Genomic DNA, 72,089 nt, shown 5'->3' on the forward strand with positions numbered 1-72,089 from the left:
ATGCACCAACATATTAGGGACAATGGCTGAGGAATAGCAGATATCAACAAAGGATAAATGAGACAGGAAGAAGTACATTGGGGTGTGAAGGTGAGGATCAGCCCTTATCACCAGCATGATCACCATGTTTGCCAAAAGTGTGATTAGGTAGACAACTTAAAACACCAGGAAGAGGAAAATCTGCATCTGTGGGTCATTGGAAAGTCCCAGGATAATAAATTCAGTCACTTTGGTTTGATTTCCCATTGATCCTTATTCAGGAAAACTGACCTTCAGATTTGAAAAAATAAAATTAACACACAAGTAAATTGAAATGGCCTGTGGAGCTGATCTGATCAGTTGTATGAATGTAAAGAGAGGATTACTACATCCTATAAAATGCGTGTTTAAAATAGACTAGATGCAAGAAAGGATTTTGGTGCCAAACTACCACTTTAGTTGCCTAAATTCCAGGATCAGGTCCCAGTGGTATTCACAGAAACTCCACTTAGCTGAGACATTGGGACAGTGGGACATAATTCTCTCCTTTTGAAGCTGTTCCACTGTGGTGCAGAAGGACTGGATCCTTGGCATCCTATATCTGGAAGTGAGTGCCCTAACCACTAGGATATAAAGTCACGCTCTTACTGTCTCTCTCTGGCCTAATATCTCTTTCATCAGTCCCATTAACTTCACCAGATCTACGGCTGATTTATACCAGCTGGAGATTTGGTGCATTGATGCCTATGGAGCTATGGCTGCAGCACACCAGCATGGGATCTGTTCAATTCTACAAATACTCTACAAAAACTACAGAATGGAGTATCTTTAGTATCTGATTGGATTGATCCCTATTAAAATATCTAGAATTCCAGAAGAGGAGAAAATCACCGAGGACTAGAAATTCTGTTTTCCCATTCAGCTGGGTATAGCCTGTCAACCCAAACCAGTTTGGAGAATGTGGCATTCATAATAATTGATTACCTCTAAAGTGAGCCTCAGAAGACCATATCTGGATGACAGCCTCCTCCCAAGCAGAGTGCTTTGTGTGGAGGTGGACAACTTATGTATCATGCAACTGTCCAAACAACAGAGATCATTTGTGATAATAGAGTGAAAAGGAGTCATCTTATGAACCAAGAAGTGATTCGAGGTTGTATTTTGGCAAAACCAGAAGAGAGAGCCTGGAGCAAAGAAAATGCTCCAACACTGGAAGGAGAGAAATGAAAACACAGAGAAAAATGACCAAGCCTAGACTCACTGTACACCTGAGAGCTTTATTCCAAAGAGGAGAATTTATACAAATGGAGATTGAAAGCCTGAAAAGCAAGATTGGTCATGTAGAACTATATGGAAATATTTTGGAGGGAGCAATGACATAGGATAAACAGAAGCCAGAAATGGAAGACATTTTGAGGACAAATATGAGTGAAAAAGCATCTGAAGAAAGTACAAGAAATATGAAGAACTTGTTGATCTAGATCATGCAGAATGTAAGAGACACTGAGCAACAGTACTACCAACTGTGAAATTTGTAGACCATCACACACTGGATGATATAATGTGAGCACTTAATGAAATGCTCAGTGAAGCTGCAGAAAACACCAGCAACGATTAGTCAGTACAATTATATAATTTATGTTATAGTAACAGTAGCAGCTCATTGGTTTGACATTAATCCATCTGAACATATGAACCATTGGAAAACTTCCTGTATTCAAGAATGTCCATGGAAATGAAGGTTAAGACAGAAGCGTGTGCTTTTTCATTGAGATATCAGACTACTGAATGAATATGAGCAAAATCATTTGAAGAGAAAAGAGCAGTAAACAGCCTTGGAGATGAAATATCAGCTGAATGAAAAGATGAGAAAGTTATGAAGGAACAGGGTAACGAGAAGTTGATCACTTAGAGCCATGGACTTGAAAGATGTCAGCACAAAGTTATTAGTATCATAAGAACAGTCACTTCAACAGAGACCCTACGAGAGTCTTTCATCTGATTGATGTTAAAAAAAAACAGAATAGGCAAATAAATGCAGTTTCACTGCTTCTGGAAGGAAATCTGGTCTGAGACTGTACAACATAAGCAGACAGTGAACCAGATTACAAAAGAGAGAAAAAGTTTACAAAAAACACCCCACAGATCAACACACAGAAAGAAATGAGGTACTGAGATAAATGAAAAACTGGAAATCACCCGGATTAGATGGGATGCATTGGATTCTGGCTCAAACGGCTTACAACACTCTGTGATTTATTAAGTTGTTCAATAAACAGTGATTGGAGAATGGATATCCAAGATGGATGGTGACAGGGACAACTCTTCTCATACAGAGAAAAAAAGAAAAAGGAAGAAAGAAAGAAGAAGGTTGTATTGATCCTATGAATTATAGACTGACCATGTGGTTACCAAACATATGGAAACTTCTAACAATAATTCTGGCAAAGAAGATCTGGATAGGGCTAGCTCACAATGGAATGCTGGTTCCTGAGCAAAAAGGCAGCGCTGTAAACATGAAAAGAACAAAAGGCAACCTCTGGCTAAACAGCAGATTCACACAAGATGCATGTAAGTGTGCGCAGACTCACCCAGCAATGCCTCCTGCTGGTTATCCTCAGGAATTAGCATCCAGCCTCCGGAGTGCTGTCTGCAGGCAGTGTCCCGCTGCCGCTGCTGGCCCCCATGTCCCTCCCAGGACCCTGGTGCCCCTTTAACTGAGTGCTGCCCCCTAGCAGTACCCCCACAGTTCTGGGTCTCCCCCTCCCAGAGGAACCCACACCCACTACCCTACTTCATCTCAGTCTTGGCTACTGACCAGTCTCCATCTAGCCCCTGTTCACTGAGGCATCAGCCACTCAACACAGGCAAAGGTGTTCGGACCTGCTGCCTCTGCCTATCCAACCCTGTACCTATTCGGCCTAGAGTCAGACCTGCAGTCTGGGGCTTTTCAGGCCAGAGTGCCCAGCTCCCCTGACCCTTCCTCAGCCCTGCTTCCAATCTAGGTGTCTTGCTTAGGTCCCTGCAGCCAGACACTTCTCCCTCTACAAGGGGAGGGAGACTGTCCTGGCTCCCAGCCTCTTATAGGGGCCAGCTGGGCCTGACTGGGGCATGGTCACAGCTGAGCATACTTTCCTCAATCAGTCCAGGCTTCTTGCCCTAGCCACAGCCCTCACCTCGGCTGTTTAAAGCCCCACAGGGCAGGAGAGGGTAATCACCCTGCTATAGTGCAAAACAAATTCCGATCCTCTGTCCGTTCATGTATCTGGCAGAGTTTCTCTGGGCGGCATCCACTGGCAGCTTTGATGCTTTTGAGGAGCAGTGGGAGCAGTCCTGAGTTCTCTGCTCGGTGTACCCGTCAGGCTTCCTTTTTTCGACTCTTTGACCACACTCCTGTCCCTGTTATTTCAGTAGTTGTATCCCAAAATCATTTGGATTCCAGGTCCTGTAGATCCACCCCTTGGGCTCGAGGGGGGGTGGTCCTTCATCAGTGGGCTGGCTTCCTCCCACCCACTTCCCAGAACCCAAAAAGATTCAATGCAAAACAAAAGCAGGAAAAAAGTTAGCGAATGTGTGGGCAGACTACCAGAGAGCATCCAACAGCTTCTCACAATCAAGGATCACTGATACACTGAAAATGTCCATGGTTCATCCACAGATCATTTCCTTTCTGCAGCGATCTATGTTTAACTGGAGCACTAGACTTTATCTGGAAGGGATTCATTGGTGAGGTTCATCTTAAAAGAGAAATCTTTCAAGGAGATTCCTTAGCACCAGTGCTGTTTGTGGTAACCATGCTGCCACTGACTTGGATGCTTATTGAGATAACCACAATTTACCATATCAGCAAAGAGCAATAACCAGTTAACAATTTGTTAGACATGAGCATCTGAAACTACATGAACAGTCACAAAAAGGAGCTACAGAGATTGATGATGTGTGGAAAAGTTTGATGAAGATATAAAGCTACACATTGGCTTGGCTAACTGTGTGTCAGCATCTGTAAAAATGGCCAGACTGGTACAATCTGATGACATATAAGTTAATGAAGGAACTATCTAGGATATCTCAGCAGGACCTCTACAAATAGCTTTGAATCAGGGAACTGTCAGAGTTACTACATAAGAAATTGAAAGAAAAAATGAGGAAACAATATTACAGATGTGCATGAACTACTCTATGGACAAAACTGAAGTCTAAGAATGTGATCTGAGCTATTAATATGGGGGAGGATTCCAGTAGTACAGAATATTGCTGGAGTGATCAAGTGAAACCGAGAGGAGAAGAAAAAAATGACATCCAAAGAAGACAGACAGCTGCCGGTGATGCATAGAGTATTAGATAGAAATCAAGTCATAGACAGGATGTACATCCCATGATGTGATAAAGGAAAACCTCTGCTATCTGTAGAGGAAGCAATTCATAATGAAGACTATAATATCAAAATATATGAGGAGTTAACCAGAATAAAGATCATCCGCTCATTAGAACAAGCAATGTCTGAGCTGCATCCAAGCCCAAGAAAGCATGTAAGAAAGGAGAAAGCAACAAGATTTGAAAGGTTTACACTGAGATCAATGCACAGACAGTGGTGGAGAGAGATCGAACCTATTGGTGATAGAAGTTTGACAAACTCCTGACTTGTAGAATTATCCCTGAATAAAAGAGGGAGAGCTTCATTATGAGTGGAAAAGAAAAATCCTTATAGGGTTTAATTATATAAGAAGTAAAATTCTCCGACACCTGCTCCCTGAGCCCCAGAATGTGTTATAAAAAGGAAGGATGGTGGAGCATGTGTTGAGCAACTGCTAGGGTCTATCTGGGAAAGAATATATGAAGACACTCTGAATTTGCAAAGTGCCTGCACTGGAGCCTCTGTAAAAATCAATAGTTGCCACAAACTGTGCTATGATGAACACCAAGCTCTAGAGAATGAAGATAAGATGTTTGGAATCTGGCAATTGTCACAGACCGAATGGAGCAGTCAGACAGATCAGACATAGGTGTAGAAAAATACAGCAAACAAGACCATGTTAATTGATGTTGCTGTGCCAGCGGACAATCAAAAAAACAAGGAGACAGGATGGTGACTTATGAAGAGGGCTGCCTTGAAGGAGAGCAATTATAGAAAACTAGAACAAACACAATCCTAGCAGTTATTGGAGCTAGGGGTAAAACGTGCTAGGACTGCAAGACATCGTGGTGAGTGATTTCCAGCAGACACTGCTCTTAGGCACTGTGAGAATGTGAAGGAAAGATCAAGGAGAATGAATGAATTTGAGCACCTGAAATACAGGAATTCTGTCGAGGGTTTAACAAGACTTCTGGCTACCTAAACCTACAGAATCTGGTCAGTCAGTATTTATAGATGACACATGGGGATACATTTTAGACAGCAGCTTCCTCTTTTTGACTCTGAATATCAGGGTGGCCTTCTTGGCAGTGAATGGCTATTTTGACATTGATTTTTAGTTGGAAATGGGAATGAAGCTAGTATTCTGTCCAACATCAGATTGATGTTTTAACCCTAATGTCTGCCAGTGATAAACTAAATCTTTTCTCCATTATCAGCTCATCAGACAAATGCCCAAGCCAAGAGATCTTGTACAAGAACCAGAATGTCACAGTCAGATTCTGTGCAAAGTGAACTCCAAAGCTAAGTGCCATCTCCAGAGAATTTCCTGCCCCCGACCTCACCGCCCTCAAACACAAACACTACTGCTAACATGCACCAACTGAACTAAAGTCTCAGTGCTGGAGGGAGAGAGAGAGAGAGATGTGTGATTCATATTGTAGCTGGGTTGCCAGCCACGCTCCTGTGTTGTAACTGACAGTGTGAGCAGAGTGTTGCATTCCGGCAGAAGTCTATGGGACTCTTCAGAGAGACCCACCCCTAGATGAGTGGAGCAGAATCTGGTCCTTTGAAATTGAAAATTAAAATGAATAGGAATATGAATCAACTCGCCTTCCTTTTAAATGTGGATCATAAATATGGTGAGATCATTCTTACTTGTGATTTTCTCTGTATTTGTAGCCAAATCAATAAGTAGGTAGACTACCTAGTCTATCTGCATCTGGAATACAGCATCTCAAGACATTCAATAGGTCTATAGATATGATCCTTCGACCCTTTACCCACAGCAATGAAACCACTAAGGTGTCTAGGGTTATCTGTGGGAGTGGAATAAAAAGCTTTTCCTGAACTGCCTCCAAGATTAAAAGCTGATTTATTGAGAATGGTTTAAATTCTGTTTTGTTCCCCTTGGGACAAGATCCTTGAAGTTCACTCTCTGTAACAAGCTACCAGTAACACTGGGCTGGATCAACACTCAAGCAATGCTCTGTTGTGCCTGAAAATAAGAGCAATGAGACTTGGATTATCACAGGATTTAGGTACACGATCTCGGCAACAGTGAATTACAAAAAAAAAAGTGTGTATTTAGGCTGTGTCCAATACGGGGCGCCACATTTCAGGAAAGATGTGGACAAATTAGAGAAAGTTCAGAGAAGAACAACAAAAATAATTAAAGGTCTAGAAAATATGACCTGAGGGGAGATTTGAAAAAAAATAGGTTTATTTAATCTGGAGAAGAGAAGACTGAGAGGGGACATGTTAACAACTTTTCAGTACATAAAAGATTGTTACAAGGATGAGGGAGAAAATTGTTCTCCTTAACATCTGAGGAAAGGACTACATGCAATGGGCTTAAATAGCAGCAAGGGAGATTTAGGTTGGACATTAGGAAAAAATTCCTAACTGCCAGAGTGGTTAAACAGTGGAATAAATTGCCTAGGGATGTTGTGGAATCTCCCTCTTTGGAGATTTTTAAGAGCAGGTTGCACAAACAAACACCTGTGAGGGATAGTCTAGATTATAATTAGCTCTGCCTTGAGTAAAGGAGACTAGACAAGATGATCTCTTGAGGTCCCTTCCAGTTCATAGAATATAAGGGTTGGAAGGTACCTCAGGAGGTCATCTAGTCCAACCCCTTGCTCAAAGCAGGGCCAATCCTCAGACAGAGTTTTGCCCTAGATCCCTAAACGGCCCTCCCTAAAGGATTAAGCACAGAATCCTGGGTTTAGCAGGCAAATGCTCAAACCACTGAGCTATCCCTCCCCCCCTAAGAAGTCACTGATGCAGACCAGAATTAAACCCAGTTCACCTGTGTCCCAGTCACGTGCTTTAACCACTGCCGTACAATCAGCAGCCCCAATTCTATGATTCTATGATGGCAGTAAATAACTGTTGAGACAAAGGAGGAGATACATTGTAAGTTTATTCACCAAAAAGGAAGGTTTGGTCATCTCAAAATTATTCATAATTTTAACACAAATTTTACTGAATTATTGCAGCCAGAAAAATAAAGATTGTGCTAAATTCACAAAATAGCAGGAGGAAGCAGAGTCCCTCTGCTGCTGCTTTTCTTGTAACTTCAGTCCATTGGTTAGTTCACTTTCCTTGCTTGTGGGGGACCATGGTTTTCTTCCCCTCTCTAAGTGGGGCTGGGGGCAGAGATTTGAAGTGAGATCTCCCCTCTCTGAGGAAAGTGACTTAATATCTGGGCTATAAGGTGTTCTGGAGTATTGAAGCTGTTCTAAAATGTATAAATGAAAGTTATTTATACACTCAATGGGCCAATGAGTTGAACCTACCGAAGGAGTCCCCTAACACTGAGCTAGAGTGTAATATTTGCCTCATGACTAGCCAAGTATTTTATGTAAGTGGAATAGCTTCAATGGGAAAGCCTGAGAAAACTCCACCCCTGTGTATTTATATACTGGTGGTTAGGGCCTTCAGCTGGAAAGTCAAAGCTTCAGTCCCTGCTCTACAGGAGGTAGAATGTGGTGTTGAACCCAGGCTTTCCAGAACACCAATAAGGAACACTGGGCTAATGGTTGGAAGAAGGGACACCACCCCCTCTTTCAGGTAACTTGGTCAGCCAAGTCCCATTGACTTGTGTCATAGTATAATTCCCAAATCTGGACCTTAGAGTCCAAAATATGGGTACTAGCATGAATTCCCCTAAGCTTAATTACCAGCTTAGATCCTGTAATGCTGCCACCAATCAGGACTTAGAGTAGAGCACCTGATAGACTCTGGTCTCCCCCAAAACCTTTCCTGGGGACCCCAAGACCCAAATTCCTTGAGTCTCACAACAAAGGGGAATAAACCATTTCCCTTCCCCCTCCTTTCTTCCACCCAACTCTTTCCTGCCCTGGGTACACTAGGAGATCACCGTGATTCAACTCCTTGAATCACCACACAGAAAGGAATGATACCTTCCCCCAGAGGCAATCCAGATTCAAGCTCCCTGAATCTAAAAGGGATTCCCTCTTCTCCCCTCCCTCCCTGTTAAGTACAGACTCAATTTCCTTGAGCCTCAACAAGGGAAAAAAATCAGACAGGTCTTAAAAGCAAAACTTTTAATAAAAAGAAAGAAAAAGTAAAAGGTCTATCTCTGCAATTTAGATGGTAAAAAGTTACAGGGTCTGTCAGCTTAAGAAATTGGAGAAACAGCCTCCTCCAATAGAAATAAAATTTAAATACTTCCAGCAAACTAAACAATTGCAAATAAAGGAAAACAAATAAAAAGACTATACCGCCTTTCTACATTTGTACTCACAAAATTGGAATAGAAGATTAGAGAGCCTGTAGGTATGTGTGGTCACTCTCAGAGCCAAGAGAGAACAAAGCTAAACCCAAAAAACACAAACAAAGGCTTCCTTCCACCGAGATTTGAAAGTATCTTGTTTCCCAATTGGTCCTCTGGTCAGGTGTTTGGGTCCCTGTTTGTTAACCCTTTTCAGTTAAAAGAGACATTAACCCTTAGCTATCTGTTTATGACACACACCCCAAATCGCAGACAGTAGGGAACCTCACTGGTGGTGATTTCTTCCTAGAACTTTAGAATAAACTGATTAATACAACACATGCACCTTTACATATACTACTAAGTATGTAAACTGCAAGACTTTCTACATTTCAAGGACAAATTTCAACCAGTGGATTCTGGGAAACTTTCACGAGAGAGTGCATCAGCTACTTTGTTAGAAGCTCCTGAAATGTGTTGAATTTCAAAATTAAAATCTTGGAGAGCTAAACTCCATCGAAGCAGTTTTTTTGTTGTTCCCCTTGGCAGTATGAAGCCACTTTAGCGCAGCATGGTCAGTTTCTGGCTGGAACCGCCATCCTCAAACGTATGGGCGAAGCTTTTTCAGAGCATACACAATGGCGTAGCATTCCTTTTCACTGACTGACCAGTACTTTCCCTCTCAGACAGTTTCTTGCTGAGAAACATGACAGGATGGAAGTTGTGATCCGCCCCTTCCTGCATGAGAACTGCTCCTATACCACACTCAGATGCATCTGTGGTTACTAGGAATGGTTTGTCAAAATCCGGGGCCCTTAGCACAGGGTCAGACATGAGCGTCTCCTTAAGTTGGGTAAAGGCCCTTTCACAGTCATCAATCCACTTAATTGCATTCGGCTGGGTCTTTTTGGTTAGGTCGGTCAGTGGGGCAGCGATTTGGCTGTAGTGTGGTATAAATCGCCTGTAATACCGGCCAAACCTAAGAAGGATTGGACCTGTTTTTTGGACTTTGGGACAGGCCACTTTGGATAGCATCCACCTTGACCTGTAGGGGGTTTATGGTTCCTCGACCCACCTGGTGTCCCAGGTAAGTCACTCTGTTTTGGCCTATTTGACACTTTTTGGCCTTAACAGCTAGTCCTGCCTGCCTGATGTGCTCAAAGACTTTTTCCAGGTGTTCTAGGTGTTCGGGCCATGAATCTGAAAAAATGGCCACATCATCGCGGTAGGCAACTGCAGATTCTCCCAATCCTGCTAGGAGACCATCTACCAGCCTTTGGAAGGTGGCGGGTGCATTTTGCAGCCCGAAAGGAAGCACATTAAATTCATACACCCCTGCAAGGGTGATGAATGCTGACCTTTCCTTGGCAGGTTCGTTTAGTGGTATTTGCCAGTACCCCTTGGTTAAGTCTATTGTAGAGATGAACTGGGCACGTCCCAACTTCTCCAATAGCTCATCGGTGCGTGGCATTGGATAGTTGTCAGGACGAGTTACCGCATTTAGCTTACGGTAGTCCATGCAAAAGCGTATTTCCCCATCTGGTTTGGGTACCAGAACCACTAGAGATGCTCATGCACTGGTAGAGGGGCGGATTATACCCATTTGTAGCATGTTCTGGATTTCCCATTCTATAGCAGCTTGGGCGTGAGGAGACACTCGTTAGGGTGGGGTTCCAACTGAGTGAGCATTACCTATGTCAATGGAGTGGTATGCCCATTCAATCCGTCCTGGGGTGGCTGACAACAATGGGGCGAAGCTAGTGCACAGCTCCTTCATTTGTTGCTGCTGCAGACGTTCCAGGGTTGTGGAGAGGTTCACCTCTTCCACACCACCGTCACTTTTTCCTTCGTAGTAGACACCTTCAGGCCACTCAGCATCATCTCCTCCCTGGGCTGTAAACTGGCAAACCTGTAAGTCTCTGGAATAAAAGGGCTTGAGAGAATTAGCATGGTAAACTCTGGGCTTTAGGGAGGAATTGGGAAATGCTATGAGGTAGTTAACAGCTCCCAGGCACTCTTGGATCGTGAAAGGCTATTCCCATGATGCTTCCATCTTATGGGCCTGTTGCACCTTTAAGACCATAACCTGGTCTCCTACCTTGAAGGAATGCTCCCTTGTATGTTTATCATACCAGGCCTTTTCCTCTTTTTGAGCATCCTTTAGGTTTTCTCTAGCAAGAGCTAAAGAATGTCGGAGGGTGCTTTGTAGGTTGCTTACAAAGTCCAGAATGTTAGTTCCTCGAGAGGGTGTAAACCCCTCCCATTGCTGCTTCACCAACTGTAATGGCCCCTTAACCTCGTGACCATACACAAGTTCAAATGGTGAAAACCCTAAACTGGGATGTGATACAGCCCTGTAGGCAAAAAGCAACTGCTGCAACACTAGATCCCAGTCATTGGAGTGTTAATTGATGAATTTAAGTATCATGGCCCCCAAAGTTCCATTAAACCTTTCGACCAGGCCATTGGTTTGATGGTGGTATGGGGTGGCAACCAAGTGATTCACCTCAGGAGTTTCCCACAGTTCTTTCATGGTTCCTGCCAGGAAATTAGATCGAATCTGTTAGGATGTTGGAGGGCCAACCTACCCTGGCAAAAATGTCTGTTAGGGCCTGGCACACAGCGTTAGACCTGGTGTTGCCTAGAGCTACTGCTTCTGGCCATCAGGTAGCAAAGTCCACGAAAGTCAGTACGTACTGCTTTCCTCTGGGCATCTTTTTTGGGAAAGGACCCAGGATATCCACAGTTACTCGCTGAAATGGGACCTCAATTATGGGGAGTGGCTGGAGAGGGGCCTTGACCTGGTCTTGGGGCTTCCCCACTTTTTGGCACACCTCACAAGACCGGACATACTTGGCAACATCCTTGCCCCTCCCCTCCCAGTGGAAGGACTTTCCCAACCGGTCTTTGGTTCTGTTCACCCCAGCATGGCCACTGGGATGATCATGGGCTAAGCTTAAGAACTTCCCTCGGTACTTAGTTGGAACCACCAACTGTTTTTGCAGGTGCCAGTCTTCCTGGTGTCCACCTGAAAGAGTCTCCTTGTATAAAAATCCTTGTTCTACAACAAACCGGGATCGATTAGAAGAGCTGAGAGGCGGTGTGGTGCTCCGTGCCGCCGCCCAAGGTTTCTGAAGGCTGTCATCTGCTTCCTGCTCAGTCTGGAACTGTTCCCTTGAAGCTGAAGACACCAGTTCTTTCTTAGAGTGTGGACTTGGGCTTGGTCCCTCTGGAAGCGATGTAGGTGATGGGGTTGTTTCCGTTGCTGGTGAGCCGCTCTCCGCTGGTGCACCAGGGGGTATTTCAAGCTCTGGCTGAGCCACTTGGGTGTGGTTGTCTGCTGCTTCTGCCAGTTCAGGCTCGCTGGCGCCCTCTGGTGTTGGAGTGGAAGATGGGTTTGCAAGCGCTGGCATCAGTGCTGGAAACGGTTCTGGTGCTGGCTGCTTTTCCAGTTCCTGGTCTGGGACTGGAGGTGCTGTGGCTGTTTCCGTTGTTGGCATGGAATCTGGGTCCACTACTTCTGTCTGGGTCTCTTGTAACACAGACGGGGCCCCTGTGGACGGCTCAGGAACAGGAATGGGTCTGGAAGCTTGCCTGGTTTGGCTGCGTGTAACCATTCCCACTCTCTTGGTCCGCTTCACCTGCTTGGCCAAGTCTTCCCCCAGCAGCATGGGGATGGAATAATTGTCATAAACTGCAAAAGTCCACATTCCTGACCAGCCTTTGTACTGGACAGGCAGTTCAGCTATAGGCAAGTCTACAGCTTGTGACATGAAGGGGTAAATTGTCACTTGGGCCTTTGGGTTGATGAGTTTGGGGTCGACGAAGGATTGGTGGATAGCTGACGCTTGTGGCCCCATGTCTCTCCACGCGGTAGCCTTCTTTCCACCCACTCTCAAAATTTCCCTTCGCTCCAAGGGTATTTGAGAGGCATCTGGGCCTGGGGATCCTTGGGGTGATGGTGGTGTAATGACTTGCATTCGATTGGGGTTCTTTGGGCAGTTGGCCTTTATATGTCCCAGTTCATTACATTTAAAGCATCGCCCAGCTAACTGGTCACTGGGCCGAGGTGGGTTACTGGAGACAGGTGAGGTGGGAGAATAGGGTGTCTGTGGTTTTCCTTGGTTTGTAGGTGGGGTCTTGGGCAACCCTCGGTTATAGGGTTTATTGTCGGTGTGCCCCCTGGGGTCTCCGCTCCCCTTGACAGTAGCATTTTTCTTTTCTGCCACTTCCATCCATTTGGCTTCAATCTCCCCTGCCTTGGTTATCGTTTTGGGTTTCCCATCTCGGATATACCTCTCTATTTCCTCAGGAACACCATCTAAGAACTACTCCATTTGTATCAGGAGGTGCAGCTCGTCCATATTGTTAACCTTTGTTCCTGATATCCAGGCCTCATAATTCTTTGCAATGTGGTAGGCGTGTCGGGGGAATGACACATCTGGATTCCATTTTAGGGTTCTGAACCGCCGATGGGCATGTTCAGGTGTTATCCCCATTCTGTATCTGGCCTTGATCTGAAAAAGTTTATAATCATTCATGTTTCCCTTAGGCATTTCAGCTGCCATCTCTGCTAAAGGTCCACTGAGCAGTGGCCTCAGCTCTATCATGTACTGGTTTTCAGAGATCCTGTATCCATGGCAGGTTCTTTCAAAATTTTCTATGAAGGCTTCAGTGGTATCACCTGCCTTGTAGGTGGGAAATTTTTTGGGATGTGGAACAACAACTGGTGAAGTGTTGCTAGGATTGGCTGTGTTCTGTTGCTTAGCCTGTTCTAAAGCCAGAGTCTGCTGGTGGGCTTCCCTCTGGAGTTCCATCTGTCTTCGGTGGTCTGCCTCTTTTGCTTCTTGTTCTCTTTTGTGGGCCTCTTCTTTGGCTGCTTGTTCTCTTTTGTGGACAGCCTCTTGCTTGGCAATTTCTGCATTAATTAGTTCTATCCGTCTCCTATGTTCGTTTCCTTTTTCTATGGCTTGTAATCTTGCCCGTTCCTGTTTCAGGGTGTCCTTGGTACTCATGGTTTCTGATGTTTTGTGTTGGGGTGCCCTCTGCTGTTTTACTGCCTGAACTGCTGCTTCTTTGTTGCCTAGCAACAGTGCCTTTCAGGTAAAGTAAAAAGAAATAAAAGACCCTTTCATTTGCAGATATGTATTGCTGGAGTTTCTTGCTGTCCACTTAAGCCTGCTTTGTTTAACAAAATACCCTTGTTAAACCTTAATCTCTCTGCCTTCAGTATACTCAGAAGGAAGAGAGAAAGAAAAAAAAACCCTGCAGACTTGCTTTTAAAACCCCCTTTTTCTCTGCTTATAAGCAGCTAGCAGAGAAAAAGAAAAATAATAATCTTACTGGCTTTTGGATTCTTATCTTTATCCCACCACTGCCTACCATGTCATAGTATAATTCCCAAATCTGGATCTTAGAGTCCGAAATACGGGTACTAGCATGAATTCCCCTAAGCTTAATTACCAGCTTAGATCCTGTAATGCTGCCACCAATCAGGACTTAGAGTAGAGCACCTGATAGACTCTGTATAAAAAGACATAGACTTTAATAAAAAGAAAGAAAAAGTAAAAGGTCTATCTCTGCAATTTAGATGGTAAAAAGTTACAGGGTCTGTCAGCTTAAGAAATTGGAGAAAAAGCCTCCTCCAATAGACATACAATTTAAAATACTTCCAGCAAACTACACAATTGCAAATAAAGGAAAACAAAAAGACTATACTGCCTTTCTACATTTGTACTCACAAAATTGGAATAGAAGATTAGAGAACCTGTAGGTACATGTGGTCACTCTCAGAGCCCAGAGAGAACAAAGTCTGTTTGGTTTGTTTGTTTGAGGGACCGTGTGCTGTAGCTGGCAGTTGGAGGTGGAACTACTAGGAAGGTTTGAAAGCTAGAAGCCTCTGGTAATTGGCTGAGCCTTAACCAGTGGGCGGGGCATTTACTCAGGCCAGGGCTTTATAAAGCTGCACACAAGCAACCAGGGAGCTTAGCAAACAGGAGCTGCTAACAGGGAGTTTTGCAAGGGAGTTCTCCAGGTGAAGGAGGAGCACATACAGCATCTGTGGGGTAAGTGACTGTCTGCAGTGTTTGGGTTTGTGTGTGTGTTTGGGGGTTACTTGCTGTGTGCTGAGCTTGTGTTTGTCAGTCTGTTTGGTTTGTTTGTTTGAGGGACCGTGTGCTGTAGCTGGCAGTTGGAGGTGGGGCTACTAGGAAGGTTTGAAAGCTAGAAGCCTCTGGTAATGGGCTGAGCCTTAACCAGTGGGCGGGGCATTCACTCAGGCCAGGGCTTTATAAAGCTGCGCACAAGCGACCAGGGAGTTTAGCAAACAGGAGCTGCTAACAGGGAGTTTTGCAAGGGAGTTTGGAAGGGGAGTAGGAAGGGGGGGGTCCCTTGTCGGTCTCATCTGTGACCCATTGGTCCCCTGAACCTGTAAACTGAGCCACATCGAAAACCTTTCTGTTTACAGCAGAGCAGAGCAGACAGGGAGCTGTAGACGGGAATTTGAGAGAGTGTGACAGAGGGAGGCTTACAATGGTGAGGAGGACCCGCAACACCTGTGCCGGTACTGCTTCTGTCTCCTCCACCTGCGCCTGTAGCCAGACAGAGTACCAAAGCATGGATGCTTTTACCCAGATTCTGGTGTGGGCTTGCAAAGACTGTAATTTGCAATTTCCACTTACTGATATCCAGGCTGGGGGTGGCATCCAATGTGAAAGGTGCCTACTGGTGGAATCTCTCAGGCAGCAGGTGGGAGAGCTACAAGAGGAGGTGGCTAGGCTGAGGAACATCCATATCCATGAACAATTCCTGGACAGTATCCATGTGAAGACAGCTGACGGTGCTGTCCCAGTTGACAGGACTACCAACACTCCAGTGGAGGAGGAAATGCCTCAGGGTGTATCTGACACACCAGTGGAGGAGGAGGCTCAGGGTGGACACAGCCAGCTGGTTACTTCTAGCAGCAGGCAGTGCTCCACCCCTGCTGCAAACCCTCCTGCTGTGGTAAAAGATAACCATTATGCTCTTCTTGATACAGGAGAGAAGAAATCACCCCCAACAGTTAAGGGGGTGAAGCCTCGTACCCCCAAGGCTGGGAGGTCTGCTGCCACCACTGATAAGAAACGTAGGGTAGTGGTGGTTGGAGACTCTCTGCTGAGGGGGACGGAGACACCCATCTGTTGCCCTGACCGTTCATCCCGGGAGGTATGCTGCCTGCCAGGGGCCCGTATCCGAGATGTTACAGAGGCATTGTTGAGGATTATCCGGCCTTCTGACTACTACCCCATGCTACTCATCCATGTGGGCACAAATGATACTGCGAGGTGTGATGCTGAGCAGATCAAGAGTGACTACAGGGCTCTGGGAGTACGGGTTAAGGAGTTTGGAGCGCAGGTGGTATTCTCTTCAATTCTTCCTGTTGAAGGTAGGGGTCCGGGCAGAGACAGATGCATCGTGGAGGTGAATGCCTGGCTGCGAAGATGGTGTCTCCAGGAGGGCTTTGGCTTCCTCGACCACGGGATGCTATTTGAGGAAGGACTGCTAGGAACAGATGGCGTTCACCTTTCGAAGAGGGGAAAGGCCTTATTTGAGCACAGACTGGCTAACCTAGTAAGGAGGGCTTTAAACTAGGTTCGATGGGGACAGGTGAGCAAAGCCCACAGGTAAGTGGGGAACAAGACCTGGGAGATGGGTTGGAAACAGGAGGGAGCACGGGCTATAATGGCAGAGAGGAAGGAGGGTCAGGGCAAAGCTGGGAGGCAAGATCAAACCAGTATCTTAGATGCCTTTATACAAATGCAAGAAGTATGGGTAATAAGCAGGAAGAACTGGAAGTGCTAATAAATAAATACAACTATGACATTATTGGCATTACTGAAACTTGGTGGGATAATACACACGACTGGAATGTTGGTGTGGATGGGTATAGTTTGCTCAGGAAGGATAGTCAGGGGAAAAAGGGAGGAGGTGTTGCCTTATATATTAAAAATGAACACACTTGGACTGAGGTGGAGATGGACATAGGAGACGGAAGGGTGGAGAGTCTCTGGGTTAGGCTAAAAGAGGTAAAAAACACAGGTGATGTCGTGCTGGGAGTCTACTACAGGCCACCTAATCAGGTGGAAGAGGTGGATGAGGCTTTTTTCAAACAACTAACAAAATCATCCAAAGCCCAAGATTTGGTGATGATGGGGGACTTCAACTATCCAGATATATGTTGGGAAAATAACACTGTGGGGCACAGACTGTCCAATAAGTTCCTGGACTGCATTGCAGACAACTTTCTATTTCAGAAAGCTGAAAAAGCTACTAGGGGGGAAGCTGTTCTAGACTTGATTTTAACAAATAGGGAGGAACTTGTTGAGAATTTGAAAGTAGAAGGAAGCTTGGGTGAAAGTGATCATGAAATCATAGAATTTGCAATTCTAAGGAAGGGTAGAAGGGAGTACAGCAGAATAGAGACAATGGATTTCAGGAAGGTAGATTTTGGTAAGCTCAGAGAGCTGATAGGCAAGGTCCCATGGGAATTAAGACTGAGGGGAAAAACAACTGAGGAAAGCTGGCAGTTTTTCAAAGGGACGCTATTAAGAGCCCAAAAGCAAGTTATTCCGATGGTTAGGAAAGATAGAAAATGTGGCAAAAGACCACCTTGGCTTACCCTTGAGATCTTGCGTGACCTACAAAATAAAAAGGCGTCATATAAAAAATGGAAACTAGGTCAGATCACGAAGGATGAATATAGGCAAATAACACAGGAATGCAGAGGCAAGATTAGAAAAGCAAAGGCACAAAAGGAACTCAAACTAGCTATGGGAATAAGGGAAACAAGAAGACTTTTTATCAATACATTAGAAGCAAGAGGAAGACTAAGGACAGGGTAGGCCCACCGCTCAATGAGGAGGGGGAAACAGTAACGGGAGACTTGGAAATGGCAGAGATGCTTAATGACTTCTTTGTTTCGGTCTTCACTGAGAAGTCTGAAGGAATGTCTAGTATAGTGAATGTTTACGGGAAGAGGGTAGGTTTAGAAGAGAAAATAAGGAAAGAGCAAGTAAAAAATCACTTAGAAAAGTTAGATGCCTGCAAGTCACCAGGGCCTGATGAAATGCATCCTAGAATACTCAAGGAGTTAATAGAGGAGGTATCTGAGCCTCTAGCTATTATCTTTGGGAAATCATGGGAGACGGGGGAGATTTCAGAAGACTGGAAGGGGGCAAATATAGTGCCCATCTATAAAAAGGGAAATAAAAACAACCCAGGAAACTACAGACCAGTTAGTTTAACTTCTGTGCCAGGGAAGATAATGGAGCAGGTAATCAAAGAAATCATCTGCAAACACTTGGAAGATGGTAAGGTGATAGGGAATAGCCAGCATGGATTTGTAAAGAACAAATCGTGTCAAACTAATCTGATAGCGTTCTTTGATAGGATAACGAGCCTTGTGGATAAGGGAGAAGCGTTGGATGTGATATACCTAGACTTTAGTAAGGCATTTGATACAGTCTCGCATGATATTCTTATAGATAAGCTAGGAAAGTACAATTTAGATGGGGCTACTATAAGGTGGGTGCATAACTGGCTGGATAACCGTACTCAGAGAGTAGTTGTTAATGGCTCCCAATCCTGCTGGAAAGGTATAACAAGTGGGGTTCCGCAGGGGTCTGTTTTGGGACCGGGTCTGTTCAATATCTTCATCAACGATTTAGATGTTGGCATAGAAAGTACGCTTATTAAGTTTGCGGACGATACCAAACTGGGAGGGATTGCAACTGCTTTGGAGGACAGGGTCAAAATTCAAAATGATCTGGACAAATTGGAGAAATGGTCTGAGGTAAACAGGATGAAGTTCAATAAAGATAAATGCAAAGTGCTCCACCTAGGAAGGAACAATCAGTTTCACACATACAGAATGGGAAGAGACTGTCTAGGAAGGAGTATGGCAGAAAGAGATCTAGGGGTCATAGTGGACCACAAGCTTAATATGAGTCAACAGTGTGATACTGTTGCAAAAAAAAGCAAACATGATTCTGGGATGCATTAACAGGTGTGTTGTAAACAAGACACGAGAAGTCATTCTTCCGCTTTACTCTGTGCTGGTTAGGTCTCAACTGGAGTATTGTGTCCAGTTCTGGGCACCGCATTTCAAGAAAGATGTGGAGAAATTGGAGAGGGTCCAGAGAAGAGCAACAAGAATGATTAAAGGTCTTGAAAACATGACCTATGAAGGAAGGCTGAAGGAATTGGGTTTGTTTAGTTTGGAAAAGAGAAGACTGAGAGGGGACATGATAGCAGTTTTCAGGTATCTAAAAGGGTGTCATCAGGAGGTGGGAGAAAACTTGTTCACCTTAGCCTCCAATGATAGAACAAAAAGCAATGGGCTTAAACTGCAGCAAGGGAGATTTAGATTGGACATTAGGAAAAAGTTCCTAACTGTCAGGGTAGTTAAACACTGGAATAGATTGCCTAGGGAAGTTGTGGAATCTCCATCTCTGGAGATATTTAAGAGTAGGTTAGATAAATGTCTATTAGGGATGGTCTAGACAGTAATTGGTCCTGCCATGAGGGCAGGGGACTGGACTCGATGATCTCTTGAGGTCCCTTCCAGTCCTAGAGTCTATGAGTCTATGCCAAACCCAAAAAACACAAACAAAGGCTTCCCTCCACAGAGATTTGAAAGTATCTTGTTTCCTGATTGGTCCTCTGGTCAGGTGTTTGGGTCCCTGTTTGTTAACCCTTTACAGTTAAGAGAGACATTAACCCTTAGCTATCTGTTTATGACAACTTGTGCTCTAAATCATTTAGGCACTTCTAGAAATGACCCGTACAGTTTCCATTTCATTAGGAAAAGTGCTGTAGTTTGATATAAAGGAAAAACACCCATGGTACTCCCTCAGTAAACCTGACTTTTAGAGGGCTAATGCTCAAACCACTGAGCTATCTCTCCATGGCAAAATTTACTGGACCAATCTAACTCCTGCCATTGACCAAGCTCTTCTTAGTTACCCAAACCTAAAGGTAACAGTTGCTCTGTGACAAGAGTTACAGTCTATTTAACCACATTTCTGCTAATGGTTCAGCTAATATCTTACAGCATATAGGCCTGTAAGTTTCTTGCATTACAGCTGAATATAAGGAAAATAGCTAAATATAAGGAAGGTAAGGCACTGAATATACTAAAGGTAAGCTAGCCCTATGAGCTACACCACTCCCCAGTTTCATGGGATATTTGGAAGACTATCAATTTCAGGAACTCAAAAAGGGCAGTCAGGGACAAGGGGCAAACCTGAGTCTCAGGGTAGCCAAGGAGTTCATAGGCAGTTCCAGGCCAGGGTCAATATCGAGTATCAGAGTCCAAGTCATGTTTCAGGGTCTGAATCAGGAGGCAAAGCCCAAAACAAGCCACAGTCAAGCCAGGAGTTCAAGAACATAGAGCCAGAATAGTCAGAGCAACTTCAGAAGATCCATACTGTTGCCTGGAGCACCCCTTGGGTTTATATAGGGCAGGGAGCCAGTCAGGCACCATGGGGCTGCTGCCTATCAAAGCCTTGATGTGGAACTTCTCATGCACTGTCTCCACTGCAGTCATGGGAAGTTGCATGCAGGCTGGTTACACTTACTGCTGTATAGCATTTTGGAGTGGTTAAGTGACTAATACCTCTGCAGACTTGGGTTCTGGACCCATGGGATCTTATTTTCAAATAAATAGAAATAAGAGTCTTGGTCTGGTTTAGGGTTTTAAAGTCACTGGGAGAATTAATAGGATTTGAGCACCTCTCTTACAATGCTTTAAAATCCCAACAATCTCTAACAACCAGAGTAAATCTTCATTGCTCATGTAGGCTTAAATGAGTGTTTTCAGTGCAAATGGCTTCTTAGGTTTTCTGAAAACACAAAACCAAACAAAACCCCAACACACGTATACAATAAGAGTCTATGGATGTGACCTATTACTCTGCAATGGCCCCATTTGGGACCTCAGGACTACAAAACCTAGATAGGCAGTTTGGGCCAGAGTGGGAGTAAGGGGCTTAGCTGGGGGGGTGGGGGTCAGAGTGGGGGTAAAAGGTGTGGCTGCGGGGCCATTTTTCACTTGATTCTAACCAACAGGGAAGAAGTGGTTGCAAATCTGAAGGTGGAAGGTAATTTTGGGAGAAAGTGCTTGTGAAATGACAGATTTCATGACTGTAAGGAAAAGGAGTTCTGCAATTTCATATCTGAGTTTCTTCAGGACTCTTGGATGAATACCATCTGGTTCTCATGACTAATTACTGTTTAATTTATCAATTTCTTCCAAAACCTCCTCTATCGACAGCTCGGTATGGGACAGTTCCTCTAATTTATCACCTAAGCAGAAAGGATCTCCCTCCCATCCTCTGAAGTGAAGATTAATGCAAATAATTCATTTAGCTTCTCCACAACAGCAATGTCTTTCCTGAGTGATCCTTTAGCATCTTGATCATCCAATAGCCTCATTGATTGTTTGTCTGGCTTCCTGATTCCAATGTACTTAAAAAAATGCAATTAGTTTTTGTGTCCTTAGCTAATTTTCAGACAGTTAGTCCTTTACTATGTGAGCAAGAACAGTGTAGGCAAACATCTGAGAGAGAGAAAACTTAGTAACACCTCAGAGCCCTGGCCCATCCCATCCAAGATCCTATCTCCAACCATGGCCATCCCTGATGCTTCAGAGGAAGGAGAAAAAAAAAACCTCCCTCCCAGAATATGTTGGTGGAAGAAGGAAGGATTCCTTCATGAACCGTGGTGTCCGGCTGAAACCCTGAAGCATGTCCTTTAGGAACATAAGACATAAGCCAGAAGTAAGCACCAGGGTTGCTGAGCCCTGCCCCACACCATCACACGGTCATAATTTTATCCAACACTTTCTTAAAACTAATTAAGTTGTGGATCCCTACAGTTCCTATTAGAAGTTTGTTCCAGAACCTCACCCTTCTGAGGGTGAGAAGCTTTTCTCTAATTTCCAGCCTGAATTTGTTCATGGCCAGTTATATCCATTTGATTTTGTGGAAACAAGACAGAATTAGGAAGAGGAGCTCTCGCATGACTTTTATCCCAGTGGCTATGGTACTTATCTCAAATGTGGGAGACCCCCGCTTCAAGTGTCTGATGAGGAGAAATGATTGGAACAGAGATCTGTCCCCTCCCAGGTGCATGCCTTGGCCACTGCATTATGGGATATCTATCAATTTCTCCTGTTCAAGACCATTTGTGGGTCTAACTCCAGCACCCATTGGTTCCAATGGAGCTATGCTGATTTACATGATCTAAGGATCTGGAAAATTGACTTCAATGGAAATGCACTGGATCTGTGGAGGATTTCGCCCAAAGTGTCATTCTATTATCTGAGCTGAGAATGTCTCAAACACTAGTTACCCACAAATCTATGCTTTCTGACTTTCAAAAAATGAGAGAATCAACCCTAACTGAGAAACCTGAATTTCTCCAATATATTCCTTAGAGCCGTTCTCACCGCCTTGTTTTTCAGGCTGTAGATGATGGGGTTTAACATGGGGGTCAAGATGCTGTACTGGATGGAGAATATTTCATCCAGAACCACAGAGGAGACTGAGCTGGGTTATGTGTACTGGAAAAAAGCTGTGAAGTACAACAAACCAACCACAATCAGGTGGGTGCTGCAGCTGGAGAAGGCTTTACGCCTGCCCTCTGCAGAGCGTATCCTCAGGACGGTGGAGATGATATAAATGTAGGAGATCAGGGTGAGGAGGAAGGAGCTTGACCCAAATATCACAAAAGAAGTAAGAAGCACCACTTGATTGGTGAGGGTGTCAGTGCAGGCCAGTTGTAACAGAGAAGAGAGCTCACAGCTGAAATGACTGATTTGATTGGGCCCACAAAAATGCAACTTGAGGGCAAAAACTGTGTTAAGAAGGACATAGAAGAAGCCCATGGTCCATGCACCACTTACCAGCTGAACACAGATTCCTTTGCTCATTGTCTGCACGTAATGTAATGGATCACAGATGGCAGCATAGCAGTCATAAGCCATGGCTGAGAGAATGAAAATTTCAGCACCAGCTGAGAGAATAGTAAAAAACATCTGGGCAATGCAGCCATTGACAGAAATAGTTTTGTGCTCTGCTAGGAAGTTCATCAGTATTTTAGGCACCGTGACTGAGCAATAGCAGATATCAACAAAGGATAAATGGAAGAGAAAGATCTACATAGGGGTGTGAAGGTGAGAATCAGCTCTTATCACCACCATGATCACTATATTACCACCCAGAGTGATTAGGTAAATAACTAAAAAAAGGAGAAGCAGATTTTCCTCTATCTGTGGGTCACTGGAAAGTGCCAGGAGGATAAATTCGGTCACGGTGGTTTGATTTTTCATTGTCAAGTATTCAGGAAATCTGTGACCTGGAAGATGAGAAAAAAAATGAAATTAACACTTATAAAAATAAATTAAAATGGTATGTGGAGATGATCTGTTCCATAGGCTGAATGTAAAGAGAGTCCTATTCCATAGAGAGAAAGAGAGATGGTATTTGTATGTTATAATAGACAAATTAGGCTGGATACACAAAAGGACTTGGGCACCTATCATAAACCTAGTCCCAGATTTGGACCTTAGCGTCCAAAATATGGGGGTTAGCATGAAAACCTCCAAGCTTAGTTACCAGCTTGGACCTGGTAAAGCTGCCACCACCCAAAAAATTAGAGTGTTTTGGGGCACTCTGGTCCCCCCAAAAACCTTCCCTGGGGACCCCAAGACCCAAATCCCTTGAGTCTCACAACAAAGGGAAATAAACCTTTTCCCTTCCCCCCTCCAGGTGTTCCTGGAGAGATACACAGAAGCAAACTCCATGAATCTAAACAGAGGGAGTCCACCCTCTCTATTTCCAGTCCTGGAAACACAAGCACTTCCCTCTTCACCCAGAGGGAATGCAAAGTCAGGCTAGTAAATCTAACACACACAGATTTCCCCCTGACTTCTTCCTCCTACCAATTCCCTGGTGAGCTGCAGACTCAATTCCCTGAAGTTCCCCACTAAAGAAAAACTCCAACAGGTTTTAAAATAAAGCTTTATATAAAAAGAAAGAAAAATACATAAACATGGTCTCTCTGTATTAAGGTGACAAATATAGGGTCATTTGCTTAAAAGAATATTGAATAAACAGCCTTATTTAAAAAGAATACAATTCAAAGCACTCCAGCAACTATAGACATGTAAATACAAAAAGAAAAACAATAGCAACCTTACTGCCTTACTATATTGTACTCACAACTTGGAAACAGAAGATTAGAAAGCAGGAAAACAGAAATCCCTTCTCATAGCCAAGAGAGCATACAGGCAGAAGACCCAAGAACAAAGGACTCACACACAAAAAACCCTCCACCCAGATTTGAAAAAGTCTTGTTTCCTGATTGGTCCTCTGGTCAGGTGTTTCAGGAACTTCTTTTTAGGTGTAAGAGACATTAACCCTTAGCGATCTGTTTATGACACGCCCCCCAAATTGCAGACAGTGGGGAAGCTCACTGGTGGCGATTTCCTCCTAGAACTTTAAACTAAACAGATTAATACAACACATGCACCGTTACATATACCACTAAGTATATAACTAACAGACTTCTACATTTTAAGAACACTTTTTAACTACTGGATACTGGGAAACTCTCACGGCAGAGTGCATCAGCAACTTTGTTAGAAGCTCCTGAGATGTGCTGAATTTCAAAATCAAAATCTTGGAGAGCTAAACTCCATCGAAGCAGTTTTTTTGTTGTTCCCCTTGGCAGTATGAAGCCACTTTAGCGCAGCATGGTCGTTTTCTGGCTGGAACCGCCATCCTCAAACGTATGGGCGTAGCTTTTTCAGGGCATACACAATGGCGTAGCATTCCTTTTCACTGACTGACCAGTACTTTCCCTCTCAGACAGTTTCTTGCTGAGAAACATGACAGGATGGAAGTTGTGATCCGCCCCTTCCTGCATGAGAACTGCTCCTATACCACACTCAGATGCATCTGTGGTTACTAGGAATGGTTTGTCAAAATCCGGGGCCCTTAGCACAGGGTCAGACATGAGCGTCTCCTTAAGTTGGGTAAAGGCCCTTTCACAGTCATCAATCCACTTAATTGCATTCGGCTGGGTCTTTTTGGTTAGGTCGGTCAGTGGGGCAGCGATTTGGCTGTAGTGTGGTATAAATCGCCTGTAATACCCGGCCAAGCCTAAGAAGGATTGGACCTGTTTTTTGGACCTTGGGACAGGCCACTTTTGGATAGCATCCACCTTGGCCTGTAGGGGGTTTATGGTTCCTCGACCCACCTGGTGTCCCAGGTAAGTCACTCTGTTTTGGCCTATTTGACACTTTTTGGCCTTAACAGTTAGTCCGGCCTGCCTGATACAGTCAAAGACCTTTTCCAGGTGGAGTAGGTGTTCGGGCCAGGAGTCAGAAAAAATGGCCACATCATCGAGGTAGGCAACCGCAAATTCTCCCAGTCCTGCTAGTAGACCATCTACCAGCCTCTGGAAGGTGGTGGGTGCATTTCGAAGGCCGAAAGGAAGGACATTGAATTCATACACCCCCGCATGGGTGTCGAATGCTGACCTTTCCTTGGCAGGTTCATCTAGCGGTACTTGCCAGTACCCCTTGGTTAAGTCTATTGTAGAGATGAACTGGGCACGTCCCAACTTCTCCAATAGCTCATCGGTGCGTGGTATTGGATAGTTGTCCGGACGAGTTACCACATTAAGCTTATGGTAGTCCACACAAAAGCGTATTTCCCCATCTGGTTTGGGTACCAGAACCACTGGAGATGCTCATGCACTGGTAGAGGGGCGGATTATACCCATTTGTAGCATGTTCTGGATTTCCCATTCTATAGCAGCTTGGGCGTGAGGAGACACTCGTTAGGGTGGGGTTCCAATTGAGTGAGCATTACCTATGTCAATGGAGTGGTATGCCCATTCAATCCGTCCTGGGGTGGCTGACAACAATGGGGCGAAGCTAGTGCACAGCTCCTTCATTTGTTGCTGCTGCAGACGTTCCAGGGTTGTGGAGAGGTTCACCTCTTCCACACCACCGTCACTTTTTCCTTCGTAGTAGACACCTTCAGGCCACTCAGCATCATCTCCTCCCTGGGCTGTAAACTGGCAAACCTGTAAGTCTCTGGAATAAAGGGCTTGAGAGAATTAGCATGGTAAACTCTGGGCTTTAGTGAGGAATTGAGAAATGCTATGAGGTAGTTCACAGTTCCCAGGCGCTCTTGGACCATGAATGGCCCTTCCCATGATGCTTCCATCTTATGGGCCTGTTGCGCCTTCAAGATCATAACCTGGTCTCCTACCTTGAAGGAACGTTCTCTGGCATGACTGTCATACAGGCCTTTTGCTCTTCCTGAGCATCCTTTAGGTTTTCTCTAGCAAGGGCTAAAGAGTGTTGGAGGGTGCTTTGTAGGTTGCTTACAAAGTCCAGAATGTTAGTTCCTGGAGAAGGCATAAACCCCTCCCATTGCTGCTTCACCAACTGTAATGGTCCCTTAACCTCGTGACCATACACAAGTTCAAACAGTGAAAACCCTAAACTGGGATGTGGTACAGCCCTGTAGGCAAACAGCAACTGCTGCAACACTAGGTCCCAATTACTGGAGTATTCATTGACGAATTTACATATCATGGCTCCCAAAGTTTCATTAAACCTTTCCACCAGGCCATTGGTTTGATGGTGGTACGAGGTGGCAACCAAGTGATTCACCCCATGAGTTTCCCACAGTTTTTGCATGGTCCCTGCCAGGAAATTAGATCCTGAATCTGTAAGGATGTCAGAGGGCCAACCTACCCTGGCAAAAATTTCTGTTAGGGCCAGGCACACAGCGTTAGCCCTGGTGTTGCCTAGAGCTACTGCTTCCGGCCATCAGGTAGCAAAGTCCACGAAAGTCAGTACGTACTGCTTTCCTCTGGGCGTCTTTTTTGGAAAAGAACCCAGAATATCCACAGCTACTTGCTGAAATGGGACCTCAATTATGGGGAGTGGCTGGAGAGGGGCCTTGACCTGGTCTTGGGGTTTTCCCACTCTTTGGCACACCTCACAAGACCGGACATACTTGGCAACGTCCTTGCCCATCCCCTCCCAGTGGAAGGACTTCCCCAACCGGTCCTTGGTTCTGTTCACCCCAGCATGGCCACTGGGATGATCATGGGCTAAGCTTAAGAGCTTCCCCCGGTACTTAGTTGGAACCACCAACTGTTTTTGTGGCTGCCATTCTTCCCGGTGTCCACCAGAAAGAATCTCCTTGTATAAAAGTCCTTGGTCTATAACAAACCGGGATCGATTAGAAGAGCTGAGAGGCGGTGGGGTGCTCTGTGCCACCGCCCACGCTTTCTGAAGGCTGTTATCTGCTTCCTGCTCAGTCTGGAACTGTTCCCTTGAAGCTGGGGTCACCAGTTCTTCCTCAGACTGTGGACTTGGGCTTGGTCCCTCTGGAAGCGATGTAGGTGATGGGGTTGTTTCCGTTGCTGGTGAACCGCTCTCCGCTGGTGCACCTGAGGGTATTTCAGGCTCGCGCTGAGCCTTTTGGGTATGGCTGTCTGTTGCTTCTGCCAGTTCTGGCTCGCTGGCACCCTCTGGCGTTGAGTTTGAAGATGTGGTTGCACTTGCTGGTGCTGGTTGCTGTTCCAGTTCCGGGCCTGGGACTGGAGGTGCTGTGGCTGCTTCAGTGGTTGGCATGGAATCTGGGTCCACTACCTCTGTCTGGGTCTCTGGTAACACAGACGGGGTGTCTGTGGACGGCTCAGGAACAGGAATGGGTCTGGAAGTTTGCCTGGTTTGGCTACGTGTAACCATTCCCACTCGCTTGGCCCGCTTCACCTGGTTGGCCAAGTCTTCCCCCAGTCGCATGGGGATAGGATAATTGTCATAGACTGCAAAAGTCCACATTCCTGACCAGCCTTTGTACTGGACAGGCAGTTCAGCTGTAGGTAAGTCTACAGCTTGTGACATGAAGGGGTAAATTGTCACTTTGGCCTTTGGGTTGATGAATTTGGGGTCTACGAAGGATTGGTGGATAGCTGACACTTGTGCCCCCGTGTCTCTCCACGCAGTAACCTTCTTTCCACCCACTCTCAAATTTTCCCTTCGCTCCAAGGGTATTTGAGAGGCATCTGGGCCTGGGGATCTTTTGTGTGATGGTGGTGTAATGAACTGCACTCGAATGGCGTTCTTTGAACAGTTGGCCTTGATATGTCCCAGTTCAATACACTTAAAGCATCTTCCATCTGATGGGTCACTGGGCCGAGGTGAGTTACTGGAGACTGGTGAGGTGGAAGAATAGGGCATCTGTGGCTTTACTTGGGTTGTATGTGGGGTCTTTGGCTGTCCTCGGTTGTAGGGTTTATGTTCGGTGTGCCCCCTGGGGTATTCGTCCCCCTTGACAGTAGCTTTCTTGCTTTCTGCCACTTCCATCCATCTGGCTCCAATCTCCCCCGCCTCAGCGAGATTTTTGGGTTTTCCATCTTGTATGTACCGTGTGATGTCCTCAGGAACACCATCCAAGAATTGCTCCATTTGTATGAGGAGGTGCAGTTCTTCCAAGGTTTTAACATTGTGTCCTGATGACCAGGCCTCATAATTTTTCCCAACGTAGTAGGCATGTTTGGGAAATGACACATCTGGTTTCCACTTTTGGGTTCTGAAACACCGACAGGCATAATCCGGGGTTATCCCCATTCTGTATCTGGCCTTGGTTTGAAAAAGTTTATAGTCGTTCATTTGCTGCTTAGGCATTTCAGCTGCCACCTCTGCTAAAGGTCCACTGAGCTGTGGCCTCAATTCTACCATGTACTGGTCTTCAGGGATGCTGTACCCAAGACAGGCTCTTTCAAAATTTTCCAAGAAGGCCTCGGTGTCATCACCTACCTTGTAGGTGGGAAATTTTCTGTGATGTGGAACCATGATTGGCGAAGGGTTGTTAGGATTGGCTGGCGCATGCAACCCAGCTTGCGCTAAGTCCAGTTCATGTTTTCTCTGTTTTTCCTTCTCTTCACTTTCTTTCTGTTGTTTTTCCATTTCTTTTTGTTGTTTTTCCATTTCTCGGCGGTAGGCTACCTCTTCTTCTGCTTGTTTCATTTTGTGGGCCACTTCTTCTTCTTGTAGTTTTCTGTGGTGGGCTGCATTTTTGGCTTCTTCTTGTTTTTGTAGCCTTTACATCTCTTGTTTGTGAGTTGCCTCATCTCTGGCCATCTGTGTTCTGAGCAGTTCTATCTGTTTTTCCATTGCCTCGAGCTGTACTGCCTCTGGTTTTCGTGACATCTTGTTTTCTTGTGTTGGGGTGCCCTCCGGTGTTTATTGTCTGAACTGCAGGCTCTGTTGCCTCCTGGGGTCTGCCTAGCAACAGTGCCTTTTTCCCTTTCTTTCTCTAGCTAACTTTTTCAATGTAAAGTAAACCAGAAAAACCACTTTATTTGCATGTATATAGTGCTGGTATTTGCCTCCTAATGGGAGTGCTATTGTGTGAGAAAAGACCCTTAACAGTCTCTTAATGGTTGTTTGCTTAATATCCAAGCCACAGCTGCCAGAGAGAGCAGAGAAAAAAAATTCTCTCTGGTTCCCTTTTAAAACCAAACTGTTTCTCTCTGCTAAAAAGCCCCTAGCAGAGAAAAGAAAAATATAATATTCCTACTGGCTTCTGGATTCTATCTCACCACTGCCACTCATGTCAATAACCTAGTCCCAGATTTGGACCTTAGCGTCCAAAATATGGGGCTTAGCATGAAAACCTCTGATAAAGAAAACTAACCCCAGGCCCAAAAGCCGGGTCTTGATCAAGCTAATAATTACATCAAGGCCATAGGCCTCAATCACACTAACATATAGAAGAGTAAGAAAAATGATGATCAATTACTAGCCCACCTGAGGCTCACTCTCTGATTTTAGTATACACTATCATAACACTACTATCATAACACTATCATAATATTATTAAATGCTGCTAAACAATCAAATGCTGCTATAAGGGGTTAAACTGACATGAAATCCCTTAAATAACCAATCTATCACTGCCGGAATAGACTAACAGCTGTTGGGTCATTATAGTTTATTAAATAGCTCATGTAAGCATAAAATATAACTCATAATAACTTGGCTAACAGAACAAACAATATGTATTTTTGGAACACAAGTGCCTCAAAAATGCTTAAGTAACAGCTGCTTGACCACAAGTAAAGGGTAACCGAAGTGTCAAGGTCTTGGCAATTGCAAGAACTTCCTATGAGGAAGTAGAAAAGAACAAGCTTTGCAATTTTTAGCTCTTTTCGCAATATATAAAAATAATTAATAGCAATTGTTTTGAAAAGATGTCATATATTAGCCAAATAAGGTAATGACGGATGTATAAGCTCATATGATAATTTGCGGTTTTAGGCTTTATAAGCACAGGTATCACTGCTGTAAGGTAGAGCGACTTGCCCCTTGCTAAGGGACCTGTCGTCTCTCCGTGCATATGCATGTATTCTCTGATTAATCAATAAAGGAGCCTCAGGCTGTCTGATCAACTCAACACGGTGGTGGTCATTTTCCACGACACCTCCAAGCTTAGTTACCAGCTTGGACCTGGTACTGCTGCCACCACCCAAAAAATTAGAGTGTTTTGGGGCACTCTGGTCCCCCCAAAAACCTTCCCTGGGGACCCCAAGACCCAAATCCCTTGAGTCTCACAACAAAGGGAAATAAATCTTTTCCCTTCCCCCCTCCAGGTGCTCCTGGAGAGATACACAGAAGCAACCTCTGTGAATTTAAGCAGAGGGAGTCCACCCTCTCTAATTCCAGTCCTGGAAACAAAAGCACTTCTCTCTTCACCCAGAGGGAATGCAAAGTCAGGCTAGTAAATCTAACACACACAGATCTCCCCCTGACTTCTTCTTCCCACCAATTCCCTGGTGAGCTGCAGACTCAATTCCCTGGAGTCCCTCAGTAAAGAAAAACTCCAACAGATCTTAAAAGAAAGCTTTATATAAAAAAGAAAGAAAAATACATACAAATGGTCTCTCTGTATTAAGGTGACAAATACAGGGTCAATTGCTTAAAAGAAATATGAATAAACAGCCTTATTCAAAAAGAATACAATTCAAAGTACTCCAGCCACTATATCCATGTAAATACAAAGAAAACAATAGAAACCTTACTGTCTTACTATATTTGTACTCACAACTTGGAAACAGAAGATTAGAAAGCAGGAAACAGAAATCCTCCCATAGCCGAGAGAGATAGATTCAAGACAAAGGACTCACACCCAAAACTTCCCTCCACCCAGAGTTGAAAAAAATCCTGTTTCCTGATTGGTCCTCTGGTCAGGTGCTTCAGGTTACTTTTTTTTTCAGGTGAAAGAGACATTAACTCTTAGCTATCTGTTTATGACAGGGGCTCCTAGAGTTAGGGTCAGGGGCCCCACGGGTAGGGCCCCTGGAGCTAGAGTCAGGGGCTCCACGGGTATCGACCCTGGTTCTAGGATTAGCGGTTCCAGTGGTAGGGCCACTGCAGCTAGGGTTAGAGGCTCCATGTGTAGGGCCCCGAGAGCCAGGATTTGGGGCCCCACAGGTAGGGCCCCTGGAGCTAGAGTAAGTGGCCCCAAGAATGAGGCCCCTGGAGTATAAGTTAGGATTTCCTCAGTTAGGGCCCCTGATACTAGGGTTAGGTACCCCACGGTTAGGGCCCCTGGAGCTAGGGTTAATGGCCCCATGGGTAAGGCACCTGGAGATAGGGTTAGAGGCCCCAGGGGACGGACCCCTGGAGCTAGGTTTAGAGGCACCACACTTAGGGCCCCTGGAACTAGGGTTAGGGGAGGAATGGATAGGAACCCTTGATCTAGGGTTAGGGGTCCCACAGGTAGGGCCCCTGAATCTAGATTTAGGTGCCCCAGGGTTAGGGCCCCTGGAGCTAAGGTTAGGGGTCCCAGGATTGGGGCCCCTGGAGCTAGGGTTAGGGTTCCTGGGGTGGGGCCCCTAGATCTAGGGTTAGAGTTCCCCAGGTTGGGTCACTTGGTGCTAGTGTTAAGAGCCCAACTGGTAGGGCCTCTGGAGCTGGGGTTAGTGGCAGCAGGGGTAGGGCCCCTGGAGCTAGGCTTAAGGGCGCCACGGGTAGGGCACCTGAAGATAGGGTAAGAGTGGCCAGGGGAAGGACTCCTAGAGGTAGGGTTACGGGTCACGCCTGAAGAGCCCCTGGAGCTAGGATTAGGGGCCCCACGGTTTGGGCCCCTGTAACTAGAATTAGGTTCTTCACGAGAAGAGACCCTCGAGCTGGGGTTAGCAGTCCCAAAAGTAGGGCCCCTGGAGCTAGGATTAGGGGCCACAGTGGTAGGGCTCCTGGAGCTAGGGTTAGGCGTCCTCGGTTGTGGCCCCTGGAGCTAGGGTTAGAATTCCCAGGGGTGGGGCCCCGGAGCTAGGGTAAAGGGCCCCACTGGAAGGGCCACTGGAGATGGGGTTAGGGGTCCCTGGGGTTGAGCCCCTATACCTAGGGTTAGGGGCCCAACCACTAGGGCTCATTGAGCTAGGGTTACGGGCCCTACCAGTAGGTCCCCTGGGGCTGGGGATAGGGGCCCCAGAATGAGGCTGCTTTATCTAGGGTTAGGAGTTCCAGGTTAGGGTTCCTGGAGCTAGGACTAGGGGCCAAAAGGTTAGGGCCCCTGTAGCTAGGATTAGGGTCCCCATGGATACGGCCCCTGGAACTATGGTTAGAGACCTCAGGAGTAGGGCCTTTGGAGTTACTGTTACGGGCCCCAGGGGTAAGGACCCCGGAGCTAGGGTTTGGGGCCCCACGGTTTGGGTTTCTGGAGTTAGAGTTAGGGGCCCCAGGGGTAGGAACACTGGATCGAGGGATAGGGGCACAATGGGTAGCGCCCCTGGAGTTAGTGTTAGAGGCCCCACGGGTAAGGCCCCTGGAGATAGGGCCCCAATACTAGGGTTAGGGGCCCCATGAGTAGGGACCCTGGAGCTAGGGTTAGGGGCCCTAGGAATGGGGCCGCTTGAGCTAGGGTTAGAGGTTCCAAGGTAGGGTCCTTGGAGCTTGGATTAGGGGCCAAAAGGTTGGGGTCCCTGGAGCTAGGGTTAAGGGCCCCACAGGTAGGGGCCCTGGAGTTATGGTTAGCGGTCCCAGGGGAAGGGCCCCTGGAGCTAGGGATCGGGGACCCACGGGTAGGACCGCTGGAGCTAGAGTTAGGGGACCCACGGGTAGGGAACCTCTAGCTAGGGCTTAAGGTCCCACAGATAGGGCCCCTGGAGCTAAGGTTAGGGGCCCTAGGAAGAGAGACCCTGGAGCTAATGTTAGGGGCCCTAGGGGTAGAGCCCCTGGACCTAGGGTTAAGGTCCCAACGGGTAGTGCCCCTGTAGCTAGGATTAGTGTCTCCATGGTTTCGGCCCTTGGAGCTATGGTTAGAGGCCCCAGGGGTATGGCCGCTGCAGTTACAAGTTAGAGTTAGGGCCCCTGGAGATAGGTTAAGGGGTCCCATGGGAAGTGCCCCTGGAGCTAGGGTTCGGGTACCCATGGGTTGGACCCCTGGACCTAGCCTTAGGGGCCCCACTGGTAGGTCCCCTGGAGATAGGGCTAGGGGTCCCATGGGCAGGGCCCCTGTAGTTAGGGTTAGGGCTCCCACAGGTAGGGCATCTAGAGCTAGGGTTAGGGGCCCCATGGATATGGACCCTGAAACTAGGGTTATCGGTCCAAAGAGTAGGGTCCCTGTAACTAGGGTTAGGGGTCCCTCGGTTAGAGCCCCTGGAGCTAGGATTAGGGGCCTCATGTGTAGGGCCCCTGGAGGTAGGGTTAGGGGTCCCATAGGTATGGCCTCTGGAACTAGGATTAAGGGCAGCACGGGTTGGGTCCCTGGAGCCAGTGTTAGAGTCCCCTGGTATGAAGCCCCTGGAGCTAGGGTTAGAGGCTCCACGGGTAGGATCTCTGGAGCTATAGTTAGGGCATCAAGGGGTAGGGCCCCTGGAGCTAGGCATAGGGGTCCCAGGAGTGGGGCCGCTGGAGCTAGGGATAAGGGTCCCACGTGTAGGGCCCTTGGAACTAGGGTTACAGGGCCCACGGGTAGAGCCCCTGGAGCTAGGGTTAGAGTCCCCACGGGCAGGGCCCCTGGAGTTAGGGTTAGGGGCCCCAGGGGCAGGACAAGTGGAGCTAGGGTTAGGGGACCCACGGATCCACCCTTCTCCTACTCCACCCCATCCCCAAAAGGAAAAAAATCGTTTCTTGCCTTTTTTTTTTTCCATGTCACCCTATGTCTACTGCATGCTGGTGGTAGACAGGGTGCTGCAGCGCTGAACACCAGTCTCCCCTTCCTGGTTGCAGATGGTGCAAAGTGGTGTGTAGTCATTGTTATCATCAGCTGATGAGTGCTCCTGGCTGGCCTTGGTGTGGTCAGCCAGGGTCACCTGGGTAAAAATGGGAGTGACTCAGCCAGGTCATTCCCATCTTCTGTCAAGCACCCAGGAGATGATGATGGCCAGCAGTCATACTGCACCTTCTTCTGATGAGCAACCAGGAGATGACAATGGCTAGCAGTTGTACTACCAGCCTAAGATGTAAAAGCTGGATGGGTCAAAACAAGAAATTAACCTGATTTGTTCTATGAAATCAATATCCTGCTAAACCCAGGGTTTTGAGTTCAATCCTTGAGGGGACCATTCTGTGTGACAGTTGTTTGTGTTTCTCCTTGATGCAAAGCTACCCCTTTCGTTGATTTTAATTCCCTGTAAGCCATGCCATCATCGCCCCTCCTTCCATCAGAGCAATGGCAGACAATTGTTTCGTGCCTTTTTTCAGCACAGAACCAGAAGCTGCAAAAGCAAAACCAGGCAAGGAGGCTACAGCAGTGCGGTGACGAGCGTGATGAGGACATAGACATGGTCATAGACTTCTCACAAAGTACGGGCTGGGCAATGTGTCCCGGCAATGTGCACATCATGCTGATGAGCTCTGCATGGTCACCTGTGCTGATCAGCTCGCCATGCTGGCCAAACAGGAAATGAAATTCAAAAGTTCGTGGGCCTTTTCCTGTCTACCTGGCCAGTGTATCTGAGTTGAGAACGCTGTCCAGAGCGGTCACAATGGAGCACTCTGGGATAGCTCCCGGAGGCCAATACCGTTGAGTTGGGTCCACACTACCCTAAATTCGACCCTGCAAGGCCGATTTCAGTGCTAATCCCCTCATTGGAAGTGAAGTAAAGAAATCGATTTAAAGAGCCCTTTAAGTTGAAAAAAAGGGCTTTGTCGTGTGGATGGGTCTAGGGTTAAATCGAGGTAACGCTGCTAAATTCAACCTAAAGTCATAGTGTAGACCAGGCCTCAGAGGGATTTTATAGCTACTGGCTGGCTGGGTGTCCAAACAAGGGAGCTACCCACCCACCCTTTCATTGATCACACTTGGTAACTACTAAGCAGAAGTACAGAATCATAGATTGATTTGCTGAGTTTTCTGCAGGCCTTCCTAATGGCACAGCAGGGCTGCTCTTGGTTCTGCACAATATTGTTTCATTTAGCAGTGACTGTGAAGGCACTTCCAGCTATTTGGCAGTGGGAACTCTGGTATTAAGTGGACACCCTGTCTTAGCTGTGTATGGCTGTATTGCTTGTAGATTGATATATTCTGTAATGATGTTACCAAGTGGAGTATTTTGTAGCTGGCTGCTATAATTTGTTTAACTTGTATGAAATATGAATATGCTCCCTCAGACTTAACCACCTGCCTTTCACACACTCCCTGCCCCTCGCTCTCTGGGGTAGGAAGAAGCCACCAGCAAGTGTGTCCATTGGATTGTTTTATTTAATTACTTCTCATTGTTAAATTATTTATGAATGTTTCTTAAATTTCATTGCAGTGCGTTTTCTTCCTGCCACGGTCACCTGGCAGCTCAGGGATGTGAGAGTCTTCTCCATTGCATTTCTGCCCACAGAAAAAGAAGAGAGATCACACTTCAGCACCTTTGGAAATAAAAGCAACCTGGAAACAAACCAACTGTCTCCTCAGTGTGCAGTTTGTGTCTCTTTTGGTGCAGTTGATGGCTGTGCAGCATGTGTGGTGGACAGGGGCACTGTGTGCACACATGGGAATTCACCACCCTAGGTAAAAGGCTGAGTAATGGAGGCTTTTAGAGGCAAAAGGTCATCCCTCAAAATTTGGAAATCAAATCCTAGTGAAGATAATAGGAAGGTGCACAAACTCTGGCCTGTTAAGTGTCAAAGTCTAACAAGTGAGGCCAAGAAAGAATCTGAGAAGCAACATGCTAAAGACACAAAAGCTAAGCATAAATTTGGTCAATGAGAGTCCTGGTCTGTCCCCGCAGAAAGGTGAAACTCCTCTGTGGCTGGAGTGAGCTCCTCTAAGCTGACCTCACTACAGACCTGTGCCAGGTAGTGCTCATTATAAAAATGCTTCCTCTGATGGTCGGGAAAACGGGACCAGCGGTCCTCAGGCCGGCTGACACAATTAAAATTCTCCCCCCAACAACAAACATCATGCAGTCCAGAGGAAGGGAGCCTTTGATCTTCCCTCTCATACCTTAACTAGGGACCATACACACTAATATAGCAGTAACCAGTGCCACAGAGCACAAAGTCTACCAGTAATGCCCTCCCTGGTCAGAGCTCCACCACTTTCTGTACTCTCACCGCAAATGTGAAAAACAAGACTCCAGCCCCATCATTCTTCCCTGGCCAAGAGGCCCTTCCTCCAATCACCCTCTGCCTATTGAGCTACCCTAGAGTTGTTAATGTGCATTTCCTGAACACCCACCATGTCCAAGTCCAGCTGCTCCAAGGCACTGAGCATCAAGCATCTCCTCCTGGGCCCCCAAATCCCTTCCACACAGCCATTTTCACAGATGACCCTTCCCTGCTCATGCCCTTGCTCAGCTGCGCAGAGGAGTTTTCATCCCTAATCCCTGCCTGTCACTGCCCAGCAGACCTCTGGCACCATTCCTGAGGCTCACCCTGCCTTGCTCTCTTCCTGTCATGTTGGGAAAGACAGCTCCCATCCTTAAAGGTCAGGTGGGCCAACTAGCAGCAGAAGCCCATTCTATGTTTTCCCACTTCAGAGCCTAAGATCAGAGACTCACCTTCAGTGCCACCCTGCAGGGGCCCCATGAGAATACAGTATTGCAACTTTTTTTTAATGGAAGAGGCCCCCAAAATTGCTTTGGCCCAGGGCAGCCCTGCTCACTTTGGGTGCAGGCACCTCTGTGTTGCCAGAAAACAAGCTGCCCCTGCACAAAGAGAATGAAAGAACCTGCCGAAGCCTGGGATCAATCCATAGACCTTTGGCTTTTCAGTCTAATGCTTACCTAACTGAGCTATTTTCGCAGCTATATGGGTTTATTTTGGCCTGTTACATCTCTAGGATGTTTTTGCAGCAGTTGCACACAAAAAGGATGTAATTGTGAGCAGCCCATGAAGACAAGACTCGCTTTTGCCTGCCTTGCTGGGCTTGACTTGCTTCCTCACCCTGTTCCTGCCCTAGTGCCCGGGTTGACCTGGTGGTGGAAAGGGACTGGGGGCCACTAGCATGGGGAGGAAGCTGAGCTGGACTCTGAGCTAGACTAGACCCTGGCGGTGAGAGTCTGGCCACTACTTGCCATCCCACCCTGTTGTCCTGGCTTCCTTCACTGGACGTCATTTCGGGAGGGAAGTGGGGCTTCTGCCTCCCCTCCTCGATTTTCACACAGCAGAGGAGTGCGAACAGGAAAAAGAACGGCTGCTCCACACCCCCACCGGAGGAACCCGACGCCCTTAGCTGTGGTGAGTAAGAAGTGGTTGTTGGCTGACAGGGCCTGTCCCTGAGGAGCTGGAACAGCAGCTGCCACCTCCCTCTCAGCTCCAGGCTGTGGGAAATGCTCATTGCCTGGCTGCATGGGTGGATGCTGCTCTGTGCTCTGGAGAGCGCCTGTATTGCTCTGTCAACCTCCCGTCTTCACTGAGCCGGTCTGGTAAGGTCCCAAGTGACCCCTTTGGCTCGGCAGCTGAGAGTCTGTGTGAACATCAACCCCCCTGCCAACCCCAGAGCCAGCAGCAGCACCAGCCCCCCAGTACCACAGGGGCACTCAAGGCACTTCCTGTGGGGAAATGGCCACTTGGAGTTCTGCTACTAGAGTGAGAGCCAGGAGAGAGCAGTGTCTGGCTCACCTTTGGGGAGAGAAGGGACCTGATGAGTGCAGATCTCCCTCTGTTTCCCCCACAATGCTTGTCAGTTTTATTGTCACTGTGATAATCAGCGTTTCCCTTCAGGGCTGGCCCTAAAGGGATCCGGGGTCTGGGACAAATCCCCCCTTTCCTGCCCAGGCCTTGCCCCCACTCCATCCCTTCCCCCAAGTCCCCACCCTTGTCCCATCTCTTCCCGGCTTGCACCATTCCTCTCCCTCTCCCACCTCTTCCTGTCCCTGCTCCTCCCCCACCCCACCCAGCGCCTCCTGAACCCCACTGAACAGCTGATCATTGGCAAGTGGGAGGTGCTGAAGGGGAAGAGGAGGAGCTTGTCAGCAAGGTCTGTAGTGGTGCGGGGGGGAGTTGGCTGCCAGTGGGTGCTGAGCACCTATTTTTTTCTCTGTTGGTTCTGCAGCCCCAGAGCTCCCATGGAGTTGCTGACTTGGCTTCTTTCACTCTCTAGAGAGAGGAGCAGAACCAGGGCTATGGCTGATCTATGAGGCACCACGTGAGTGGCAGAGGCGTCAGGTGCTGAGAGTTTGCCTGACACCTCAGGGACACAGTGTGAGGTGCCGTCCCAGGGATTTCTATGAAAGGAACAGAACAGGATTTACTTGGGGTGGGGAGAGAATTGAGAGTGTCTCGGGGGTTGTACAGAGGTATTGCCTGGGTTAGAGACTGGCTAAAACACAAGCCTTGCTGTGAGCAAGATTTGAACTGCGCAGGGGAACCTTATTGGATTTCAACTCCAACACCTTAACCACTCGGCCATCACAGCTGTGAGCACAAAAATGCCCCAATGCCAGAGAAACTGGTAAAGAATCACAATGTCCAGGCTTGAAGTCATCCGAACTACAGAATTCACACCGCAAACCTGGCTCCCAAAGCACAGGGGGGATTTGGGTTTGTTCTCTTTGCTTAGCCATGTGCAGTCGCACAGAAAGCGCATTTAAAAGTCTCCCTTCTCACAGAGTGGGAATGGGAAATGATTCTCAACTTGAAGCTTGATGTGAATGAGGATGTCTGGACCACAGGGCCAGGGACTGATCTTTGCTAGAGAAACCAGGCTAAGAAAAATGTTTCCTGGAGTCAGTAACTGGATTAGCAGCAGTATTGTGCAGAGAAATGTCTCACAAGAGGAGTCAGAACATTGGTGGCTCGGTAGCAGAAGTCACAGCTACAGTGGGGGAGGTCTAGCTTTGGTTTCTGGCCAACAAAGGGATGAGTTTTATTATCTCCAAATTTCAGTAGAAAAATTCAGACCCAAACTGTGTGTGGTGGGCGTTTCTCTGGTTTGTTTTGTTTTTCTCATTTGAAATGTCCTTGATCATTTTTCAGGGAAAACTGTTTGGAGAAGGCCAAGGAAGAGTCCGTACAATTACAAATCTCCATAGGAGTGAGGGGGTCTCTCAGCGCCAGGGGAGGGGTGGAGATTTTAATGGAGGGGAGTTGAGGAGATAAATGAGACTTTTGCTCCAGCAGAGGGAGAGGCTTGGCATGTTCATTTTTACCAAGTGAACCCTCCCCCCGCCACACACACATTGCTCCCCTGCTGCTGCTGCCCCAGCTCAAAGCCCACTGTCACCCCCCACATGTGACCTACAGCTTCCCACTGACAAATTCCTTATCTGTCAGAGACAAAATCCCCTCGTCTGCCCCTTCTTCCAGCTGAGCCCTCCCCCCACAGAGCCCAGGACAACCTCGACCTAGCCATGCCAGGAGGTTGGGCTTAATCTTCAAGGCTGAGCTCAAAACCTTCAGCCGAGCACTTTTCGCTCCCTTCCCACCTCGGCCCACGCGACAAGGGAGAAATGGATGAGACACGCCGGCTGGAAGATGCCTCCCTCCCACTTCTCTATAGCCTTCTATGACGTTATTAATATGAACTGGGACCACAGAGATCATTGTTGCCACCACTGTTATATATGTGCAGCAAATATTGTGCAAAGCTTGGAGTGTGAGGTGTCTATGACAAGGTTATGATTTGCTGGTTATAATTATGCTGGCTGTATGCATGTACCATTTTTGTTTTTGAAGTTATGAATATGGGCTCTGTACTTGTATCTCAAATGTATTTGATTTCAAGTACCCTCAGTGTCATCAGCCCCCGACTCCTTCAGGAGTCCATAGCAAAGAGACCCCCCGTGCTGTCCTGGATTCCCTGGGAGGTGCTTCCCACCCCAAGCCCAATGGAGCACGAAGGATTAAAGTTGCAGCATCTAGTGTCAATGGGGTTCAGTGGCTCAGGCCAGAAGCCTGAGCTGGGGACCTGCCCCCATAACACTGTTTGAGGGCCTGGGCCTGGGGTGTTCACAGCCCCTTCCTCACCCCTCCCTGAGCCTAGTCTGGCTCCTCACCTGGAACAAAGCAGAAGCGTCCGTCGTCCATGCTGCTGTCTGAGTCCCAGGCTCTGCTGCTGTCCCATGGGGAGTGGGCCGAGCTGCTGGGGCTGGGAAAGAGATCCTCCACCTCATGCCCTGTGAAGGCTGGAAGGTCCCCACTGACTGGGCAGGGCGATGCCTCCTCCTGGAAATTGGGGCTGGGCTCTGGGGGCTGCTGCTGCCCACACAACAAGCCCCGAAGCCACCCTGTTGTGTTCTGCTCCTGAGCTGAGTCCTGCCTGCGCAGTTGCATCCTGGCCCAGCTCCATTTTGGCCTGGCCAGTGCCTCTCCCACCTCGGCGCCTCCGCCAGGAGCAGGTTTCCTCTTCCAGAAGGCTGGGCACTTCCACCTCCTGGCCCGGCTGGGAGCTCCTTCCCCGCCAGTGGGGACGGAGGGGCTGCTCCGCTCCTGGGGCAGATGGCAGCTGCTTCCCTCAGGCTCTGGGGCCACGTGCAAAGCCTTCTTCCTGAACATCCTCAGGAGTCTGGCCATCCTGGAACCGAGCAGGGAGCAGGCGTGAGTCTGGGGTCAAGGCAGCCTCTCACTAACCAGCCTGTTTGGTCCCTCCCCATCCCTGCCCCAGCCAAAGCAGCTCCTCCTCCCCCCACTGGGGTGCAGGGAGTGCAAGCTACACACACTGGCAGGAGTTCATTCCATGATCTGCTCCCCCTCAGCGTTCTCCCTCCTCATCCTGGGGCTGCAAGAATGAGGGAGTCTCGTCCTTTTCGAGCACTGGGGTCAGTCACAAAGACCATGAGCACTTTGGACAAGCAGCTCCTTCCTGCCAGCCCAGGACACACTCACTCCCCCCCACACACCCCCGCTCAGGCTAGAGAAGGAACAGAACCCAGGAGTCCGGACTTCTCCTGGGAAACCATTCCCCACTTCAACGTCCCTAGGCATAGCAAGGCCAAGACCCCCTTGTTTCCCATTGATTTCCATGCTCAGCAGCTCCCCGGGTCTGGCCCAGCTCAGAGACTCTCAGCCTGGGGAATAGTCTCCCACAAGGGAAGGGCTGGGAGCCCCATTGCTGGGACCTTCTCAAACACACTGGAGACGGCTCTGGAGAAGCCCCTCCCTGGTCTGAGAGTGAGGGGCTTCAGAGGGCTGTTTGCAAATCCAATGTCCTTTGGGAGAGATTCTTTCCCTCTCTTTCAGCCTCTCCCCAGACAGACCCAAGGAACCCTAATGCCACTCACTTACTCTGGTGACGGAACGATGGACGGAGGATGTTCAGTGTCTTCCCTCGCTCTTCTCCTCACTCTCCAAGCCCAAGGCAGGCTGGAGAGGGGAGTGGTGACCTGAGGAGTTACCCTGCCCAGCCAGCAGGCAGGGTGATGACACTGGGTGATCGGCTGGCTGGGTAAACAAGAGTCTGTCTTATTGCCAGGGAAAGGAAAAACTTGGCCAGCAGCAGGGGGTGCAGAACATCACCCTAGTGCAGGGGTGACAGCGCCTCCAGGATCCTGAAATCCCAGCACTTTACACACCTTCCTGGAGCCTCCCAACCCCCCTGGGCTGTTGGGACTGTGACCCCCAACCGTACTGATGAGAAACAGGCCTGGGGAGGGGAAGCTACTGGCTCAGGGTCACACCAAATGTCAGAAGGATAGAAGGGACCCAGCAGTCCTTCTTTCCAGGCCCCTTCGCTAACCACTCCTGCACACTCCCTCCCACAGCTGGCAATTACAAGCAGCCCCTCATGGCCACTCTCCCTGCCTTTGAGAGGGAGTGTGCTCCGCTGGAGTCACTGGACCAGGGACTGGGAGTCAGGACTCCTGAGTTCCATTGCTGGGGATTTAATACTTTCCCGCTATTGGAAATTGCTGGGAGAATCCCCAAGCCAAAGCTGCTCTGACAGTGCTAAGCAGCATCTGCCATTCAAGGGCAGAGTGCACTGCCCAGGAAGAGGAGTGTTTGGCTCTGGGGTTTCACTTCATCCCAGTCTAGAGGGAGGGGCCCAGCCATGGAGTTTGGCTCAAGAAGACCAATTCTCCAATTTGTTAAAGGCGTTTTGAATTCCAATCCTGTACTCATGTGCAAATTTTAGAAGCATGCTCTCCAGTCCATTTTCCAAATCAGTAATGAAAATATTGAATAGTACCAGACCCCGGACTGATCCTTGCCGAACCCAACAGGTACACCCTCTCTGTTGGACAGCCAAACATGGAGAAGGGCTCTTGGAGTCTGGAAATTTCCACTACATGCATCTGACGAAGTGGGTATTCACCCACGAAAGCTCATGCTCTAAAAAGTCTGTTAGTCTATAATGTGCCACAGGATTCTTTGCTGCTTTTACAGATCCAGACTAACACAGCTACCCCTCTGATTCTTGGAGTCTGGGCTTTCAACTAGCTCTGCACCCACATCACACTGTATGCGTCTAGGCTGCATTTCCCTCATTTGCTTGTGAGACTGTCCTACAGGACTGTGTCAAAAGCCTTAGCAACACCGAGCTAGATCCCATCTACTGTTTACCCACCTCCACTAGGCCCGGAACCCTGCCGAGGAAGGAAAGAGGATTGGTTTGGAATGATTTGTTCTTGACAAATCCATGCTCACTAGTCCTAAGAATCAAAGCATCCTGTAGGTGCTGCTGACACACTAAGGCCATGGCTACACTGGCGCTTTACAGAGCTGCAACTTTCGCTCTCAGGGGTGTGAAAAAACACCCCCCTGAGCACTGCAAGATACAGCACTGTAAAGCCTCAGTGTAATCAGTGCCGCAGCTCTGGGAGCGCGGCTCCCAGCGCTGCAAGCTACACCCATAAGAGATATGGTTTACGTGCAGTGCTGGGAGAGCTCTCTCCTAGCGCTGGCACTCCGACCACACACTTCAAAGCGCTGCCGCGGCAGCGCTCCCGCAGCACTGCTGCAGCAGCGCTTTGAAATGTCAAGTGTAGCCATACCCTAATTGTTTAAGAATGTATTCCAGTATCTCTCCAGCTGTGAAAGTGAGGCTAGCTAGTCTGCAAGTCCCAGGGGTCTCTTTGTTCCCCTTTTAAAGATAGCTCCTGTCTTATTCATGGATGGGAAGATGTTCTTTTTCAGGGATCTCAGACGAGAACTGAAGCACAACACCTGGTTTGTTCAGGCCACAAAAACAGAGGCAGAAACCTTTTCTCTCCTGCTGGCAAAGAACCCCAGGCACCTAAGAGACAATGGGCTTTAAAAAAGGCAGTGGTTAAAAAGTTTGGCCCTGACTATTTCTTGTTTCCACAGATTAGACATTTTAGCAAACTTTAGAATTCCTTGGTGCTAAACACCGTGAAACTCCCCTTTCTCCTTCACAGAGGGCTTTAACGCCCCTTATCTCACTCAGGCTCACGACTGCCCAGAGTTCGAGAATTGTCCCTGTTCCCATTGGACAGGTGGGGAGAAGCCTGAGGTCCAGAGGAGGGAAGTGACCTACCCAAGGGCCTACACAGCAAGGCAGTGGCAGAGCCAGAAAGAGAAGCCATCAGTCCTGACTCCTGTTCTAACAAACAGCAACCCCCCGCCCAGAGGCAAGAATAGAGTCCAGGAATCGAGATAGCGGGGAAATGTCATTGAAACCATTTCAGTCAGAAAATCCCCTTCAGACTAAACCAGTTTGTTTCTCAAAATCAAAACAAGTGAGATGAAAGTTCTTTGCAAAAATATTTTGTTGCAAAACAAAAGCATCTCCTGTTTGTCACAGTGTGTTAAATTGTCTCTTTGCGCACAAAGGGGAGACACTTAGATCTCAAAAATTAGAAAAGATGCTTCAGTCTGAGCCAAGTAGTTGCTGCTCTTAATTTCAAAATAAAAAAATAGAAAGAAAAAGCCTATTTCAGCTATTCTATTATGTCATAATCTGCTCTGAGTAAACGTGATAGGACACCTCATATTACGCACTACTTCTAGTGACACTCTTCAATTCATAGATTCATAAACTCTAGGACTGGAAGGGACCTCGAGAGGTCATCGAGTCCAGTCCCCGGCCCTCATGGCAGGACCAAATACTGTCTAGACCATCCCTGATAGACATTTATCAGGGATCTTGGGTCCTTTTCCCAACTCTGCCACTGGCCGGCTGTGTGACCTAAGACAAGTCAATTCTGCTTTCTCAGCCTTAGCTTCTCCCTCTTTCAAGTAGGGATAATAATGATCCGCTCCTACCTACCTCTTGGTGGGTGGAGGATGAGGATCCATTGCAGACGATACCAAACTGGGAGGGATTGCAACTGCTTTGGAGGACAGGGTCAAAATTCAAAATGATCTGGACAAATTGGAGAAATGGTCTGAGGTAAACCGGATGAAGTTCAATAAAGACAAATGTAAAGTGCTCCACTTAGGAAGGAACAATCAGTTTCACACATACAGAATGGGAAGAAACTGTCTAGGAAGGAGTATGGCAGAAAGAGATCTAGGGGTCATAGTGGACCACAAGCTAAATATGAGTCAACAGTGTGATACTGTTGCAAAAAAAGCATACGTGATTCTGGGATGCATTAACAGGTGTGTTGTAAACAAGACACGAGAAGTCATTCTTCCTCTCTACTCTGCGCTGGTTAGGCCTCAATTGGAGTATTGTGTCCAGTTCTGGGCACCGCATTTCATGAAAGATGTGGAGAACTTGGAGAGGGTCCAGAGAAGAGCAACAAGAAAGATTAAAGGTCTTGAGAACATGACCTATGAAGGAAGGCTGAAAGAATTGGGTTTATTTAGTTTGGAAAAGAGAAGACTGAGAGGGGACATGATAACAGTTTTCAGGTATCTAAAAGGGTGTCATCAGGAGGAGAGAGAAAACTTGTTCACCTTAGCCTCTAATGATAGACCAAGAAGCAATGGGCTTAAACTGCAGCAAGGAAGATTTAGGTTTGACATTAGGAAAAGTTCCTAACTGTCAGGGTAGTTAAACACTGGAATAAATTGCCTAGGGAGGTTGTGGAATCTCCATCTCTGGAGATATTTAAGAGTAGGTTAGTGGTTTGTTATTGAAGTGGATGGGTGAGATTCTGTGGCCTGTATTGTGCAGGAGGTCAGACTAGATGATCATAATGATCCCTTCTGACATTAAAGTCTATGAGTCTATGGCTACATCTACACTACAGCATAAAATCAAAATTACTAAAACTGGTTTTATAAAACCGACATTATAAAATCGATTTTATGCGTCCACACTAGGGTACATTAATTCGGTGGTGTGCATCCATGGTCCTAGGCTACCATCGATTTCCAGAGCAGTGCACTCTGGGTAGCTATAGTAAAAGAATGAGACCAATAACTTCGATTCCCGTCCACACTAACCCTAAATCGATATAGTAATATTGATTTTAGGGTTACTCCTCTCGTTGGTGAGGAGTACAGAAATCGATTTTAAGAGCCCTTAAAATCGATTTAAAGTGCCTTGTAGTGTGGACGGGTACAGCGTTAAATCAATTTAACACTGTTTAAATCGATTTAACTGTGTAGTGTGGACCAGGCCTCAGACAATAAACCTGTTACCCATTGCCTCTGGGAGAGAATGTAGGAGAACCAGCTGCTTGGAATGGCAGGTGCTCTTTGGGAGGAGTGAGCATGGTGGGTCAAAGAGACCTGACCAAAATTATCACAGATATTATGTGCGTGACCAACTCGGGGCAACTTAGCTTGATTTTTCAGTCATCCTATATGTCGATTACTTATACTCCACTTTACCAGTTTTAGGACCATTGTAGCTCCTTTGACATTCAAAGGCCAGATCCTTATCTGGTGTAAATCCACATAGCTCCATTAACTGATTTACACCAGAGTATTCTGGCCCCCTGGACCTACGCGGGCATAATGCTATAGAAACTCAGTGGCGACTTCAGACGCAAAGCAATTATATTTGCATGGAGCTTGTGACAGAGTGAAGAATCACGCAAAATCACTGGTCCTTTTTACAGTTTTGGCCTTCTGGGACTTCGCTAAAGTTAACATTTCACAGAGCTGTGTGTTTGAAAGGAGAGTTTTCAATGTGCCCAAAGTCCACATGGATAGGCAGAACCACTTGAAAATTGGATGGAGTACGTTAGAAATAGTGTTTTAAAACTGGTGTCATTTGGTTAAGGAATTCATGAGATACATCCCCGCTCACCCCCAAATTGACCTTGTTTGAAAATTTGCTGGATCTGATACATTTTAGTCACAAAACTCAGGGAGTGGGGAGGCTCCATGGGTAAAAGCCACATAAAACATCCATCACTGAACTGCTCCAAGATGCAGCACAGAGTACCCAGAAATTCAAACTTTATGATGTATTCATTCGGGTTCTAAGAAGTGTTGTACAGGACAGCTCTGAGCATTAGTGATGTAGACACACAGGTGCTGAATTAGATTAATAATTGGTAAATTTCTGATATGAGAAATATACTAAAGCGTGACTCCACAACAGACCCCAGAACTTGAGCAGACCTCAGAATTTGGACTGACCATTAAAAATAAATATGTTTCTCAAGTGGCATTAAACAGTTGGAAGAAGAGCATGAACTTAAAATTGGAGAGTTTTGCACTTATCTAAATTTGGGAGCGTTTTTGTACAGTTCTCACCAACTAGCTACTCGAAGGACCACTTCCTCATGCACAGCTGGAACAGAGGGTGTTGATCTCTTCACACACTCCAAAGGATGCATTGCTTCATCAGGCAGGATGGCAGTTTTTATTATTTATCTCCACTGTCCCCTTTGGGAGCTGATCTCCCGACCATTACGTAGTCTGAATAACCCCATGATGATGACAATGATTTGTAATGCAGCAGCACCTAAGAGCTCCAGTCATGGACCAAGCCCTCATTGTGCTAGGCACTGTATAAACACACAACAAAAAGACAATCACTTCCCCAAAGCCCCTACAACCTAAGTAATGTGTTAGTATAAGATAGTTCTGCTTTGATATAGTATGCAGGGGGCTCTCACAACAGAGCATGTGTATAGTACTATATATTATTAATTCAAATTGGCTTTTAAGCCTTAACTATTACTGATTGCCACAAAACAAATGAGCTCAGAACTCATTTTTCTGGAAAGTGCTAGAGATGAGATAAAAACAGATCCAAAACCCCACCGCTCCTCAGTGTGGAGATTTGAAGATAAGTTGGTTTGAGTTTTCCTGAGCTTTATTTAACATACTGTAGAACAGTAAATTGACTCCTTTGCTCCTGATTTACATGAGCTTGAAAGTTGAAGGGCCCCAAGATTAGTGTCCCATTGTGCTAGGCTCTGTACAGACACACTGGAAGAGACACTTGCAGTCATCAAAGGCTTAAAATCGAAACAAGACAGAGAAAGGCGGGGCAGGGAGGGGGAAGGTGGAGAAACAGAGGACCAATGAGGAGAAATGACTTGTTCCAAGGTCAGGTAACAGGTGAGTGGTTGAGTCAAGACTAGAACCACATGTTCTACCTATGAAACATGCTGCATCTACCTAGCTATCGGTCAGGAAAACATTGATAGGCAGCATGGTCTAGGGGTAGGACACTAGAGTCAAGACATTTGGGGCTTGGTTCTGTTCGAAGCTCTACCAGTGTATCCCTGCTATGCAACTACATAAGATGGTTTACCCCCTCCTATATCTACAGCCAGATCTGCCTGAGAGAGGTATGTAATGTTGGCAGCAATGCCAATAGTCTCCCTTTTTCTTGTATTTAGAGTGTAAATGCAGCTGCATTCTAGCCATAGGAGCACGGGGGTCAGGACAAGGCCAACACAAGAAGCTGGGGTCTTTTTTTTTAATCTAGTTCTTTTATAGAAGGTGATGTCATCTGATGATGTAACTGTAAATTCTGCAACAAAAGATACACTACCCAAGCGTGGGAAATTGCAGAGTTAGGCCCTTAACATTCAGGAAATGATGAAGTTGCACACTTCACTGGTCTCCTGTGCAATGTACCGTAATGCAGCCTGTTGGGAAAAAAAATCTCCTAATACTTTTAGTAAAGTTTACCATGACTCAATTTCCACACAAATATTCCTTTATTGATCCAAAGGCCATTCGGAGTTGATTACATCCAAAATACAAAGACAAGCATATGCCCACTTATACTCTATCTCCTAGCAATAATTCACTTATAAGCATTGGCCAAATGCCCAAAAGAGGATCAGGCTCGGGAGATACTTTCCCATCATGATGTGATTCCACAGGGGTAAGCAAAATCTCTGACAAAGAAACCTCTACATATCTTGTGTTTTATACACTAGAATAAACAAGTGATGTCATTGCTGGATCTTGACACTTAGCTAAAGCCAGAAGAGGCAGTTAGGGCTGAATCCTGCCTTCTGACCTGCTCAAGACAACATTAATGATGGGGCCTCTTCAAGGTTTTCTTCTTATCTTATTTTGCCATATTTCATCCCACCAACTGGACTAAGCATTTCTTTTTAAACAACCCACATAGCATTAATTATTGACTGCACCAGGTACGCAATTAACCCTATATTCTTTATTTTGATGACCTCAACCCAATCCTAAAATAAGATACTGCTGTATTTCAAGAGTTGCTACTAGTTTAACACAAATAATCCTTTTCTTTTCTCATGATCTCAGGTCGTTTTGGTCACATGCTCTTTGGGTCTATCGCTTATGCTAACATCCAAGCTCAGTTTAAAACCACAGTTGACTCAGGCCCAATGTAGGCCTGTATTCCTACACAGCCTTAACTCTATCCACTTTAGGGATGCAGTATTTGCGTGTAATTTTGGGGTAGCAACTGCTTTGTATCCAGTTGTGCTCTGAATGCATCTGTTAATGTGAAAGCATTATAACCCACACGACGGCAGGGTGCGACTGGGAATGCTACAGCATTCCCTAGAGTCTCCTCAAGAGCTGGGTGTATGACAAGCGTGAAGGCACGCAATGAAGGCAATCCATGAACTCAGTTCTTCTGGCTCTGGCCCTTTGTGGGTTGTCTGGAATTTAGGCTACGTCTACACTACAGCTTAAAATCGAAATTACTAAAACCGGTTTTATAAAACCGATATTATAAAATAGATTTTATGCGTCCACACATTAATCGGGCACATTAATTCAGTGGTGTGCATCCATGGTCCTAGGCTACCATCGATTTCCGGAGCGGTGCACTCTGGGTAGCTACATTAAAGGAATGAGACCAATAACTTCGATTTCCATCCACACTAACCCTAAATCGATATAGTAATACCGATTTTAGGGTTACTCCTCTAGTTGGGGAGGAGTACAGAAATTGATGTTAAGAGCCCTTAAAATCGATTTAAAGTGCCTTGTAGTGTGGACAGGTACAGAGTTAAATCGATTTAACGCTGTTTAAATTGATTTAACTGTGTAGTGTGGACCAGGCCATAGTCACATTTTGGTAACACGGAGGATTGCACTGCTAGGGGTGCCAGAAATGAAGATGCAATTACCTTCTACATCATGGCTGTAAATTACTACACAGACTGATAAACTGAATATGCAGTCCAGCCCCTAAGGCCACTGAGTACAGAGGTATGATGGTGGGTATCCTTCAGCCTTGAGTCAGGGATGCTCACTTCAGCTCACCCCTCTCCCAGAGGCATTTTGCATTTCCCTGCAGATTTCCTGGGAAAAGCCCATTCCTTTTATCCCTGGAAAAAACTGCATGAGGGTAGCTCCTATTGGCTTAAATCCAAAACAGGAACATTAGCACTGTCCTAAGAAGAGTCCATCTGCTTGCCTCTGTTTCTTTACAGGTTCCACTGACAGTCTCATTGTTTACACACTGGTGCAGAGCTGCTCTGTTCCAAGACTCAGAAATCCCATTAGCTTCTGTCTTTTCCATTGGCCTTGGAAGCAGAGCCTGGGACATTAAACTCACACTTACGGTAGGTCAAAAATATCCTACTTTTTTTTTCTGACAGAGATTGAATATCATCTGCCTTGCTCCCAAAATTCCAATTGTTTCTCAGAAACAGACAATAAATCAGCAGAAAATGGATATTTTGTTCATTTTTTTGCAAAAATTTTTGATTGCCCCAAATAAAAATATTTGTCATCTGTTTATGTAACTCCCTCTCCCTGTGCACCTGGTGTTCCTGCAGATAATGGAGATCCTGGGGTGGTCCCAAAGGTGGTATTGAATAGGTAGGAAGCTTCTATCCACCCATCTGCAGCATCTCTCTACTCACAGGAAGAACGACTATTGGTGATGCCTCCTCCTGGATTTGCATTGTGTACTTGTTACGATACCTTGGCAGCTTCCAGGTACAACTCCAGCCTAAACCATCAATAGGCCTAGCAGGTAAGAGCAAATGACACTTAGTGCTCTACAGAAAGCATTAATCACCCAAGTTGGCATGAGAACAGCTTTACTTACAAGTAATATAGCAAGATACAATGGGAATGCAAGAGACTAGAAGTACTCACCACAATTACTGTAACTAGTCAATAGGTGGCTTCACAACAGTTCAGCTAATGGTGGCAATTTATAAGCATGAAAGTAAACTTAATCACGAACTCCAAAACAGAGATTTATGTAAAAAAACTAACCTTAAACTTACAGAAGTGCATTCATCAGCAAAGAATTGCCCATGGCAGAGGGGTAGTGGCGGAATGAAATCTTTACTAGCATCACCCCACACTCTTTCCCTCTGGGGGAGACGGAGGTCAGAGCCCACAAGCCCTGAAGCTTAGCTGACCAAAGAGGGTTAGAGAGACAATGAAAAGATGAACCATAGCTGAGCTGTGCAATGGGAAGGAACAGAGTGGGAAGCTCAGTAGAGAGAGTACTACCCTGCTGCTGACCCCAGTGTGACACTAGAGGGCACTGTGCCATAGAAGTGGTGTGGGTGACAAAACAGGTGGTGTGCTGCTCTTCCAGTGGGTGCTGACCACAATACCCAGCCATGCTGCAAGGACTAGGGTGGGGGATCTACACGGGACTCTCCCCCCTGACAGTCAGTGCTAAGCCCAGTGCCCCAGTGCAGTGCTAGGGCATGCTGTGCTGCAAGAACTGGGGCGGCTGCTCCATGGGGGACGCTCTCCCCTCTGTGTTAATGTTGATACGAATGTCCTAGGATTTGGCATATGGATGATGAACTGCAGGATGTACCATCTTTTGGCTGAAAAATAACACCACCAATGTCCTTCATCTTATAATTTCTATGCTTGGAGTTTGAAAGGAGCCCACATGAGTTTCACATCTAAAGCCCTCTGAAATAGGATGGCTGTTGGACACCTAGAGCCCTCTGGTTCTCTTGAAAATAACACTGTCAATGTTCCCTTGAGTCAAGGTTTCAAGTCTGGCCAAATCCCAGGTCTGTCAACTTCCTCCTCCTTTCCCTGTCTCTCCATCTTTTCACTTGGATTCAGCCATAGAGCCATAGTATTTAAAGCCACAAGGGACCATCAGATTATCTAGTCTGACCTCCTGTGTAGCACAGGCCACCAACACTACCCAGCACCCTCACACTAACCCCAACAAACAAAATGAGACCAAAGTATCACAGCCCACTGGATACTAGACTATTATGTGCCACAGACGGGGGACAGGCGGGACTGAGGTGCACCAATGCCCGAGGCCCCCACAATGAGGGATATGATTAAGTGAGTGACAGGATTCTCCTTCCCCTCCAGTCCCAGAAAACTGCTGCTCTCCATCCAGAGGCAGCTGAATTTTGGCAGGTGGGTGAAGCCAACCCTGTGCGCACAGCCCTTTGAGGCACCGCAAGATGAATTAGAGATGGACATAGCTTACCCTGGTGAGCTCTCTCTGAACTTTGGGAAAGTGAGAAATATTTTGACAAGTTACAGAGTGGAGAAAGGAAAAGAATAAATGTGTGTGTCTGTGCTCAAGGTCACAAAGAAGGGTGCAAGAGAATTCCAAACATTCAAAAGTTCAAAAAAACAAACCACATCACCACCAGCAAAGGTGACACTCGCCCAGAAAGATGTTGAGGCCAAAAATTGACCGAGACTAACCGCCACACTATTTGCAGTGGTTCAATGTTCAAGTTCCTGCTCTTCCAGAGTGAGAGGAAGAACTTCAAAGGGGGTCTTCAGCATCCCAGGTGATAGCTATAACCACCAGGCTACTGGCTATTCTGAGATAGCTCTGCCTCTTTCTTACAAGAAATTCCATCCTGGCCCTGAAAAACCTTCCCAAACTTCCCAATGAAATTGTCATTGAAACTGATAACCTTCTGCAAATCATTTTGGTTTGGTGAAAAACAATTTTTTTAAATGGAAAATGTTTTTCTTGAATATTTTTTGATCAGCTTGATTGAGAATGGGCTTCAAACACAGGAGACCTAGTTCGTCCTCCTCTTTTCCCACTTTTTCCAACCAGGTGATTCTTAAGAGAACAATTTTCTCTGTAAGGTTCTCCACAGAGCCCCTTTTATCTCCTTGCTCCTCAAGCTGTACATGATTGGGTTTAGCATGGTCATTACCACTGTGTAGAACAGGAAAAGGAACCTCTCCCAGACCAGGGAGTATCTGGATATGAGTTGTAAGTACATAACGCTATCAGAGCACTAGAATAGTGCCATCATGATGAGGTGAGACGAACAGTTGGAGAAGGCTTAGACCTGCCCTCCACCAATGGCATCTTCAGGATGGTGCCTATGATACATGTGTAAGACCTCATTGTGAGAAGCAAGGGCAGGACAGTGATGAGCGTGCTGCTAGCTCGGGTTGCGACTGTGTCTGGGGACGTGTTGACGCAAGCCAGCTTTAGCGCCAGAAGGAAGTCAGAGAAGAAATGTTCAATCTCATTAGGCCCACAGAATGGCAAGATAAATATCCAAGCCCTGTTTCCCAGTGGGATGAGGATGCCACGCAGCCAGGAGATCAGGTTGAGCCATACGCATGCCCCCTTGGTCATTCTGGCCGTGTAGTGCCAGGTACGTCTACATTCCAATAAAAAATGTGCAGCACTGAGTCTCAATTGACCTGGGCTCATGGGGCTTGGGCTGCAGCGTACAAATAGAAGCATAGATGTTTCCGCATGGTGTGGAGCCCAGGCTTCGAGACTCTCCTCGCTTACCAGGTTTCAGAGCTCAGGCTCCAGCCGAGTGGGAGTATTTGCACTGCAGTTTTATAGCCCCATGAGCCCAAGTCAGCTTACTGAGGACAGCCATGGCCATGCATGAGTCTTTATTGCAGGGTCGATGAACCCTAAGTCATCTAAGAGCAAGTATCCCATTCTTGCTCTTGTACTTGTGACAATCCCACCCTTACGTGGTGAACAGCAAAGGGCTGACCTCTATGCGCTCAAGTGGCCAGAGATGGCACTTCTGCAGCAAGCTGGTCTGGGTTCTTACAATGTGAGTAAGGTGCTATCCAGCCGTAGCAGTTATGACCAGGCTGTGGGCAGTCTGGCCCAGGACTTAGGTCTTGTGGTCAGAGTGGGAGAAGGGCCTAATGGCTGGAGCACGGGGCAGAGCCACAGTCAGAAACCAGGAGTCAGTCTTAAATTCAGAATCAGCATCAAGAATATAGGCAAGGATCAAGATCCAAGCCAAAGGCCAGAGCCAGATCAGGAATCAAGCCAGGAATCAGTGCTGCAGAACAGAACCAGAATCCGAAGCACGGAACAAAAGCAGGCACTGTTGTAGGAATAGGCCAGGGCATGGTAGGTGCCTTTCGTTCTTAAAAATAGTGTCCATTTGGGGCTGCAAATATTTGGGTTTTGGTTGCTAAACTAGTTTAACCAAAAAGTCCCTGTTTTCTAACCAGCTCTACCTGAGATGTTCCATATGTCCAGCTATCATAATCCCATGTGACCCAATGGGAAAGGGAGTGAGGAATGGGGCAGGGGACATTTTCAGATAGGCTGAAGTGAGTTAGACCCCCAACTCTCACCAAACACATAACATCAATGTAATGATATTTTCAAAGAGACCTAAAAGAATTAGGCATTTAACTCCTACTAGATTTCAGTGCACATGGGGCTCCTCACTTAAAGCCATTCCAGCCTATGCAGCTCCATGATATGGTGGTCCGCAGCATATTCCTCTGATGACAAACACCCCCAATGTTTGCAAGGGAGCGAAGCTGCCAACATCATAGATATATGCATAGTGTTACCTTTCTTGGCCCAAGAAATTTGGGTGGACTCCGCAGTCTAGTTCTGGCAGTCGTATGCTCTGGACAGTGAGCAGACACTCTGAGCACCAGAGGCATGATGGACCAACAAGCACATATGGAAGCAGCAGGATGAAGGCCATTTTTTTCACTGACCCTGTAAAAGCTCCTCCTTCAGAGGGGTCATCTAGTCCAGTCCCCTGCATTCAAGACAGGACTATTAGCTAGGCCAGTAGGTCTTAACCTGGTGGGGGGGTGTGTGTATGCAGCACCTGGGAGTGTGAGATGCCCTTTCTGGAGATGCCAGATTTTTTTAGAAGGTAAATCATCGAAAACACAAGTTAAGCAGAGGCACGTAAGTACAACTACTTTATTTCATCAAACCTATGTATTTATTAACATTATACATTTATTAACTATTACTGTAATATAGAAACAAAAAAGATTTTCAAGTTTTTAAGCTAATTGTAGTAAAATTATTGAGACAATGAAGCTTGAGAATATCTTGTGTGAGCAACTAGCACTATTTCCACAGCTGGCGAAGACAGCGCTGCAGATCCTTGTGCCATTTGCGACTTTAGTCACGTTACATATCAAAACAAAGGCCAGAAACTGCCTAAATGCACGTGATGACATGTGTGGCTATTGCAAAAAAGTTCCTTGTTTTTCACACATCATTGAACTAAAGCAACAACAGAAGAGTCACTGAGCTTCTAAACTTAAAGTGTGTAATTTTTCATGTATTCTTATTTTTACTGCAAAATTAAAATAAATATATAATTCTTTTTCATTCTATAGTTATGATACATCTAAAGAACTGACCTACTTCAGTGATTTTTCATACGGGCTGCGAGAATGTATTTTGAGAACCAAAGGGGTGCAGCCTGCAGTAAAGGTTAAGAACCACTAATCCAGACAATCCCTGAGAGGTTTTTGTCCAATGTGCTCTTAAAAATCTCCAATGATGGAGATTCCCCAACCTCCCTTGGCAATTTATTCTAGTGCGACTGTTAGGAAGTTTTTCCTGATGTCGAACCTTAACCGCCATTGCTGAAATTTAAGACCATTGGTTCTTGTCTTATTCTCACAGGTTAAGGAGAACAATTTTTCTCCCTCCTCCTTGAAGTAGTCTTTTAAATACTTGAAAACTGTTATGTCCCCTTTCAGTCTTCTCTTCTTTAGACTAAACAAACCCAATTTTTTCACACTTCCTTCATAGGTCATGTTTTCTAAACCTTGAATTATGTTTGTTGCTCTTCTCTCAACTTTCTCCAATTTGTGCACATACATCCCGAATTGTGGCTCCCAGAACTGGATATAATACTGCAGTTGAGGCCTAATCAGAGCAGAGTAGGGCAAAAGAATTAGTTCTGGTGTCTTGCTTACAAAACTCTTGCTAATACATCCCAGAATGAGGTTTGCTTTTTTTTTTTTTGCAACAGTGTTACACTGATTCATATTTAGCTTGTGATCCACTATGAGCCCCCCCAGATCCCTTTCTGCAGTACTCTTTCCTAGGCAGTCATTTCCCATTTTGTGTGTGCGCAGCTGATTTTTCTTCCTAAGTGGAGTACTTGGCTTTGGCCTTATTGAATTTCATCTCATTTACTTTAGACCATTTCTTCAGTTTGTCCAGATCATTCTGAATTTTAATCCTAGCCTCCAAAGCACTCGCAACCCCTCCCAAATTGGTATCATCCATAAACTTTATAAGCACACTCTCTATGCCATTATCTAAATCATTGATGAAATTATTGAATAGAACCAGACCCAGAACTGATCCCAGCGGGAGCCCACGCATTATGCCCATGACTGTGAACTACTGATAACTACTCTCTGGGAAAAGTTTTCCAATCCCACCTTATAGCAGCTGCATCTAGGTTGTATTTCCCTAGTTTGTTTATGAGAAGGTCATGCAAGACAGTATCAAAAGCCTTACTAAAGTCAATATATACCACTTCTACCACTTCCCCCCATCAACAATGCTTGTTACTCTGTCAAAGAAAGCTATTAGGTTGTTTTGACTCAATTTGTTCTTGACAAATCCATACTGACTGTTACTTATCACCTCATTATCTTCTACGTGTTTGCAAATGTATTGCTTAATTATTTGCTCCATTACCTTTCTGGGCACAGAAGTTAAGCTGATTTGTCTGTAATTCCCCAGGTTGTCCTTATTTCCCTTTTCATAGATGGGCACTATATTTGCCCTTTTCCAGTCTTCTGGAATGTCTCCCCTCTTCCATGACTTTTCAATGAAGTGGTGAGCGGTGATAGAGTCTTCCTAGCCTAAATCATATATGCCAGATTGTTTTCAGAGTACGAGTTCAGCAACAGCATCTTCCCCCCATCCCCGGTGCCTTTCTTGCTCTTCTATTATCATCCCACATTTATTATGGAGTGAGGAGGATCACTTCCCAGTTAGGGTTGCACATCAGCCTGATTCTGCCTCTTCCTACATATGCGGGGGGAACTCACCTTTGTTATTTATATTTTCCTCTTGATTCCTAGTGCCTTACCTTTGTTACATCCAAAGTGTTCATCTCTGTTCACAGAATATCACAAACAGTGAGCGAAGGTGGTTATTTAAATTCATGCTGCTGGGTACCGAGGGAATCAAATACCTGCACCATCTAAATTCAGTTCATATAGGCTAATGTCTTTGAGACAACAACACTCTATAAACACAGCCCTTCCTTGAATTGTACTCAGAACTGGCTTTGGTGGTGAGAGCATCTAATTCTGCTCCCTGGAGCACAATGCCCCCTAGCACCACGCTGGGGAATTGGGGTCAGCACTGACTGTAAGGGGAGAGCATTTGAATCCCACACCATTCGTTGCAACAAGGCACCCACTAGAACCATGCTGGACTACTGGGTCAGCATGACTGTGAGGGGAAAGCATGTACTGAATCATGCACATTGCTTCGGAAACACAAAGTCCCCTAGTCCTGCACCAGGGCATTCGGGTAAGTAGTGGCAGTTATGGTATTCATTGTTGGTGCCCCATCTAAATGTTGCTCCTATCCTAAATCAGGAAGTGATGTAAAAGGTCCCAGCTTAAGGCAAGGTAACTCAATAAGTATGTGTTACACAGATGCTTCTGGCACAGATTTCATAATGCACCAAAGACACAAACTGTGCTGGGTATATTGGAGAATAGATGCTTAATGAGTCAGATCTTCAGATGAGATAACTTACTTGGCATAGTTCCATCAAAGCCAATGGGCCAGATCCCCAGCTAGTGAAAATCTGTTGTCCTCAGTAAAATAAATAGGAGAGATCCTCAGCGAGTATATCTTGACATTAAAGTCAGTGGATCCAATCCACAGCTGGTGTTAATCAGCAGAGCTCAGTGGAAATAATGGGCCTTGATTGATCTACACCAGCTGAAGATCTGACACCAGCTGAAGATCTGGACCATTGCTGACCTGTCAGAATCTTACTGTATTTCAATAGCTCCTGCTAATGCTAGACCCTGTCTTTGAATTGGTCTTGGAAGGCGTTTGGTATATGGGGCGTGGAACAGGAGAGCTGGATTTATGAAATAGTCTTCTTTAGCTGGACAAGAAAAGAGGTCACCAAAAAGAAATAGGGGCAAAAATTTTCCAAACTGACTAGAGATTCTGGATAACTAAATTTCTGGCAGCCCGCACTGAGATGCCTTAAAAGGAGGCCGCTTTAAGAAAGTGCTAGACCTCTGTTCTTAAAAATCAGGTGCCTCAAGTTGGACACTCTAGTATCCAAAGTCATTAGCCATTTCAGAAACTCTTGGCCTAAAAGCCCACTCATCTCAATGTTGGCACACTGGAAAAGAAAAGAAAAGAAAAGAAAAGAAAAGAAAAGAAAAGAAAAGAAAAGAAATTTCAGCAGCTTCTAATCTTCTGTCACAGAAGCAAGTTACCAGAGGTTAATTCCCAGCTTCAAAACCAGTGCCAAACTAAATGTACTTTCCTTAACTTTATTCCCAGAAGATTTAATTACCAAGAAACAAAGGTTTTAATGACAAAGAGACAAGCTATGTCCCTTTGCGGCCTCAAGACAAACAAAACATTGTGAATTGCGGAAGTTCTAGAACTAATTAGTTGGTGAAAGTTTTGGGGAAGACAGTCCACCAACTTTTCCTGAAGTGCCTTATGTCACCAGCTTCTGAAGTAATCAGAAAAAGTGAAAAGTACTGTTTATCCAGGTTCAGTCTCAACTTTGTAACTGGATCTTGCACAAAATAAGTTCTAATGCTTATCTTTCATGACCCACATTTTCACCTTAAAGCGACATAATTTGAAGAGGGTGGGCGCTCCACCCTTTTTGAACATCCAGCCCCTTCAATGTGTCTCAAGTTGGACACAATAAATAAATAATCCATAAACCAAAGCACCAAAAAACAGTCACTTTTGAAAATGAGGGCCTCAGACATCCAGCTATATACAAGACATGGCTCTCACACTTCATCTCTGTGAAATGGTGCTATGAATGCGGATGGTACTGCGGTGGGAAGGAGAGGCTAAAACTGTTAATAATCACCTGAAGAAGAGCTCTGTGTAGTTCAAAAGCATCTCTCATTCACCATCAAAAGTTTTTCCAATAAAAGATATTACCTCACCCACCTTGTCCCTCTAATATTCACAAATCAAAATCATGTCCCTGTTCAGAAGGTAATATAGAAATGCAGTCAGGAAGACAGTGTTCACCTGTAACTACAAGAGAACCCAAACTTGAAGTGATGAGGTCTTGTTTCTCAGAGTTCGGCAGGCAGGACTCAGGATTCTCAGCTGAGGTTCTTGATGCTCCTCTTTCTGTAGAAACTGGGAGAAGATAGAATGAGGAACTTCTATTTTCCATGCCCCTTACTCCAAGAACAAGGGGAACTTACAACAAAATTAAAAGGTGGATGTAGTGGGGTGGCTGCCCCATTCCTGCCATGAAGGGGTTAAAAGCAATCCTGGAGAGGGCTGCGCCTGGGTAAAAGAGATTAAGAACAGCTGAGGAAGCTGAGTGAGTCGCTGACAACAGCTGTGGCCAGCTCAATCATGGCCCAGCTGGCCCTTATAAGAGGGCTGTGGGCCAGAAGCAAAACACTCACTCTCTCTAGGACGGTTGCCAGAGAGTGATCCATCTCCTGCATGTGCTCTGCCAGTTGCTCATAGGTCCTGACATTCTGATGACACTTGTTCAAAGGGACTGGAGATGCTTCTCTCCCCAGAGGGCAAGGCAGTCCAGGAGCACCAGATGGGACCATGCAGAAGCAGGGGGCAAAGCTGCTCTTATGGGCATGTGAATCTAGCTGAATGAACTCCACATGTGTAGGGCCTTGTCTACATTACACAGTTTTGTTGACAAAAACAGCAGAGGTGTACACTCCACAAAGCTACTTTTGGCGCCAAAACTCTACCTGTTTTGCTGACAAAATAAAACTACCTCATGTCATAAACAGATAGCTAAGGGTTAATGTCTCTTTCACCTGAAGCACCTGACCAGAGGACCAATCAGGAAACCGGATTTTTTCAACTTTGGGTGGAGGGAATTTTGTGCCTGAGGTCTTTGTTTTCTGTCTGCCTGCTTTCTCTGAGCTTTGGAGAAGTAGTTTCTACTTTCTAGTCTTCTGTTTCTAAAGCAAGGACAAAGAGATCAGATAGTAAGTTATATGGTTTCTTTTCTTTGGTATTTGCATGAATATAAGTGCTGGAGTGCTTTGATATGTATTCTTTTTGAATAAGGCTGTTTTCAATATTCTTTTAAGCAATCAACCCTGTATTGTGTCACCTTAATACAGAGAGACCATTTGTATGTATTTTTTCTTTCTTTTTATATAAAGCTTTCTTTTAAGACCTGTTGGAGTTTTTCTTTACTTCAGGGAAATTGAGTCTGTACTCACCAGGGAATTGGTGGGAGGAAGAAATCAGGGGAAATCTGTGTGCGTTGGATTTGCTAGCCTGATTTTGCATTCCCTCTGGGTGAATAGGAAAGTACTTTTGTTTCCAGGACTGGGAACAGAGAGGGGGAGTCACTCTGTGTAGTTTCACAGAGCTTGTGTCTGTGTATCTCTCCAGGAGCACCTGGAGGGGGGAAGGGAAAAAGGATTATTTCCCTTTGTTGTGAGACTCAAGGGATTTGGGTCTTGGGGTCCCCAGGGAAGGTTTTTCAGGGGGACCAGAGTGCCCCAAAACACTCTAATTTTTTGGGTGGTGGCAGCAAGTACCAGGTCCAAGCTGGTAACTAAGCTTGGAGGTTTTCATGCTAACCCCCATATTTTGGACGCTAAGGTCCAAATCTGGGACTAAGGTTATGACACCTCAACAAGAGACATAGAGCTTTTTGTGGTCAAGTTAAAGCGACAAAGCATCAGCATAGCTGCTGCCATTATGTCGCCGTAACTGGCCTCCCACAGTATCCCAGAATGCCTGCTGTGACTACTTTGCTCACTATTTTGAACTCCGCTGCCCTGCATTTCAGCTACACAGGCATGCACCCCTCCCCTTCCAAAGCTCCAGGAAGTTCTGAAACTCTGGAGCTCACATAGCTACTGCCCAGCTGAGCATGCAGCTCCCAGCAGCAAAACAGCACACACTCTCCTGCTCGGACTACCAGGGAGGGGTGGGTCATTGGTCTGTGGGTGGAGAAGGCTGTGGGAGAACTCAGAAGGAATCACAGAATCATTAACGTGGAATCTTGCTCTCCCCAGTCCTAGGAGCATAGCGGCTGGCAGGTAGGGAGAGTGGGCTGCTGCAGCAGGGGGAGAAACTCGTGTTGTGCTGAGGCAGAGGTTGATGTATGTGGGAGGTCCCCTCCCACACTTCAGGATGGCTTGCTCAGACTGCTGTCTGAACTTAGAGACAGCATGCCAACACATTCCCCCAACACACATACTGTCTCTGTTTCTTACCCCCCGACACACACACACACACATTCAACCCCTCCATCTCACACACTTAGTTGAAAAGCAACTGGCAATCTAATAGGATGCCCATGGAATGATGAGACTGAGAAATATGCATCATGCGATGCTGTATCTGCCCTATGAGGCATTGCAAACCCTTCCCAAAGCACCCTGCAGGCAGTTGCGCGGCAGGATGGACACAGTGCACTCTGTGTCAATGCAAGAGCGAATAGTGTGGATGCGCTCTGATGACACAAGGAGCAGTGTGGATATGCAACAACAGTTTAATTAGAGGAGTGTAACTTTTGTCAACAAAACTCTGTAGTGTGTGTAGACAAGGCCTAGGACTCCTAAAAGGGTGCACATGGAGATGTGTCATCTGGTCAAGATGACTCCAGAGCAGTAAAGAGCACAGAGGTAAACACAGGCTGACCTGGGTGCAAAGCAATGCATTGGGGGATAGCAGTGGGAGGACTGCCAGAAGCAGTATAGAGGTAATCCAAACAAACCTTATACCGGTAGAACTAATTAAAGAGTATAGTAGCATCACCTCCAAAGCAGATTCATTGAAGTGGGATAAGACAGCAGATAAATAAAGAACATCTGCTTGTGAACTCAATACAATTTATGCCAAAATAGCTAAAGTCATAACTACATTTGACAGAATTCTACTTTAATTTTTCATCATTTCCACATTCTACCCAGCAAGACAACAGAAGAGTTTCCATCTACATATTTTTGTGAGTCCCTTACTACAGCCATGTGGACACTCAGCACTTTGGGCATGTTCCTCCACAGGCTCACTGGAATTATGTTTACATTATGCTATGTTAAATCAATAGCATTTTATCATGTACAACTCAACTGAAAAATTGCATTACGCTGCAGCTCCCCTTTCCCTAATGTTGATCATCAATACAATCAGAACACAAACACACTGCCTTCATTTAACTGGCTACAGGACATTTATTTTCCACCACTACACTCTGACATCAAAGTAAGAGCACAACACGTCCCTGAACACTGGGGGCACCTTGTAGCTGTTCATAATATATAGGAAATCCCTCTACCTCTCAGCCTTTGGTGAGGATCTCCCCCTGGCTTTCCACAGATGTTGTGCAAAACACAGCAACCATCTATCAAGTGAGACAGAGACTGCTCAGCAGTCTCCAGCCTTCTCAGGAGGTTCTGCCTCCTTCTCATCAGTCTTCCAAATGCCCACTTCACTGGAAAGCTGCAGCTGCTCAGAGTATAGTTAAACAGCTCCTTTGTCCTGTCCAAGGGGCCAGGAAAATGATTCATAAGCCAGGAAGGCAGTGGATAAACTGGGTCTAAAAATGACAGGAGTAGGGGTAAAAGGGGTTGGATGGCAGGTGATTTTCAAAGTAAAAGAACTAAATAAGTATAAAAGTTCATAATTGGGAGAAACCATTAATGAGATGGAATTATTAATAAATTGCTTCTTAAATGACTATTTCAGGAAAAACAAACCAACACACAGATTGATTGATTATGGTTATTAATGAGACTGCAGTGGACCAAAATCGGAGATGAAATCTGGTCACATGCCACCTGAGGCATTTTGCACATATGCTAAGAAGAATGAGACTGCAATCCAGGAGTAACCACTTATAAAAGAACAAAGGATTCTGCTTCCTTTATACTAAATTACAGCCCAAAACAAACAACTGAACTCAAATTTAATATAGGGAAACATTTATTTAACTACTCAAAACTGGTTGAAGAAACCAACAAAAAATTAAATCCACAAAGATTATCCAAATGAGACACACCAACTGAAAAAAGGTAAATAAAACAAATGATACAATGTATTAACTCTTAAAATAACCTCTTAACTAACATGAAATTCTAAAATAGAATAGTTGAGGATACTAACAAGCATCATCAGTTTTTTCCCCCCTAAATAAAATGTACTTGTAGCTAAGTATTATCAACAGACTTTAACAGCTAATCTTCAAGAAAACATTTCAGATAACCATGTATAACCTCAGTAAAGTAACTGGATTACAAACACTATAATTCAGCTTGATATTAAAACTTTTAAACTCAAAACAAATTTGGATGGAACTAGATAGGCTGAATTGTACAATAATGCTGAAAGTAGTGTAGACAGCTCAAAATCTACCAAAATCATTACTATTACTTTTATTTCTGTGTTAAAAAGATGGCATTGTGAGGCTAAGCATGATTTAAGGCAAATTCGCAAGTCATATGATCACCACAGCTCAAAATTCAGCAGTGTTTAGACACACATATCTAGTTGGAAATGGATACAATGACACATATAATAAATGGGGTACAAGAATCAGCCAATTTGATTATTATACAACAATGCAGATGAGAGAGGATTAGCTTTGGTTTGATGGAGGTAATAGGCAATTTTACAAGGATGAAAGTTCAGAAAGCAGTTTGATTAACTAAGGTATTGAAATTAAAGTTAGTCAAGGAGACTGAGGGAGTTTCCTTAGGGCTTGTCTACATCAGAAAGTTGCAGCGCTGGTGAGGGAGTTACAGCGCTGCAACTTTGAAGGTGTACACATCTGCAGGGCATCACCAGCGCTGCAACTCCCTGTTTGCAGCGCTGGCCGTACTCCCGTTTTGTCTCGGGTGTAGAGGATCCAGCGCTGGTGATCCAGCGCTGGTAATCCAATGTAAACACTTACCAGCGCTTTTCTTGACCTCCGTGGAAGGAGGAAGCCTCTGGTAATCAAGCTGGTCTCCTTCCCCGGCTTGCTCTCGCGTTCCCGGAACCCCGAGCAAGCAGGTCTCCTTCCCTGCGGTTTGCAGAGGGGTTCGGGGAACGCGAGAGCAAACCGCGGCGAAGCTGGTCTCCTTTCCCGGTTTGCTCTCACGTTCCCCGAACCCCGAGCAAGCAGGTCTCCTTCCCTGCGGTTTGCAGGGGGGTTCGGGAACGCGAGAGCAAACCGCGGCGAAGCTGGTCTCCTTTCCCGGTTTGCTCTCGCGTTCCCCGAACCCCGAGCAAGCAGGTCTCCTTCCCTGCGGTTTGCAGGGGGGTTCGGGAACGCGAGAGCAAACCGCGGCGAAGCTGGTCTCCTTTCCCGGTTTGCTCTCGCGTTCCCCGAACCCCCCCTTGAAGCCGCCCAACAGCGCTGCAGTGTGGCCACATCTAACACCACTTGCAGCGCTGGTTGCTGTAAGTGTGGCCACTCTGCAGCGCTGGCCCTATACAGCTGTACTAATACAGCTGTAACAACCAGCGCTGCAAAATTTTAGATGTAGACATACCCTTAGACAGTTGAAAAGTGCTATTGCAGGGAGATTCTGGTATGTGAGTTAATTGGCAGAGGTGGAAAGAGAGAGTGATACTATTAACGGGTAATTCCATACACCAATAGGTAAACATTGTAACATTCAAATATAGAAAGAGAACTATCACAAAGTACCATACCCTGCTACTGGTATATAAAATTGACAAACATAAAATAAGAACTAGTTAAATTCCTATTCCAAGATTGGGAAAAGGTTTGTGTGGAATGTAAGATATAAACATATTAGATCATTCTGTAGCTAGAAACTCACAACACAACTGAAGTTAGTACAAAATTATTCTGAAGTTTAGAACACACACAAATAAAGACTGATGTGAGATTTTTGAAGTTAGAAGATAACTTCTCTCACACACAGTGTAATATTGCAAGGGTGGCATTTAATTCTCACTCACACAAGCAAAAACTGCACAGTTGGAAGTGCTGAGGGAAAACTCCAGGGAAGAGTAGAACAATGATTAACAAAGTTACTAGTTCCTAGTAACACTTCAAGACCTGAAACAAGACAACAAAAGTATTAATTTCCACAAAGATACAGTAAAACAATCAGCACAGCTGAGATTTAGTTATGTCCTCATCAAACCAAAAATTTGAAGGGTAGGTCTTTTAAGCAGTAAGCCAGATAATTTAGTAAGCAAAGTTAAGTGCATCCAGCACCACACCCCCACAGTGTGAACAATAAGTTTGGCAGCTACAGGTTACAGCATGCAATTTAAAGCAGTCAAAACCTGCAAAGTTGTCAGATTCAAACCCTATCTTACTCTAGTTGTATTCTTTAAGGATCTATTTCTTTGAAGCACAGAAAATCCCTATGGAATTGTAGCAGCAAGCTTTGATTTCCTAAATCCTTCTGTACTTTCAAGCAGGTGAAATTTCTCACCCTTTCTTCTGCAGTTCAGTGTACAGCCTTCTTTGTGGTGAGTGGTGGGACTTAGGATCTTACGATCATTGGAGAAGGGGGATTGGATCCAGAGTCACCCACCTTATAGGTGGATACCCTGACTCCCAGGCTGTGGAACCATTCTCACACTCTCACTCTGGCCCAATGACTCTTTAAGTATTTATATACAGTAGAACTGCTTTGCTAGGGGAGACAATGAGACACTCATCAGACTATCCCATACCTTGGTAGTTCAGCCACTCTCCTGAGAAGTGCAAGATCTCTGTTCAAATCTCTTTGCCTCAGCAGGTGGTATGGGGACATAAACCAGGTGTCTCCCACATCCTGGGTGAACAAAGTAACCATGAAGCTAAAGGTTATGAAGGAGTTCCTCCATCTGCTTCCTCCCCAGCTGCGTTGTGTGGAGATAGGTGGTCTCTGAATGTGACTTCTGTATCAAACTCCATTAGCAGAGGAACAACTAAATTCCCCAGTTCCTGACTTGAAGGAAGAGGTAGGCATCTATCTCCATAAAGGGATGGGGCTTAGAAGACTCCTCTGCCAGTGGTATCCTCCACTGGGCAGCTTAGGCGGCTTCTGTGCCAAGATTGCTTTTAAAAAGCCAAGTTGCACTGATGTTTTGGGTTTTCTTTTAAGATTTTTATTGTTGTTGGGTTTTTTTAAACAAAGTTGCAGCCTGCCTGTTTTTTTGCTTACTTCTAAATGACCTGAAAATCAAAAAGGAATCCTACAAAAAGTGGAAACATGGTCAGATTAATAAGGAGTAGTATAAAAGAACAGTACAAGAACATAGGGACAAAAGCAGAAAGGTTAAGGCACAAAATGAGTTACACCTGGCAAGAGACAGAAAAGTCCATAAGGGGAGGGTTTTTTAAAATACATTAGGAGCAAGAGAAAGACAACAAAAAGTGTGGGTACTCTACTTAGTAGGAAGAGGCGCATCAATAGGCGCTTAATGCCTATTTTCCTTCAATCTTCAGTTAAATGATTAATGATGACCAGATACTCAGCACAATTAATATTGGCAACTGAGGGAAAGAAAGTAAACCAAAATAAGGTAAGACCAGGTTAAAGAATATTTAGAGAAGTTAGATGTATTCCAGTCAGCAGGCCCCGATTAAATGAATCCCAGGGTAGATAAAGAACTAGCTGAATCAATCTCCAAGTCATTAGCAATTCTCTTTGACAATTCCTAGAGGACAGTGAGGCACCAGAACATTGGAGAAGGGCAAACACGGTACCTATCTTTAAAAAAGGGGAAAAGAAGGATCTGGGGAATTATAGATCTGTCAGCCTGTCTTCAACAGATGTAAATATGCTGGAGCAAAGTATTAATCAATTTGTAAGCACCTGGTGGATAATAGATTATAAGGCATAGTCACAACAGATTTGCCAAGAACAAATCGTGCCAAACCAATTCAATTTCCTTCTTTGATAGGATTACTTGACTTAGTGGCTGAGAAGAAGCAGTAGACGCGTTATAACCTGATTTTAGTAAGGTTTTTGACACAGTTCCACATGACATTCTCATAGGCAAATTAGGGAAATGTGATCTAAAGGAAATTACTATTAGGTGGGTGCACAACACTTTGAAAAACTGTACTCAAAGAGTAGTTATCAATGGTTTGCTGTCAAGTGGGAGATTGTATCTAGTGGGTTCCCACCAGGGTCAGTCCTGGGTCTGGTACTATTCAATATTTTAATTAATGACCCGATAATGCAGTAGAGAGTATGCTTATAAAATCTGCAGATGACAGCAAGCTAGAAGGGGTTGCAAGCACTTTGGAGGACAGTTTTAAAATTCAAAATGACCTTGACAAATTGGAGAATTGGTCTGGATTCAACAAGATGAAATTTAATAAAGACAAGTGCATAGTACTTAACTTCGGAAGAAAAAAGCAAATGCAGAACAATAAAATGGGAAACAACTGTGTAGATGGTAATACTACTGAAAAGAACTGGTGCGGGGGGAAGAGAAGGGGAAAGAGGGAGGGTATAGTGGACCACAAACTGAATATGAGTCTTCAACGTGACAACTGCAAAAAAGGCTAATGATTCTGGGATCTATTAACAGAAGCGTTATATGTGAAACACAGGAAAGTAATTGTACTGCTCTATTCAGCACTGGTGAGGCCCTAGCTGGAATACTGTGGACAAATTGGGGAGAGCTCAGAGGAAAGCAATAACAACCATAAAAGGTTTAGAAAACCTGACTATGAGTAAAGATTTAAAAAATGGGCATGTTTAGTCTTGAGAACAGAAGACTGAGGGGTGACCTGATAACAGTCTTTCAATATGTTAAGAGCTGTTATAAAGGGGATGATAAACAATTGTCCTCCATGTCCACTGAAGATAGGACATGAAGGGATGGGCTTAATCTGCAGCAAGGGAGATTTAGATGAGATATTAGGAAATATTTCTAAATATAAGGGTTGTTAAGCTCTTCAATTGGCTTCCAAGGGAGGTGGAGGAGTCCCCATCATCGGAAGCTTTTAAAAACAAATTGGACAAACACCGGTCAAGGATGGTCTAGGTTTACTTGGTCCGCTGGCCAAGGAGCAGGAGGCTGGACTTGATGACTTCTCTAGGTCCCTTCCAGCCCTGAAATTCTGTGATTCTATGAGAAAGGGGTTTTTTTCTCCAGTTTTTTTTTGTTCTGCTTTGACTATGCTCCTCCTGCTGCCCAGCATGATTGATGAACACCCATTCTGCAGCTCTCCCTCATTTCTGCCTGACAGCCAAAGGACTCATTATTTCTTTTAAAAGTGAGTAGACACATTTGATGAGCCATTCCACTTTTTATTTTTAAAGATTATAAACTTCACTGATGGGTTCATCGTGGCTATTTGAAGAGCAAGATTTTTTTCCTTATTTCAGAATTGGTAAGAGTTCAGAGTGGACTTCAGTACAGGTTAGGTTTCAGATGGGTTTAGTTTCCCTTCCTGCAGATGTGCTATTGCTATTTCTTCTTGCATATCATTAAAAATCCTTCTGATTAGCTGATGGCCCAAATAAGAGAGAGGGAGCTTTAAAGTACGGGAAGAACGTTTCTTGTCCTGAAGCATGTAGAAAGACAATTTCACTTTCTTTTGGAAGTCAAGGATGTTGTTCCCCTGAGCAAACAGCACCCGCCCCCCACTGGGAATCATAGGTCTAGGGGTGTGAGTCAGATGTATATGGGTCGGGGTGGGGTGTGGATGTAAGGGGTACATGGTGAGGTATGTGTGGGAGTGCAGGTTGGGGTCGGGGGAAGTGTAATAAACAAATCTCATCACAACATGGGAATCTTATCTCAGCCTCTTGGCCTACACAGTTTTGTTCCAGACATGTGATTTCCTTCTCTGCTTTAATAACTAACTATTGCAGGTCCTCATTACAGGGCCACTCCAGCCTGGCCTGACCCTTTGAGATTCATGGTACTCAATAGGTCTTATATACATGACCCATTCCTAGAGGTTGTGTCCTGTGTGGATTCTCTGATGTGTAATGAGGTTTGAGCTCTCACTGAAGCCTTTCCCACATTTAGCTCACTTAGTCTCTCTCCGCCACGTGGGTTCTCTGATGCTTAATTAGGGTTGATTTCCGACTGAAGCTTTTCCCACAGTCGGGGCAGTTATACGGTCTCTCTCCTGTGTGGATTCTCTGATGTTGAATAAGATTGGAACTTTGACTGAAGCTTTTCCTGCACTCATTGCATTTGTAGGGTCTGTCCTCAAGGTGAGTGCTCTGATGATTACAAAGGGCTGAGCTGCTACAGAAACTTTTCCCACAGTGAAGACATTTATACGGTCTCTCTCCACTGTGGATTCTCTGATGTTTCCTAAGGGCTGAGCTCGCATTGAAGCTTTTCCCACATTCGAGGCATTTAAAGGGTTTCTCAGCCATGTGGATTCTCTTGTGAGTAACAAGAGTTGACTTCAGTCTGAAGCTTTCCCCACAGTCAGGGCAGTTATAGAGTCTCTCTCCCATGTGAATTCTCTGATGTGTATAAAGGTTTGAGCTTTGACTAAAGCTTTTCCCACATTCACTGCATTTGTAGGGTTTCTCTCCTGTGTGGGTCCTCTGGTGACTAGTAAGATGTGCACTGTGACCGAAGCTTTTCCCACACTCAGCACAGGTATAGGGTTTCTCTTCTGTGTGAATTCTCTGATGTGATAGAAGGGTTGATCTACGACTGAAGCTTTTCCTGCACTCGAGACATTCAAAGGGTTTCTCTCCTGTGTGGATTCTCTGATGTGACAGAAGATTTGAACTCTGATTGAAGCTTTTCCCGCAGTCAGGACACTTATAGGGTTTTTCTCCCGTATGGATTCTCTGATGCTGAATAAGGTTGGAGCTCACACTGAAACTTTTCCCACACACGGGGCAATCATAGGGTCTTTCTCCTGTGTGAGTTCTCTGATGTAACAAAAACTTTGAGCTCACACTGAAGCTTTTCCCACACTCATTACATTTGTAGGGTTTCTCTCCCATGTGGATTCTCTGACGGTGAATAAGGGTTAAGCTCTGACTCAAGCTTTTCCCACAGTCACCACATGAGTAGGGACTCTCTCCAGTGGGGATTCTCAGTTGAACAGTTTCTTTGATTTTCTTGATGCCTCTGCTCTTGTGAGTGGATTTACCCAGTGTCTTCTCTGAGTGGTTTCCCTGCTTCCTTTTTGGTCTGCACTGAATTTCACAGGCTTTTCTCTGCTCAGGACTCTGGGAAACATGCCCTTCAGCTCTTCCTGATACTGTCCCCTGTGGCTCCCTTTGCTCAGGACCTTCCTGCTGAGGATTTTCCTCCTTGTTCTCACTCATCATCCCATCACCTGCTGGGACAGAGAGCAAATCCAGACAGGAGTCAGTCCCTGTGCCGGGGACCTCAGAAAGGGGAATAAGAAAGGGGAGAACAAACCCAAATAACAGCTGGGGAGACTGAACTATCAGGAGCTGAATCCTGCTCCCCCCACACCCTTTCCCACAGGAGGGGACTCAACCTTCCTCCACATGCTGTGAGCACAGATGAAGGCAGGGGCTGAAGGGTCAGATAAAGCTTGATGAAAATGCATCCGTGACATCTACCAGGATGACAGAATAATTGATTTCTGAGTAAGTTTAACTGATTTTTCACCTGTGTGGGGGTCTCTCAGAAACTCCCTTTCCTCATAGTCCCGGAGGTTGGAAATGCACAGCCTCTCCCCTTGTTCCAGCTGGGAGATCACATCAGGTTTGGAAACTGGGAATCCTGCTTGGCAGAGAGGGTGAGAAAACAAGTGTTGATCTTGGTCATTAAGCTCAGGCCTGTTATTACTTCCAAACCAAGGATCTGAGCAGCCCACCCAGAGAAGCTTCTTCCTCTCCCTACCCCCAACCCTACGGGGACTGGGCTATAAATCATTCAAGATCCCATGATCCACTGGTCTGGAGCAGGGTTCACCCACTCTGCCTAGGGAATGGCCCTGACTTATTCCCCTGAGGAGCTGAGCAGAGTTGCTACACTCTGAAGGTACCTGGGGTACAACTTAGCCTCCATCATTTACAGTCACATCTCCCTCCTACCACCACCACTTCTACATCCCTTCTCAACACAAGGCAGAACAGGAGGATATTACTCAGACCATCCACTCTTTGGTATGGAGACTCTCTCCTAGTCTGCATTCATGCATCACCTAGCTCCACAGGGCTGTGTCACCTGATTGGGGACCCTAGATTCTCCCCCAATGACAAGCTGTTCAGAAATAAACAGAGGAAACACCACCCAGGGCCTGGAAAAAGATCATTAGACACCTGCTCCCTGTCCAACACAGGGAGCAAAAAGCTGTCTATGAGTCACGATGGACCAGGAAAAGGGCCCCCATACACTTGCTGATTAACTGTCATTCAGCCCTTCCCTATTATCCATAAGACCCGATCTGCCCCTGCTGGGGTCTAGCTGGCTCATACCTCAGGCCCAGAATTTGCTTTTCCTACCCCCTTAGCTTGCTCCATACACCTCAGACCCAGAGAGGACAGCTCTGGCTGTGGAGTAGACGTTCTTCTCTCACCTTGGCTCAAATCATAGAATCATAGAAATGCGCTGCTGAAAAGAAAATCAAGAATTCATCTGTCTCAGCCCTCTACATTGAGACAGAACCAGGTATCCCAAGACCGACTCTGGCAGATGTTTGTCTATCCTGTTCTTGAAAGCAACCAGTGACTGGCTCTTTGTCTATACTGGAGATCGAATGACAAAACTCTTGTCTTTTAGAGGTGTTAAATACCTTCACCACCCGAAAGACAAAAGTTTTGCTATGACAAGTGCCAGTGTGAACAGCATGCTGTTGACAGGAGTGCTCTCCTAAAAACCTGTGTAGTGTAGACAAAGCCTGGGATTTCACAACTTGTCTTGGTAACCTGTTTCACTACCTAACTGTCCTTACAGATAGAAAGTTTTTCTAATATCAAAACTAAATCTCCCTTGCCGCAGGTTAAACCCATCATTTCATGTCCTACATTCTGTAGAAAACAATCGATCACCTTCCTCTTCATAACACCCCTTCCCACATTTGGAGACTGCTATCAGGTCTCCCACTCAGTCTTCTTTTCTCAAGACTAAACATGTCCACTTCTTTTTGCCTTTTCGCATAGGTCAGGCTTTCGAAACCTTTAATAATATTTTTTGCTCTCCTCTATAATCTCTTCAATTTGCCACATCTTTCCAAAAGTGAGGCACCCAGAAGTGTCCACAGTACTCCAAATGAGTCCTCGTCAGTGCCAAGCAGAGAGGGACAATTACCTACCGTGTCATACATATGACTCAACCTAGCATGATATTAGCCTTTTTTGCAGTTACATCACATTGTTGGCTCACATTCAGTTTGTGATCCACTGTAACTCCCAAATGCTTTTCTACAGTACTACTTCCTGGCCAGTTATTG

The 72,089-nt window shown here is 45.8% G+C and overlaps 1 protein-coding gene, 1 non-coding gene and 1 pseudogene across 2 annotated transcripts in view; all 3 read right to left on the minus strand.

Moving 5' to 3' along the window:
• Positions 1 to 22,005: 22,005 nt before the first annotated feature.
• LOC115635721 lies at positions 22,006 to 40,356 on the minus strand (annotated as a pseudogene).
• On the minus strand, positions 38,420 to 38,500 carry TRNAS-UGA. The gene has a single exon. It is a non-coding gene; the product is annotated as a tRNA-Ser (tRNA).
• Positions 40,357 to 67,809: 27,453 nt separating the features above from the next.
• LOC115635670 (zinc finger protein 436-like) overlaps positions 67,810 to 72,089 on the minus strand; it is a 340,481-nt gene continuing 336,201 nt past the window's right edge. Inside the window, exons 3-4 of the mRNA XM_030534760.1 lie at positions 70,304 to 70,420; positions 67,810 to 70,004 (exon numbers count right to left, since the gene is read on the minus strand). Of these exons, the coding sequence (XP_030390620.1) occupies positions 68,722 to 70,004; positions 70,304 to 70,420 (1,400 nt within the window). The 3' untranslated portion in view covers positions 67,810 to 68,721. The remainder of the gene's footprint in view (positions 70,005 to 70,303; positions 70,421 to 72,089) is intronic.

The sequence above is a fragment of the Gopherus evgoodei genome, chromosome 15 (assembly GCF_007399415.2).
Source record: "Gopherus evgoodei ecotype Sinaloan lineage chromosome 15, rGopEvg1_v1.p, whole genome shotgun sequence".
NCBI lineage: Eukaryota > Metazoa > Chordata > Testudines > Testudinidae > Gopherus > Gopherus evgoodei.